Raw genomic sequence first — 60948 nt, forward strand, 5'->3', positions numbered from 1 at the left:
GCACTGCCCACGTCGCTCACGAAATAGCCAACACTCCGGGAGCACTAAGTGAAAACGCGGTATGCCTCCTCCGCCCACGCACGCCGGGAAGGCAGTAAACAAGCGGAACCGAAGCAACTTCCGTACGCATCGCCGACAGCCGATTCATCACCAGCCACCCGGCGAGCAGTTCCCCTTTGTGCTCGGTCCACTCAATCAGGCGTGCCGGGGCGCTGGGTTCCGGAACCGGACTCCTCTTCCGAACACCCGGCCACGCTTAACAGTAGCTCAGCGTAGGCCTTTGGGGAAGAGCGGGAAGGGGGGAGGCTGTACACGCTGTACGTGCCATTCTTTTGCGCGCTTGCGCGAAGACGAAACATCGCGTTGTCAGAGCTCGTACGTGCTTGGTCTGCGCCATCTTTCGGTGCGCGTTTTCATCGGCAAATGTCTTTTTTCCTGACTGAGAAGAGCACGGGCACTGAACGGCTGAGCGTTCATTGCCGTAAGGAAACGATGTTCACTTCCGGCGGAGAACTGCGATCATGTGATACTCCGAATTTTTCAGTGCAGTGCAAGAACTACACAAAACGGACGAAAAACGCATCGCATCAAATCCAGTTTAAATTCCACAGTTGCATGCTCAATTTGAAGGAAATAAATTCCGGTAAAACGTAGGCGAGCAAAACAACGGAATCGGGCCACCTTGATGTGCGGACATACGGTATGGACACATTTATTCAGATGAAGCCACTTTTAAGCAACGAAAGGAAGTTACGCAAAAAGAGCCATGCTCTAGCTATAGACATCGTGAATTTCTTGCTGATGAAAGGAACAGATAAATAATGCTTGTACAGTTTGCTAGAGAATGACAGCCTCTTAGCAAATTAAGACACCTCTGACCTTCTACGCGAAAGCTTTTTTATTGTTTATGCTTCTTGATGTAATTTAACTGGAGGAATATCCACAGCACACATTGTTTGATGTGGTGGTTTCTTGTGGAACATTGCCCAGAGCTAACTGATGTGTGGAAGATGACGGGTTAATGTAATACTACATCGTGGCATATGTTTTGACACCAGCACCGCTATGAGTTATAGGAGCAGCTAAATTCCTGTACAGAAAAAACTAACAGAAAGCCGTACTTCAAAGATACTCATGAAATGAGGCAATATTCACAACAACTGTCTCTTCTCCCCGCAACTTAAAACTAATAAAGGGCAAAGCCCCTATGCAAACAAATAGTACCCAAATAATCAACAAGAACATGAGTGTATAAACTGCAGGACTCAAACTCGTGTAAATTAAGTGCGAGCTCATCTTTTCAATGCCGCAATGGAGCACGCTGAAACATGACCGCCGAGTGTAGATGTTTAAGAGGAAACCACGCAGGTCAGCTCAGATATGGCCTGCGGGTTTTCTTGCGCTCTCACTCTCTTTCGCTCACTTAGCGCAGCTCTGAATGTTGAAATCACTCGCGACTGAAAAACATGTAGGATGCAGTACGGAGAGGTCTGCACTCATACAGTGGGAGTCGCAAATTCGAAATTCTAGTCATGCATAGCAGCTACACTGATTATAAATGCATCGATGGCACTGCACGCTTCGGGAATACCTGTGAACCATATAGCAAAGCTGCCTCTTTTAAACCAATGGCCGCAGTGGTGACTCAGTGGACACCTCAACCACACTGTAAGGAAAGGGATGAAGGAGAGCGGGAACGATGGACGAGAGAGAGTCGCTGCAGGTGTGGGATCTGCACAAAGTCCAACCACGTGGCATTCATTAACGTGCACTGACATCTCACAGCACAGGAAAGTGAGTGCTGTTTTTTTCGGTGGGGAGGAAAGGTGGAATGCATAGTGCGAAATACCTTCGCTGAGACGAAGCACGCCTATTAAGTCTACCCGGTCTCTTATTTGTAAGGCAGTCGCAGTGATAAGCGCCGGTATCAATTTCATTTTGCTCGATTTTTACTTATTCTGCGCAAGGCAGGATACAGGACCAAGAAATGATATGCGCGTGGCCTGAAAGCAGTACACGAAAAAGCGACAGAACTGGAAGTTACCGAAGATATCTTTTGCACGCCGTTCCTGCTCTACTGTCAAGAGCAGTTGTTAGCCGTCAGCCATGTTTTATCGCTTAATAGAAGGGATTGACATTAAGAGCAACCGTTGCGGCTTGCAACCCCTAGTAATAGAATAAAAAACAGCGCAAAATTAAACAGGAGCTCAAAAGGAGCTACAGCTACACGGTAAGGTTCGCCTGGTAACCGAGCATTGGTCAAGCGATAAATACGCCACAGCGTGTCAGATTTATTTTCTGTTCATTTGGTTTCGAGGCCCGAAACATTATTGTTTCTGCCCACTACACAAAATGTGTTGCACAGACAGACGCTAGAGGGCGAAAGTGCACGACGAGCTCTTTGACCGTGAGCATCTCGCTACGACGCGACTTTTTGCAAAAAAGGGGGTTTCTTAATAATAAGGATTCAGAAAAATAAGTGAGGCTCAACTTCTATCCAACACAAGTAATCTTCAAGGATGTGCATTCAATAATGCCCGTAATATTCAAGAAACCATGCAAACAGATGTGAAAGTGGCAATTGCTATAAGAAACTGTGATCCCTATAGAGAAAGAATGTCAAGCTTGTTTCGTTGTTTGGTGGATACGCCTGAGTGGTTAACTGCGCGTTAAAAAAAAAAGAAGGACGAAGAAACAAATGACACGAGCGAGCGCTCTTCGTGACCTCTCTGTCTTCGTTCATGTTTTTTCGTGCTGCCAACCACTCAAGCATGTGATCCCTCATAAGGTCACAGGAACGTCCGACAATCCGAACCGACGACTATCCATCTGTTTCTCGAAGGGGAAGTCGAAGAAGGTCCGTGAGATCCACGTCTCCTTGCGCAAACGGGATTCGACGCGAAGATAACATTTTCCGTCGATCGCTTTCCTTGTCGTCCCCGGTAACACAGCGCTTTCCCTTCGTACCTCGTATTTTATTCTGTGTGATGCTGCCCGCGCCAGTTGTGCGCAGTTCGATGCATCCCTGATCAGTCTAATAAATTTTGCACACTGCTTAGTATGTGTGCAGTGTGCTGTCTTAATGCGAAAAAAAATATACTTTTTTCCCTATGCAAGACATCGTTTGATCCCTCGGGTCATCTCTGGCAAAGAACACCATCGGCTAAGAGCAAATCTCTTCGTGAAACTCCGGCTAATACGCAGTCATGCTAGAAAGAAAAGAACATGTGAGACGCAAGATTTCGCAGAGCACCGGCTGTAGAAAGTGAGCGCTAAATAACTAAACGAATCACTCAGCAGGGTTCCTGAATGGATAGTATGGTAGCAAAAATAAGAAATTACGAGTAAGGCCTGTGCGTATTTATGAGGACAACAAATTTGGGCGATTCCTTCTCGAAGTACACGTGTACGCAAAGGTATAAAAAGTTCTGAAGTGGTGTTATAATTACCATGAAGCACTGTTTAGGCCAGCAGACAAGATAGCACCAACAGCTTTGTCATGTACCCTCCTAGTAAACATCGAGAACGTGGCCTTCCAGAGCGTCGGTACATTGCGCGCGGATATAGGGGGTGTTTCCGCTAAGGCTTTCCACGGTTTGTGGAAATAGGCTTTTTGAGTTACAACAGCGCTCTTTTCGGCATAGCATTGCCAGTGGTAAAGTACATCAGAATACAGCTAAGACGCGCTAACTAGTAGGCTGGTTACCTAATACAGAATAGTCATGTTTTTAACTGCTACCGTTAAGCCCCTTAATTATTGGGCGGCGTGTTGCCCACCGTAAGTAATATCCATATAAGTTTTTAGAATTTCGTTAACATGGTCGCCTCGGTGTTGTGCGCAACAAATTTCGGCTATTTCTGTGAGTTACGTGCACTGCAGAGGTTGCTTTGCCTGCCAGCGTCTTGAAAGTGCACTTATTTTTCCGCGTTCTATCCAAAATTTGTTGGGCCGCAGCGCCGAGGCTAAAGGCATTTTCTAAATTCTAAAAACTGATATGGATATTACTTATGGTGGGCTGCACGACTCTCAATAATTAAGACGCCTAACAGTAAAAGTTAAAAAAGTATTCGATATTAGTTAACTAGCCAGCTAGTTGGCACGTCTCTGCTGTATCCTGATGTACTACACCGCTCGCAATGCTATGCCGGAAAAAGCGCTCTTTGAACTCAAAAAGCGTATTTTTAAAAATTGTGCACAATCTTAGGTAAAATACCCTGTAGAACCAGAGATTACTGCAGTTTCAGGCAACTACTCTCAACAGTGAAGACAAGTCATCTGGCCTACAGGTTACGCTAGGCGCCCAGCATCCTCCTCCCATCAGGACTTCAAAAAGGTCTAGTGAGAATTACAAGCAATAACAAAAATGCAACCAAAAGTTCTGACTTACGGCGCTAAAAAAGCGGACGCTGTTTCCATAACACAAGCACTTACGCCGGTCAACGATGATGCAACTAGTACAGAGTTACATTGAATGAAAGTCGGTGCGACATGCATGAAGCGCTAATATATACCATCTGGGGCAGAAGTAACAGACCCCCTCCCCACCCTCCCTCCAAGTTCCGACCCGTGGCACTCTGCGTAAGGACGCCACCTGAAAAAGCGCTTGTGCAGTTCTTGCACTCCCTCCTTTATCCCTTCCGTTACGGCGCGGTTCAGGTGTCCAACGATATATGAGACAGATACTGCGCCATTTACTTTACCCAAAAACCAATTATTATTATTATTATTATTATTAGTCAAAACGGACCCACTGCGCCGGTTTCGACACCAAAAATGTTTTGTCAGGTGGCGCCCTCAAGCAGAGTGGCAAGGGCCAGAACATGGAAGGGGGTTCCTTACTTTTGTCCCCGATGGTGCGTTGCAGAAAACAGTTGAAGCGCAGAGCGTAAGTACACGGGTTACAATCGCTTGGCTCAATTACTATTACACATTGGAACCTCGAGCTCTTGTTTGCTTGCTCCTTGTGTACTAAGAGTAGTTCAGCCAACGAATTCCTCTCCGCGATACAATTTACTACCCTGAGGTTTCGGTGCCGAGAGCAGAATGTGTCGTCATGTTCCCCTTAGCATTAAGACTAGCCTATTGCCCTAAGAACTATGCCCCTCTCTCTTAGACATTGCCATAAGAACATTATGCCTGCTCCAGGCACTTTTACAGCACTGGTGCTTCGCGCCAATCAGGACGCCCAGCATTCATTCCTGCGAATTGTCGCAGCAGCGACGGACAGTACTGCGTGCTATAAGTACTGCGCAAAGCATGCGTATATGCCTGAAGTCGTACATGGAGGGGAATACCTTTGAATCTAAGCAAACAACAGCATAGGAAGTTAAGTTATCAGAGTTGTCGATACTTCTTATGGGCAGACATATAAACCGGACTAAAGGTAATGTGAAACAGGAAAAAAAAAAACAACTGAACGTAAAATGATACAGCAAAAAATTGTGAAACCGTAGACGAAGAGATAAATCTGTGTATAATACAGGCGAAAACCACGGTTACGATATGCGCTATGGCAGAGTGACGCGAATTAAAGGCGTGTACCCACGTTTGTCGTGTTGCTGACAAAGCCTTATGATTAAAAGTGGCAGTTTGGGCTTGTTGGTAGCATATGACATCCAAAATAGCGCAACAGCACACAGGGCTCTCGTGTTTGTTCCTTCTCGTCCTTGTGAGTTGTTGCGCTATTTTAACGTCATGTCGACAAAGGTAAGCAGCTTTCTGTACAGTTCGTCCCGTCCAGCAAATTGTCTGGCTAGCAATGGAAGGAAGCAGAACTGAAGAGAACTGTATGCTCTGCTATATAACCACGAAACCCGGAACTGCAGGTAGCCATTTCGTCTTACAGCTGTCCTACAAGCCAATTTATGCTTAACCAACAACACAACCTACTTTGCAAGCTTGTTGAAACTCTGGTTTGCACAATCTTTGCAAAGATGCCTTGGTGGCGTCTCTCGTACTGGACAACACACTATACCTTTAGGTGGTAGGTCCAATATTTTGTTCAATTTTCTTTGTGATCATATTCATCATTATCAGCCTGACTATGAGCACTACAAGGCAAAGGCCTCCCTCATGTGTCTCAGATTAACCCTGTCCTTTCCCAGCGACGCCCACAGTATCCCCGCAAACTTCTTAATCTCATCCGCCCACCTAACCTTCTGCCGCCCCTTGCTCCGCTTACTTTCTCTTGGAATACACTTCGTTACCCTTAAAGACCAGCGGTTATCTTGCCTCCGCATTGCATGCCCTGCCGAAGCCCATTTCTTCCTCTTGATTTAGACTAGTATGCCATTCACCCGCCTTTGTTCACTTACCCACTCTACCCGCTTCCGGTCTCTTAATGTTAGGCCTATTATTTTTCTTTCCATGTTTAGCAGCGTAGTCCTTAACTTAAGCTGAACCCTTTTCGTCAGCCTCCAAGTTTCTTCTCTGGGTTCTACTGCGTCCTGTTCTCTTTGTATGAGAAAATAAATAAACTTTACTTTCACTTGATGTCGTTTACGTAATATGCCGCCGCCCGTGAATAATTTCGAGGAGACAGAAAAATGGAGTGACGAGTGAGATGCCTCCCTGAATTGTGCCACTGCGCAGTTATACGGCCCTACACGGTCCGTAGTTAAACTTCGCAGACAGAACTCCAAAAAGGCGCACTTCCAAACTCGAAAACAGAAACTGATTTAAAGAGGAGAATTTCGGCGGGCACAAATCAGTCTTCCGAGCAAACAAAGCAAGAAAGCAGCGACGTCCCACATGTGAGTAGCACAGTGCAGACACGCTTGACCGAAGGCAGCCGCTGACATGGCGGACATTGGGAACGGAGCCGCATTCGGGGCGCTATCTTTCAGGCACACGAGTCACCGGAGCTCCCACCCCCTCTCCCATTCCCTTTACAAATTGTCCGGATAAAAGGGTTCCCCTCTCAGTCACTCTGATTACTAAAGCCCAGTGAGCTTGAGTGAAGGAAGTGGCCCGCGAAATTCGCAAAGCGTTGCGTCCGGTGTTCCCCACATGCTAGTTTTGCAATCCCTTTTTCTCCGTGACTCCGGCACGCCTGGCAACAATGCAGTTCTCACTAACTCAATCGGTGGAATGAGAAAAGCAAATCAATTTCAGATGATTAGACTTGCCGATAGTTTGGTTCCACTTTTGCTTCCCACTTCGACATGAAAAAAAAAAACTAGGTGACGGGCGCAAACACATTCTAAAGTTCGATGCATTTAGTTTTAAGCATCAAAACACTTCTCTTAAGAGTAAAATCTTTTTTCTTAGTGCCTAAAAACACTTTTCTGAACAGTTTGCGGGGTTTTTGTAAAGTTGCTTAAAGATAAACAAAAATGGCAGTTTGGCTTGTGCGATCAAAGCGTCATGATATAGTTAGTATTAATTTTTACTGCTTGCTCAATACAGTGAGCTACGAAGCGCGCCGCATGGAATAGAGGTCAAATTTCTTTACACCAGTTGCGGCTCTTTGACGAGAACCAAGATCTCACTAGTGCACACGTGTTTCATCTTTCTGCATCCATCAGAACGCAGCGCCCTGGGGTCTTTGTAATGGCTGGCCGTCGGTAATTGAAACTGCTCACAACGCGTGGGTTTCCTTCATAGAAATCTCGATTATTTAGAGCAGGCATTTTTCCTTACACTCCAAAGCTGCACGCATTTCTTCACCTCGTTTATTTAGGGAAAGTCGTCATGTCGCATATGACATCCAAAAGGACGGAAATACCGCGATCCGGAAACCCAACCCGAACATGATAACAACTCCAATAACGAAGTAACGATAGTCTAAATGTTTTGGAGAATTCTCGGAGCTTTGCGAATGGAGAAAAAAATATTTGTAGAGCTTTAACTTTGTTAAACTGAGGAGACGTGCGGAAGCAGGTGGTGAGTGTAATATTGTAGGAGAAACTTAAGATCCGCGTTGAGGGCTTGACACGATGTATTTTGTGGTTTATTGTCCATATATGCAGAATTTCTCATTCTCTACTTAACATTCATAAATGGCGGAGAGTCCTCATACCACTACCAGCGCAGTGGGGCAGCGGTTAAGTGACGTGCCACTGCCCTTCGATGGCATGTGGTGCCACGGGTGGGGCCTGTGCGACCCAGGTTGCTCGTCTCGAGCAACCTATCGCGCACAATCATTAATTTAGCTGCCACCTGCCATGGCAATCAGTCTGCTCACAACCTGGTGGGCAGGTTGTGATAAAGCCACAAGGTCACATCACCTAGGCGGCCCACCTAACTTGCTACTCCGGAGGTTTTCTTCTCACAACGCCGACGAAGACGCCGGGTTATTCGCAAAACCGGAACCTTAACGCTTTCGCGTTAATACACAACGCGAGAGTAGTAATGCTGCTCCAGAGTCATTACTTTAAAGCCATCATGCTCCCATTTCAAATTAATTATCCGTTAAAATAAGCGGCTCTTGCGCAGTGATTCGCATTTTCCAAAACGAATGTATGTAGTGTATTATATTCTTTATGAAAGTTTTATTACAATCCGCCCTCCTCTGCCGTGCCCCCCCTTCCTTGACCAACAAACTTGATATTGTCCGCCCCGAAGTTATGTAGTCGATGAACTTTTGTGGGAAACAAAACATACCGATACAACAACCCCCCCCCCCCCCCCCCCCCCCACCGGGGCCTTCCCTCCCCTTTGGCCTCCCCAGGCCTTGTGGAGAATTTAATTCAATGCAATCTCGGCGGCGGCCATCATATCTGCCCGAAAAAAAAACAGCCATTGCGAGCCAGTAGTAGCCGGCCTTGTCAACAGTTGCTCCTGAATGCATGGAAGAGCGAAGGACGGCGGGGGGACGACAGAAGGTATTGCCTGCCATTGGTGAGGTTCACTGGTCACTGACCAAGGTCAACAAAAAATGACGTTTCGGGAGCGCTACGGCTCCCTTTTTTACGTCATTTTTTGTTGACCTTGGTCAGTGACCAGTGCACCTCATCAAGCCATGATTCCTGTCCAGACGGTATGCCGTCGAACCCTCGACTACATTGCCTGCCATTGCCAGACCACGCCAAAGAGGAAGTTCCAGCGCTGAGGATTGCGCCTTTTGAGGGCTGAAGTTCGCGAGCACATAAGCTTTATAGGAGGTGTGTAGACCTTAAAACAATAGCAGTCCCAAGGTGACCTACGATTGGCAGCACTAACAAATACGGGACAAAGGACAAAAGCCGCCGAGCTCTGCAAGGAGGCGATTACAGCCGGGGACCACTGAAGCGCCCGATGCTTATTTGGGTAACTATACGGCTGCTCGGCCAATAGAGACAAGGCACGTTTAGTCAGTCTTAACTGTGCACTGCGCAGAGCTACGGACTTCAGGGTCAGAAGGAAAATGAACGAAAATGTCGTCGTAGTTTCTGCGCCTACAGGTCGTTTGACCTCTTTTACATTTTTCATAGAAGGTTTTTCCGATCTTTAGAGCAGTGAATTTTCACAGTTTAGTCGGAAGATCTTTAATTATAGTTTTATATCCCGTGACTTTCAATTGAAACTACGGGAGATGCTTTATATGGTTCTAGCTTAACAGGCACCCCGGTACTAATGCCCTAGACACTAACCCTAAACATTTGACCAACACTGTTCCCACTGCTAGTGATTGATAAATTCGTTCTCGCCCTACCGTAAGCTTGCCGTCCCGGTTAGCTTAGTTGGTAGAGGGACTGCTCCGGTGAAGCGGTGGTCCTGGGTTCGAACCCCGGACCAGGACAAATTTTTCTTTAACTTCGAAGCTTCTAAGAAAGCTGTGTAGCTTTGTAGTGGCGCTGGCATGAAGATGAAGTTGGCGCGACCTGCCTCGCGCAAACCAGAAGCTCTCGCTCGTGCAACAAAGAATGATTTCGGCAACTGGCCTAATCAGCAACGTCAACAGCTCTCTCCAGCTTCTCACTAGCCGCGGCTATCGGGACATTAAATAAATGTGGTTCACCCTACCACAGCTTTCCTTTGTAGCCGTATGCATCAGCCTGGGTGGATGCCAATGAGTCTTTACTACCTTGCTTCGAAAGGAGAGAGGGGGTAGTGGCTGCTGGATGTTGATAATGGGAAGGGAATTACGGCGGTATTGAAGCGCGCACCGATACGAGGGCATATTAGTAATGGAGTGCTGGGGGGTATCTGGAAGGGAGCGATAAAATCAGGGCCTACTTTGGACAGTGTGGTGTTGTTCATAAGGCCAGATATGCAACTGCGGTTGCATGTCAGTGGGAGAACAGGAGAGTCTCGCATTAAGCGATCACGACGCAACCACAAAGAAACAGTGAGTGGAGAAATGGGCTGGACATTGTTCGAAGTGCGGCAAACGAAGAGTAAAACCTTGTATGAAGAGCAATTGCGAATGATGGACGAAAACAAACTGATAACTATGGTCTTCAGGTATTCGTACAGAAAGAGTGCTGGGATGGAGAAAAAAAAATTGGAAAACAAGCTAACAAGATGTACAGCACCTAAGTTCATAGAGGCAGGGAGTGTGAAGGGAATTAAGTCAATAAGAATTATTCGGGGCAATTATCCAACCGAATGAAATCAAATGGAGATTTTTTTCGTGATAATTGAAGAAGCAGGGTCCTACTCCTTGCAGTAAGATAAGAGCACACTGAAACCCGCAGTTGTGAAAAGACATACAAGAATATGTTCGAGCTGATGATTCATGTGCAGTGTGTTCTGTGCGTGAAGAGACCAATAAGTATATCTGATTATAAAGTCCAATTATCCATCGCTTAATGGATAATGAAAGAAATGCGATTGTATCCGTGGCACACTCAAGCAGAAAACATTTGGAGGGTTGGTGGCATAAAAGCACGGAAGCGACATAAACGAGTAGTGGCAGTGCATGTTACTACCGCCTGAAAGTTGTTCGAATTTATACTTTAAATATAGATGAATTTCAAAACATCACTTGGAAATGATAAAGCACGCAGAAAAAATAACAAAAGAACTGACACAACAAATAAGAGACTTGGTAACTGAACTCTGCATCGCAGCTGCTGATACATTTGAATTTTGCGGTATTCTAAGGAAAATAATTTCAGGAAAATCTGTTCGCGCGTGCAGTTACAGGCCACTCTGTATTTTCCACACATACTCGTTCTCCAGCTACCACTCCTCTCTCAGTCTTCGTCATGACGGAAGCGTTGTGACCTGAGAAATGGCAGCATATTTCTTCATTCGGCGAACAGCCTGCAGCGCCGCAGCAATACAGCAGGAGAGTGGCTACAACATAATAGTAATCAAAGGGTTGGCACAAAGCATAGCAATGGAATAAAAATAGAACGCAAAAAGGAACACAAGGAAGAAACGCAACAAGATCGATGAAACAACAGTGCGTTCACTGCTCATTGATTAGCGCAATGAAGGGATCCTGATCTAGAGACACCACTTCAACCGACAGCTTACTGCACACAGAAATACTACGTGAAAAAGATCAATAGTTTCTGTAGTTTGTTCAGAACTTAATTTCGCATATTTAGAAAGTGTGATCTCTTCTGCTAGAAATATCGTAGGGTATTTTAAAGTATTTTTGTTTGTCAAGGCATAGAATTACTCTACGTTGCGTAGAAGACCTTCAATCTTTGCTTTCGGCGCCTTCTTTGTAAGTTCCAGGGCGAAGTGTTTCTTTGTTTAACTTATGCTGACATGTCCAGAGAACTACCATGATATAAATCTGGCTGCACGGTTTTCTATTCCCTCTATGTTACCAAATTGCTTCGTCCTCATCCTTCACTGTCTTTCCAATAACATCAAGAAGGTGGCAGGTAGATACGGCATACGCATTGCTTTTCAGCGCCTTTTAAGCTGAGAGAAGTGTGTCTCTGTGAAATGTTAAAAGAAAAAAAGACAGAAAGAAAGAAAGAAAGAAAGAGAGATGAAAGAAAGGAAGAAAGAAAGAAAGAAAGAGAGATGAAAGAAAGGAAGAAAGAGAGAAAGAAAGAAAGAAAGAAAGAGAGAAAGAAAGAAAGAAAGAAAGAAAGAAAGGAAGAAAGAAAGAAAGAAGGATAGGAAGAAAGAAAGAAAGAAAAAAAGAAAGAGAGAAAGAAAGAAAGAAAGGAAGAAAGAAAGAAAGAAAGAAAGAAAGAAAGAAAGAAAGAAAGAAAGAAAGAAAGAAAGAAAGAAAGAAAGAAAGAAAGGAAATAGGGGTGCAGCACTGCAAAATAAACGATCAGATAAAGTTTACCAGATGCGTATCCGAGGCTATCTATCAGACACCTCTATCTTGAGAGCGGGTGTACATCGGCCAAACCAGCCAGTGCTTAAGGGAGCGGGCCTTCGAACATAGAAGATCGATGCGCACCGGTACGGGTAGCAATCTACCATTGCACTGACATGACCTACCTGATGCAGTGCGGGACCGCGCAGTGGCTCAGGAACCCAGCAGGGTCTAAAACTCACTAGCGAAGTAAACTTTTTCTTTGTCTGTCTGCACTGCAAAAGTTGCGACAGACGCTGCTGCGTACACCTTATCTGCGCAAGAAACGTTCCTCTCTAAGGCAAGCAGAAAAACTGAAACGGAAGACGTCAAAGCTTTCTTTATTGTAAAAAGTGTGACGAATGCGCTAGCTCACCCTCGATATCGCTATCGAGAAAAGAAATCGAATTTTTAGAAGGGCGTGTTCGGGTTTCTCGCCGGCACTGATACACCGGTGTCCTTTGAAGTGCTGTTGTCTTTACGTTGAGCCTGTTCGGCGCTAGTGTGTTTCTCGTTATGTTCATACAACTTATAAGCCACCAAAAATCAATAAAATCAGTTGGATTTACTGTACGAACGTACGCCTTTAGTCCCGTTCTCTTTGCGCAGCTTTACTGCTTCGCTTCAAAGGAACCAACTAGCTTGGCAGGGCGTCCTCATTCAACCTCCTCTGCGGTTAAAACCGCGGCCACCGACTGACCGAGCCAGTCGTCCTGTCAACTTAATTTGTAGCTGGCTTCTTAGTTTGCTTATTCCTGTATTCAGAAATATTGTGCGGGACCGAAATAAATAAACAAAATGAATAAAAACTAAGCAAAGCTTTCATTTTTCATTCATTTCAATTCTTATTCCTACTCTAGCCACACATATTATCAAAACACTGACTGAACCCATAGCCAGAGGCTAATGTGGGGGTTCAGAAACGAAATACATGATGGTAATGACACAGCAATGGTGTGACATTAAAAGCACGAAATCACGGCGAAAGATAAAAATACAACATAAAATAAGGATAAAATAAAATTATTTACATTTTATAGCAGAATGAATTAAGATCTGTCAACAACACGTCCAGCAAACACAAACCGAAAACGACGGTCACATAGGTCAATTAAGGCTTATAAAGTATGTTCTTAATGTTTTATTTGTTTCATTGGACGTTTTTATTTCTGGCGGTAAAGCATTTCAAACCTTGGCTCCTGAAAACGGCACCAATCTTTCGGTGTAGCGGTGTAGGAGTTCTTATTCGGTGGCAGTTTAAGTTACTATGTGTGAGGTTTCTTGTGAGTCGAGGAGAGCGGAACTTGGAGGCACTGAAAGGTTGATTATATTTTTCTATGTTTTATACACACGCCGCTATCTTTAATGTCCGCAAAAGGTCAAAAGGAGGATATTTAATAACTGGAAAAGTGGTTTACTTGGCTCGGTATACTTGATTTGTATTATTATTCGGATAGCCCGTTTTCGTAATCGCCGGATAGGATCAAGGTAAGCGTCGTATGTCAAACTCATGATTCTACACAGTATGTTAAATGACCGTTAATGAGGACAAAATAAATGGTACGCAGTGTAAGTGTGTTAAAACAATCGCGGGCCTGAAATAAGGCATAACAACGAGAAGCCAACTTTGAACAGAACGACGGTGAGACAGACCTGATCATCTGGTCGAAGTGGCAACAGTGTTAGTCGATTGCGTATACTTAGTTATACTGACTTTTACGAAACAAAAGCAACACCAGAGAGCTATTACACCCTTATTTCCAACATACTATATCTTGGTGCATTCCCGAAAGTGTATAGCGGTATCCACGAAGATAGAGTAGATTTGAAGACGTTTGTCATTGCCCATTAGTAGGGAAGTATTTTTCTCAATCAATTATGCAATCCTGGTTTCTAGTTCTTTTGTTTGTTTGTTTTTTCTTTGTTTTGTATGTATACGAAATATGCGTACTTTTTTTGCGGTTCGTGCCTTCTATATCTTTTTCAAGCCCATTGAGGTTTCGGGTCCCAGGCTTTTAACTTCGTGCCTCTCTTACAAATTCCTCTTTCTGTTGTGTCACATTAACGCAATCACTTTCAAGTTGGCCACAGTTCCTTTGCCTCTGCCTTCTGTAATGCTGCATGCTATGCATTGATGGTATAGCAAATAAAAAAAATAATCTTATATACATGGTACCAATACATAAGCAAACTCATTATGTGTGCACAGCGCCGCAAATAAGCTTCACTGTCATTCGATGTCGCAGTTTCTGGTACTTTTGTTGTTGTCTTTCTCCCTCAAACACTGTACCCGAGCTCATACCCCTCTCAGTTTGCGGTCCTATATTTCTGGTATTTTAGTGCGCAAGCCCTACTCCACGAGGTCAAACAGGCTCACAGGTTCGTGTGAAGCTTGACCTTGAGGTGACTTTTGCAAAATATAAATGAATAAGTAAATTATATATGGCCCCCACTTCGATTCGAAACCGCTGCGGCGCGATCAGATCAGCTGCGGTGGCCACTGCGCGAGAGTACTAGGTTATCACCGCAGCCGATCACGCTTCGTGTTAAATTGCAACACACCCTCGCGCTGTGCATTGCAAATCGTCTTCTGCATCAACTAATACCGCTATCAAACTAATGTTCGATCTCCGATCTATACGGTGGTAGTGGCAGAGAGATGTGCGATGCATGCGCTGGCGTGGACAACGTTTTGACGAAAACACGGCACTAGAACAATACGCCTTGGCGATGACAACACTGTTGCAGAAAATCGGTACTGGAGCATACGACGCTGGCGTAAATTGGATAAATTGGCAATGACGATAAAAATTTGGAACGCGCATAACTGGCTCCGCGTAGTTCAGGTACGTGGCGGTGGTGTCCACCTGGAAAAAAACTGTGCTTTCGCACACAATTGCGTGCTTAGCAATGCTAAACCACCTGCGATTTTCCTTTATTTTCAAGCTTCCTTGGTGGAAATTACATTTCCACCAGCGCGTCTCGCCTTTACTCCTTCGCTAAAGTCGTTCGTGCTAATTGCGTATTCTTCAGTTACGTCAGCAACTTTCTGAGGCATAACTGCAGCGCAAAAACCACGAGCACATAAGAGAGAAACACCTACAGAGACAAACAAAGCAGCGACTGTCTGTGTCTATAAGTGTTTCTTTCTGTAAGTGGTTTTCGTGCTGCAGTTATGCTTTAAAAAAGAAGCCAACTTGCCCAAAAGCTCGCTTTACTCAAGGAATCCTTTTTTCGAGTTTATCTGACAGCAAAGTCTCTCATGTTAAAATTTAGTCTCCAAATAACCACATTGTCAGAATTTTCCGAGTTTAACCCTCTTCACCCAAACCATTCTTTTCCACGCGTCTGACGGTGCGTCGCTACTAAAAACGGCCCTTTACGCGTTCAAAAAAATGCGTACGCTATTAACTATACTTGTAAATTACCGGCTTGTGTAATGGCACAAAAGACTTTTGAGGCGTACGGACGATAACGAGACGCAAGAGAAAAAGCGCCCTGGCAGCTTCAGTTTTTGAAAGGGTTAAAGTTCTTGTCTTGATGCTTCGTGCTCGGCAGCGGGTCAGCCGAAATTAAAAATCGATGGCGCCCAGCTTGGCCCGCACGTGGGAAAGGTTGGGTAGCTCACACTGTCCTTGCAGCAACTGCGCGTTGTAACTTTTTGTAGCCTTTTTAACCACTCCGTCTCAGGGCAACCGAACGTGAGGCCTCTCGACACGTGTGTTCTTTGTCGTAGGGTAAAACTAATTACAAGCTTTTCAGACGGCACTCTTCACAGCGCTGCGCCATTACTCTGTCCACGGGCGCTTTTGTTTTCTTTTAAGTAGAAGGCCGGCGATGCCTAGAGCGAGAAAAAGGATATTGATCATTTTTCAGAAATCGAATCGCACTCCCGCCCCATTCGGCCCGTTCGCAAACGGAGATGGAGTTACCATTGACTCAATATCGAAATGATAAGGGGTATTTGCCGGCGATTGGGGAAAGGCATGAGTAGAGCACGAGTGTCCGCCACATTCGAAGTGAAGACCTTTTTTTTCGATTTTTTCACCGATGGTGGCGGCATCTAGCACGCCCCAAATCCCCGGATGGACCTCACTTCGAGCGTCTTCGTCGTCCTGCGGCATCACGTTACACGTACACGTGTGCTGTCACAGTCAAAGTTTGCCCATTACTGTGCAGGCTGTCTCCTTTGACAGCACATGTGCAGGCGTAACATGATACCAAAGGAGACAGCCCACTCTATATGTTCAAGGGCAAACTTTCAAGAGATGCGGTTACGAGAGAAAAAGAATAATGCTCCGCATGCTTTTGCTATACGGCGTGTTCAAGGTTAGATTTTACTTATTTTTTTATATAATTGTGAAGTGTAGTACGCTGATGCCGCTTTCACACATTGGTAATGCGGCCAGGCGGACGAAATTGCGGTAATAATTGTCCCCGTAAATTCAGTAATTAACTGAAATTCATTGATTAACGTTTTATTGCCTGATGTTAGCATGCATATTTATGTTGAGAACTTGGAGGGAGTTGCTTTCGAGGGCTATGCCGTTTTGTACACTTCTAGTCACGCGCCTGTGTCCTGTGATGCGCACCTCTCAAATTTCGTCCCAGTTCGTCTAATTATGCATGCGATATAGCGTCTCTCGGCGTGAAGCACCTCCCTCGTGGGACGCAGGTGTTGCGTATGGCACTCCGCCTCGCAATAGTGTGCAGCGAGCGGCGACGCGAATGGGTTTTCGTCCTGGGCCAGCGTTTTCCTTCTTGGTGAGAAGGGAGAGCTACTTCTTTAAGCGATCGCTTCTACAGCCGGTAGAAAGACGCGATGCCGCTCGCTGCACACTCTTGCAAGGCAGAATGCCATACGCAACACCTGCGTCACACGAGAGAGGTGCTTCACGCCGAGAGCCGCTGTATCGCATGCGTAATTAGACGAATTGGGACAAAATATTAGACGAGCCCATCTCAGGACACAGGCATGTTAGTAAAATTGTACAAAATGGAATAGCCCTCAGAAGCGACTGCCTCTAAGTTCTCAATATAAATATGCACGCTAATTTCAGCCAATAAAATGTTAATTAATAAATATTAGTTAATTACTTATGTTTAGGGGGAGAATTATTACCCCAATTTGTGTCTCTCCGGCCGCCTCATCAGCGTGCGAAAGCGGCATTAGCGAAGTGCGTTTCACAATAGAAAATATCAGTGAAGTCTAATTTTGAAAACGCTGCATATGGAGGCGGTATTGAAAAAATGCCTCACGTACGTACAATCTTGCTTCTGAGCTTTCCAGCCAGCCGGGCAGCCTGATTGCGCTGAAATTAGTTTCATTTCCCGCGAAGCCGCATCTCGCAATATTTCGCCCGTATATGGTCACCCTCTGTGAAAAAACTCCCGGCCACGAGGTACGCATTCGATCCGTGTAGTTGCGCAGTTAGCGTACGCCAGAGACTACAGTTCGTTGGATGACAAAGAAGCACGAAAGGAGAACTCAGCGGGAGCTGTGACGTGAAAGGTTTGAAGCCTAGCCATAAGAAATAAGACGTGGTAAGTCGACCCGACCTGAGAACCCATAACGGGTTTCATTGGACAGGGCCGAGTCTCGCCCCTAACGTAGGGCCCACCTTCACGTGCACCCAGAGGGTCAGAGGAAACGAATGGGCGGGCTACAAGTGGTCTTGGCTTGCGGAAACCGGCCTAGTGGTGAAACGCTTCCTTCTGAGCTTTCCTTACAACATGGAGGAAGGCGCTTGGCCACACTGCCCTGGAATATTGGCGCAGAAAGTATTCGTTAAGCACTCGAATGTTGGGCGAAAAAGCAAAGCCCGTGGCCTCAAGACATTTGACCAAGTCTGCGCACATTCTTAGCGAGACGACACTCGGCTGGTTGTCCCGTGACGATATTCTCGCCGTCTAGATGTCGTGTTTGCACATTCTCGAACACGCACAGGCCGAGCGTTTAAATATCGCGCTGTTGCAAATGTTTGCACATCCGCACCGCAGTAGGTGTTTCAAAAGCAGGCGCATTTTTTTATCAACTTCTTTATTCACAAAAACCTGCACGCGCTCGCGAAGGCATTATGGCAGGCGGGTATAATGTACTGCTTCCGTAAGGCCAGGCAAGCGCAAGAACAAACACAAAAAACATACATAAAATAAACAAAAAGGAGAAAAACAAAACAGCAAATAAAAATGATACCCATGGAAACAGTTACATAATAAATAATACCGCTCGAAACCTCGTCTTTGACTGGCACTCAGCAGCATTGTGTGGACAGTGATGGCTGATGGTGTGGGGAAAAAAAATTAACATTGAAAGCCGTTAGTTCTACAGTTTATTTCCGTAATATGCACTAGTAGCCCGTTCCTACAACGCCTGGACATTCTCTCGCTCGAGGTCCTCTCCATCATTCGCTGCCACTCAAAATTTTCCTTCGCTGCCACCTGTGTCTAACTATGCCATCTACACAGACTCCCACACATCCATTGGTGCCAAAGAATTCATGAAGCCCACAGTGCCACCCAATAAAAAGAAACTAATAGAAAACATTTGGTTCCCTTCGTCATGCACACCAGTCTCATATCAATCGTGGTAACCTTGCGCACTAGTTGGTGCGGTTAAAACCAAATGTGACCAGCAACGAAAATCCAACACAAGAAGTAGTAGTTGTTGTTGTTGCTACTCTCATACAAAGGCACATGCTCACATAGGGGGATTGGTCAAGAATTGGGGGGAACAGAGTTTTTCAGGTAAATATTTCCTGGACGAAAATAAAATGAACGCTAAGGAAGGAAGAAGTAAACAAAAAGGAACAGCGAAATGAAACGGGGAATGCATAACGCCCGCAGGATATCGACACTGATGTTTATAGCCGAGTGGTTAAATGATAATTATAATTGTAAAAATAAAAATAATATTGAAAAAAATTTTAAAAGTTACCAAGGTAGTCGATTTGATTCCATTCAAACATTTTGGACGGCGGTAAAAAGACTTGTGGCTGTACCCAAATATGGTGGCTCCAAGCGACAATATGACTGGGCTGCACAAACAAAGGCCAAGCTTTTGTAGTGGCCTAAAAACTGTCTTCTCTTCATGGTGTATCGGTGACAAAATAACAAAAAATGGTCTATGCTTTCGTGCTCGCCAAAGAATACACGCACGGGATTAAGCGCCAACCCAGACCCGTGCAAATAAAAATTTAAGGGTGGGATCCGGCAGCGCAGCCTTGATAGAGATACCTCAAGCTGCCGTGAATGGCAAGAAGTACACAGGACCAGCGCTGTCCTATGTACTTCTTTTTTTATTGCGAAAGCAATACTGCTTGAGGTTTCCGCTTTTGGCCGTTGTCCCGAAGAATCCACCATTGACCTTTAGCGTGACCTATGTGTGACGTCATACCAGATGTGGAAAACCGGGGCCCCAACTCGGCTCGTCGCGATCGTCCCAGCGAATCCTCCATGCTGCAGCTGCGCGCCGCTGCCGCTAGGGGCGCTCGCTGTACGTGACGTCATGCCAGCTGTGGAAAAGCGCTTAGGCTTAGGCTTAGGCTTCGGCCGAGCCGTAGAGGGGGTAGGGAGACCACCATCTGCCGGAAATAAAGTTTTTCTGAACTGAACTGAAAGCGCCCCCCCCCCCCCCAACTCAGCTCGTCGCGATCGTCCCAGCGAATCCTCCCCGAGCTGCTGCAGTGGGGGAGGCGCTCGCTCTACGTGACGTCATGCCAGCTGTGGAAAAGTGGCCCCCCAACTCGGCTCGTTGCAGTCGTCCCAGCGAATCCTCCACGGTATGTCGGATGATGTGTATAAGGTGAAGCTGCAATGATGTGCTGCAGCTAAGAAGGGGCGGCGTGCGGAAGAAACGGATGAAGAGCGGGAACAACGTTTAGCTAAACGGCGTGCGTATTGTAGTCGTTATGGAGAGCGCGAAAGAGACGCAACAACGACAGAACGAAGCGAGCAAGAGACAACGCGCTCAAGAGACGCCAGAAGAACGCGCCGCAAGACTCGAGAAGCGTCGTAATGCAGATGCGCCTAGAAGAAGTGACACGTCCCTTAGTGACTCTTCAACTGCGGAAGAGACCGCTTTGAATTCTCGAGAGCGTCGGAATGAGACGATGCGTAGACGACGTGCCGAGGAAACGAAGCTTTCGCAATTCGACTTGGGTTAACCAGAGCTAAACCACAGACATTTTTATTGTGCCTTCTTTTTGCAGGTGATATTACGTTTGATATCAGTCATGTTCACCATTTTCTTGTGCTTTTCTGTGACCGCAGCACTCACTCTCAAGGGTCAAGATTGCGCAAGCTGCGGCGAATCTTGTAGATCTCAGCACAGTTTTATAGCTGTCCGCGCCATGAACATTGAAACAGTGGATGTTTGTCTTGTCGCATCGAAAGACCGAACAAAACAGTCAGCTTTGTCGCTTGGCATCTAACGAGCCTAACTGAGCATTGACCAAAGAAAATCATGAACTACCTAAAGCAACTTCAATCGAAACGTTCAAAAAAGGAGCCTAGAAAGCGGGACAAGAGTGTGCTTGCCCGAGTGCGCGCGCTTTCTTAGATTTCAGCACGCGTAAACTAGAGCGAAAGCATCGGACGCTTTATTTGAAAAAACAACCAGGACATGTCAGGCACACGGAAGCAGGCAGTCCGAACACTGCAAAATCTATTTCAGCATACAGTTATCACGACACAGGCTCGCTATTCGTGAGAAAACTCACACAGTCTACGAAATTACAAACGTGCTGAATAGAATGCGTAACATATCCTTTCTTCCAAAATCGGCCCGCGTCAAGGAAGAGAGGTGTTTGTTGTATCAGCGATAAGTCTGTGAATCTATACAAATCGGAGATGGTATATCTTGAACGGTTCTGTTGATAGTGGTGTGTGTGAACTGGTATCTGCACGTGCTCTGGTTTTTTCCTTATATTTGCTGCGCTGCCAGAGTATAAAGTTAGATTAAATTTAGCGCTAGTCCTGTGTGTCCCTTTCTTGTGTTCGTCTTGGTTGTGCTATACAGTTCTTTGGTTACAACATGCACCATCTAGCCCAGCAAAAAGTTCTTCAAATCATTGTCGTACTCTTTTTCCCGATACCTTGCCTTGTCCTTTTCATTTTCTTTTGTTTTTTGTTCAGTAGTTCTTGATGTTCATTCCGCTCCGGAGTTCCAAGTAACGTTGACAGCCGTTGCTGTCGTACACAACAGCATGTCGGGTGAATTAAAAAAAAAAGGCCGCGCCAGCGCTCGATTCGTTCCAACGCAGTTTTCTGTCGCTGTCGTTAATCAATACTTCGAAAAAGCTAGCAGATTTTCTTTTCCGGTAACGGGTAGTTGCTGAACAATATCGTTGTTCGTATCGTTCTCTGGTGCTGTTGACACTTCATGAATTGCGTCGTCGCGGCATTGTCTTCACCCTACGTGTACTGCGTTCCGTTTTCGCACAAAAAAAAAATCGGCTCCAAGGAAACGAGCTCCCGCAACAAAGAATCCTTTTGAGTCGCTGTCTGATGAGCTCGTCTTATGTATCGCGTAGAAAAATACTATGTAGCGCTGTTTTGTGTACGGGAAGCAAATTCGAAGGTGTTTTCCTCGTCTGAGAATGCGTAACATGCAAGCATTTGCGTGCTCTTGAACCGTTGGTGTAAATTATAGGAACGCTATAGTGTACAAGTCTGAACTTAATGCTTGGTAAAATAAAAATGCTTGCTTGCAGTTGCATTATCGTTAGGACTGAATATTCACTCGTAAAAACTACGCCCAACGTTTCTAGTGGGAATGCGACAACAGTGCTCCCACAACCGTGCTCAACATACCTAATGACTGTGGACCAATGTCCTCACTTCCATAATCACGCACGCGCACCTTGATACCAACAGGAAGAATAGGCGCCAGAGGAAACATTACACTATATGGAAACAGGGAAACAATGAGCGGCACAATACGGTAGCGCAGAGCAGTTGAAAAAGTTTCCTCTGTCCTGTTAAACAACGTTTACTCCTCCGCAAGCAAAAGAGTCCGTAATCTGAAGAGGGCATTAAACAAGTATTACTAATTATCTAATAATGCACGCGTCGTCAACCTCTCAAGTTTTCTACGGAAGCCGAGAAGGCTGCCACCACTGGGCCCCCAAGGGAAGCATTAGCATTTAAGAACACGCCAATGTGTTCAGACACCACACGAACAGGGCACAGGTTACCGAGATGAAATGAATAGAAAGTTTGAAAGGTTTCTGCGACAAACAACACAGCTTGAGGCGAACACAGCCACACGGAAACAGTAACAGTGCACTGCAAGTATAGGGAAAGACAGGTGTTGAGTTCTCGCTGTGTAAAAACTACAGCTAGAAGTCGGGCCAGGTAAAGGGAAGTGAAACCCGGCAAGTGAAGACAAGCGGAATAATCCAGAAATGTGCCCATTACACTCAAACCTGAGCGCTGCGCGAGGCGGTCAAACGGAATTCAGCTGCACTTACCACTGGAGCGCCAACGGGTCACAAACTTGGAGATTTAAAGAATCATGGCACATGCCTGTGACTAGAGGACCACCACTTGTCGCCGGAAATGAAACGTCGCTTAACAGACCATTTTAAAAAGGAGGAAATTTGTTCTTCGGTCGCAACGTCAAACAGTACAAAGCTTAACTGTTCTCTGAGCAAAAAGACGGATGATATTTTCTGTTGCAGAAAAGGCTCCGCGGTCCGCAGTTCGCGCCACTCCTTTGAAAGTATAGCTGCTAAAATTCAGGCATGTTCCAGGCTTTCGGGCTATAGTTCTATGAGAACTGCGTATAGTTTCACAATGGTTCTGAGCCCGTGTACAGAACGGGCGTTATTGAAACTGCACAGACGAGAAGATAGAGAGTGATGACACAGCAAGCATGCCTCCAGTCTGCGGATTTTTTTTCTCATCCGCGCAAAACAAAACAAAGGAGAGGACATACTTGGATTGAATTTTGTCTTTTTCATTCTGAAAGCTGATTCCTTGAGGCGCACGCTTTAAAAGCGACCTTCCTGTAGTGGGCAAAAACACGTTTCATATTTCACGTTTCTTTCCTTCACGTACGAAGCATACTCAAGAGCCACCTATCCTGCGTATAACAAAAATGGTCCACAATTTTTTCCATGCACCGGGCCCACGCACCAATCTTTTTTTCAAGAACTGAAGGAAGTTGGGCTGAAGCGCGAAACCCTGTGAAATTATTGGGGTCGTATGAGCCGTGAAATTAGGCATATTCAAGATGGAATTCCTTTTCGAAATGCCCACCACCCATAATCACCCGCCGCATTTACCGATTCGCAAAAACAGGCATGGCTCGCCGGCGCTTCCCACGTCGCCCGTGGTAGTTCCAAGAAAAAAAACAATGAAGGGAAAAGCCGCCCCTGCGCTTTATATACGATAACTGTGATTATTACGACAAGGAGTAAACATGGGTATGGATCAGCTTTCGAAAGGCCACATGGTTCTTAAAAGCTGTGCTTTCTACCTGGAAACTGGCGAAAGCTATCACGGAGTTCTTCTTTCTTCTTTCGTAAGCTATGTGCGAGCTACAGTGAATAATTCCGAACAGATACAAAAGGACAGAAGGTTTGCGCATCTCCATGGCAAAGAACGAATGAGCGGTTCGCGAGCAACAAAAATTGCATACCGTAAAGAGGTAGCGAAGTCAGCAAAGTTACAATTACCGGTTGGTCTCCGAGTTTGTATCCTCGTCATGAGCCTCGACTAGAATGGCACATGGACATAACGACGAGGCTGAAAACCTGGCGACTAACCGGTAGTTGAAATGTGGCGAACTTTGCTGCCTTCATTATAGTATTTTCCTGTGTCTAGAAACTATTCAGCAACTTAGATCAGACTGCTGGCAGGATTTTTTTGTTGTTGTTCGATATTCTTCAACAGACATTGAGGAACACTTTGCTTTACAGTACTGCAGAATCTGGTTTGTGGCAAGCTCAAAGTTAACTAGGTTGTCTCCCGCTTCAGGCCTACGGCCTCTTGCGATCATTTCCACTTCGGCCAATAGTGTACCCGCCTCGCCCATCTAACATATTTGCTAATGCCATCGAACCAGTCGAATTTATACCATACTGACACGTTTTTCTGCCCATGAGATCCACACAGTGTTACCTGTATAAACCATCGCTCATCTGTTTTTCACATGACATGTCCCCACATGTCCACTTACTTTTCCACATTTTCGATTGAATATTTGAACTCGAGCTTGTTATTTAATCAACTATGCTTTCTTTCAGTCTCTTAATGTTACCTCTGTCATTTACTCTTCCACACCTGACCACGTTGTGCTCAAACTATCCCAGTGTCGAAGTTACGGCGCGGTAAGTGAGCGCAGCCAGGATACAAACGTACAGACTGCTTTGACTGATCATCGACAAATCCGCAGCTCATGTTACTCAGAACCCCCATTCACGAACTGCTCTGATGCCGACATATAGTAGATGTTAATTACGCACTAGCTGTTGCCCGAAGCGCTTCGTACAAATTACGCGGAACAGATGAACCTGAGTATCTTGAAGAGCACTGTGATTTCAAAAAACACCCCCTAAGAACTTTTCTGCTAGCAGTACATTACGTAGCTGCTATTTCGCCTTGCTACGATTCAAATTACGCAGCCAGAATTAACCTAATACGGAAGCAGACTGAAACGAGGGTATTTGGGTGTTAAGGTAGTCCCAAATGACTCTAAAAAGAAAAGTCTTGCTTGGAAGATTGATATCTGAACTAACACCACAAGGTTCCCATTCTAGGATCCACCATTAACACCAAATTTTAGCCTTGTATTTTCCTTCCTTGATGCAGATATATACGCTAGCACAAAACGTTAACTTCCTCATGTGCCATTAACGTCGGAGTGCCGCCGACATTTCACTCAATAGTTTTCATGATAAAAAAGAAACAGGGCCAACCAGTTGGTTTGTAATGACCCCGATGTTGCTAATCAATCAACTTCTGCAGGTAAGTACTGAGCTAATAGATAGGTGCGCAAAAGGCGCCCTCCCCGCTAAATACTGTCCTAGAGTTCATAAAATCTGTTTTGGAACCCTTCGGTGATTGAACTCAAAAGTCGCATAATTAAAGAATTTCACCGAAATATTGCGCACTCAAAAAAATTAGCAGGACGCTTCAACTTCGCCTTTAAGAGCAGGACGCGACAGCATTTTGCAGCATTGCCAAGGAATCCACGGAACGCCATCGTACTTCGGCGCGACCCCTTTCCCGGACAATTTAAGGAAAGGAAACATCTTGGTGGATACCCGAGTCGCGCCGTAAGGCAAGGAAAATGAAAACAAAACTTTTTAAGGAGAAGAAAGCACGCCTGTCTCTCATATCTCGGTGGACACCCGAACCGGGCAGTAAGGGAAGGAAATTGAAATGAAAATTGTTTTCAAGGAAAGGAAATGACACCTGTCTCACAATTCTCGCTGGACACCTGTACCGCGCCGTAAGGGAAGGAAGATCCTTTCCCTTACGGCGCGGTTCAGGTGTCCACAGAGATGCGCCATTTTTCGCTCACGGCCAAAGACGCCGACAACACCTGCTTTTCTGCGACACGAGCTCCCTAACGCTGTAGCCTTTAAATCTCCCCGATGTCCTCGTCCTTTCGTATTTTACGCTGAACATGCGGGTTTGTCAAGGCTTTATTTACCGGAAATGGCATATCTTCCGGATCATTGCTGATGAGCCAGCAAACACTGAGGGCAAAAAGGACTACAACTAAGATGGCGGCATCGCTGCTTCCGGTATGCACGCGAATGCGCAGTGGGCTTTATAAAGTAGGTCAATTGGGAGCGTTCGAATGATGGACGGAGTGCTTGAACTGTCTGTATAGTGTTGCAACTGCCAATTGTGCGAGGAATATGCAAATTGCGTTCAATTCCCATTCCGGGATGATGTTTTTTCTACATTGTGGACTGACTTCATAACTTGATAAAAGATGAGCTAATGTTCTTAATTAGTAAGCGGCAGTATTTTAAACCTTATGTCTAATTCGTGAACAAAAATAGCACTTTTGTCTCTCTGTTACCCGGCTCGCAGCACAGACTGCCTGCATTAGGCAGGGATCGTCTATGGTAACGCGAGCATAAATATTGCTGGAGAATGGTCGGCACACTAGCCAATCTGTCTTCTGAGCTCTCAAACAGCCTGTCCGCCCGAGATCCAGAGAGTGCCCTGCTAGGCATTCAAGTACTCTCATAGCCCACAACTGTTCGCCTAGGACGCATGCTCTTCCGCACAGGAAGTAGTGCATAATAGGCGGCATCTGCTCTGGACGCCCGACCTTCTGCGCAATGCTCCAATAAAAGCTGCAGTGTTGCTTCTTAGCGCCTTCCTCTGTACCATGCCCAGTGCGAAGGTCTCTATCAAGCTGAGTACCGCGCAAGAACAGATAAGATCTAAGAGCAGATGGCCGGAGGGTATGCGATGCCAGTAGCCGGAAGTAACTCGGATTCCGCAATACACTGTGAGCATGCGCCTTCCGAACGCGCACACTGCTAGTCTGAACAGAATGAGCTTCCGAAGCGCTCCCGGGGGGCGGCAAGTCTGCGGAAAGCACTCTCCAAAGACATGGAGATGCTTCCGCTTTTGATTGATCGTCCCTGGCAGAATTCACTTCTTGAAGTTTGCAGATAAAGAAACGAAAACGGAAAGAACCCGGAGAGGAAATACGAGGCTTCGAGGTCTACAAGAGAAAAAAACAAACGTGATTGTTGCTTGTAGGAACGGTGGAAGTACGGAAATGAGGCATACATGACATTGTTCGCCTAATTCACATACTCCTCCCGAAGGAACACTTTGGCAAGAACGCAGAAAGAAAACAAGAAATTCAAGGTGCATTCTCGTCATACCAATAACCTTAGTGGCATGCACAATCAAAATTGCCTCTCAAAAGAGTTGGCTGCCTGCAAGCATAGCTCCGAGGAAGTTCTGGGCGTACCCTCTCTTGCAATATGAGCGAGACGCTAGGCGGCGATAGTGTCGCCACGAGTCCGCCACAATACCAAGCAATGCGTCATTCTTACTTTCTTGTTTTCTTCTTGAGGAAAAAAAAAAGGGGGGGGGGGGTGTAGGGAGAGCTTCCGTCATGCAATGCAATTACTGTGATGGTTAAAATTTTTCGGTAGAAAGTTGAAGCATCGCGAAGGGTTTAAGCTGTAAAAACAATCTGGAGGACACCGGGAACAGGGCTGGTGGAGAACCAAACGGCCGCGTTGTCTTCAGTTGACTAAAATGCCTGCAGACGGAAGTGAACAAAGCGCGAACTACCTGAAGCGGTCTTTTTTGTTGTCTGTCGGTAAGTATTTTGCGGAGGACACACGTACAGAGAAACCGACTCTCTGGTCGTCTACCATATGAAAGCAGAACTTATTTTGTCATTCATAACGCAGCGAGAGGCCCCCAAGAAGACGTCGGCAAACATCTGTGGCAGTGCGCTGAATGTGACTGAGCATGCCGGTAACATCAGCCAAGTACTTCTGGAAATATGAATTTCTGAGTAGTTAGGAAGTAGTAACGTTTTTTAGGTTCTGCTGGCTTTATCTTCTTTCGCACCAAGGATTCCCACCGCCAGAGACGGTTTGTTGATTTGACTGACTGAAGGCTTCTTCGCACCAGAAGTGCTCTGTTAGAGATGGTCTTACGACGGATTAAGATGTAGGTAAAAAGAGAGTACGGCTTGAAGTTTTATGTACAAAAGTTTACATTACATACAAGTTGATGCACGGGAGACAATTTAACGCGGCAAAATGGTTTAAACAAAAATAAAAGTTGGAATTGGCTAACACTAGGGGAGGCCCCTACTCGACATAGCCGAAGATGCATTACGTCTGACCGTAGCCCAGAACAATTTTCCAGGCTCCGGGGCCTGGTTTTAAAGACCTCAGAGCCTAGCCCACATTTTGAACCCCCCAATCAAAACATACAACACATGATTGGTTAACAAGCTGCATGGCACGCCCTCCAGTTTATGCAACGTTGAAAGCCTTCTCCCTAAAATACACAACACGAAAAGAACATCTAAGTTGCTTTAGGAAAAAGGCATTGCAGGAATGGGCCCCAAAAATGATTGGTCCATTGGAATTACGTGCCACGCCCCATACTTCCCAACTATTACTCAAGCTCCCTCCCTTGGAAAGTAAAGGGAAACTCACGAAAATACATCAGAAACACCCTCACGTGTCGCAGTCTCCCTGGGAAGCCGTGACCCTGGCGGCTCCCAGCGTTTGGGAAATGATAATATCGACTTCACCCGAGCCGCCACCACCGCGTGTAACAATAATAATAATAATAATAATAATAATAATTGGTTTTGGGGGAAAGTAAATAACGCAGTATGTCTCATATATCGTTGGACACCTGAACCGCGCCGTAAGGGAAGAGATAAAGGAGAAGTGAAAGAAGAAAGGAAGAAAGAAGTGCCGTAGTGGATGGCTCCGGAATAATTTCGACCACCTGGGGATCTTTAACGTGCCCTGACATCGCACACCACACGGGCGCCTCGGCGTTTTTCCTCCATAAAAACGCAGCCGCACGGTAATGAAGTGGTATTTAATGATTTATTAAACAGAGCTACTAAGAATGCGCAATTTCTTATGAGCAGGATTTTAATAGCTGCGACAGAATGCCATCAGTACCTGAGGATCCATAGCGCACACAATTGACGGGACACAACGCGAGCGCTAAGCTTCCACTGAATGAGCTTTATTTGGCGCTGACAGTCTTATAAAGATCACGTAAGGTACAGGCATAGGCTACAACAAACGTTGGGTAAAGTTAAAAATATTGGTTGGCGTCACTTTTCTCTCAACTTTCCCTCTCGTGATCCGGATCAGCTGTCACCCCCTGCCCTAGGTAGACGTATTGTTTTGTCACTTCCAGCAGCTCACTGCCATTTGTGAACTGCTGTTCTCTTGCTAGATTGTTGAACATTACTTTGGTTTTCTGCATGTTAATTTTGAGACCCACCGTTCTGCTCTATCTGTCTAACTCATTGATCATGATTTGCAGTTCATCTCCTGAACGACTCAGTAAGGCAATGTCATCAGGAAAGCGCAGATTATTTAGGTATTTAGGATAAGAACGGGGTGGAGCGCATATGGCAGGTTCTCTCAGATCATGAATAGCAGTTTACCATGCAGCATCCCTCAAGAGAAAAGTGTACAACAGCTGTACCTTACCGGTACTCACCTACGGGGCAGAAGCATGGAGGCTAACGAAAAGGGTTCAGCTTAAGTTAAGGACAACACAGCGAGCCATGGAAAGAAAAATGATAGGTGTAACGTTAAGAGACCGGAAGTGGGCAGACTGGGTGAGGGAACAAACGCGGGTTAATGACATTCTAGTCGAAATCAAGGCGAAGAAATGGGCTTATACAGGCCATGTACAGCGAAGGAAAGATAACCGCTCGTACTTAAGGGTAACGGAGTGGATTCCAAGAAGAAGGCAAGCGCAGCAGGGGGCGGCAGAAGGTTAGGGGGGCGGATGAGATTAGGAAGTTTGCGGCATAGGGTGGGCGCAGCTGGCAAAAAACAAGGTCAGTTGGGGAGACATGGGAGAGGCCTTTTCCCTGCATTGGGTGTAGTCAAGCTGATGATGATAATGATGACCTGCAGCACCACAAGGGCATTATTACAGGGGAGGGGGGACAATTGGAGGAAATTGAGCATGTGACAAAAACTTTAAAACAGTGAAGCACAGTTGGGAAAAGCAAGAAAGTAACAAAATACGTAACATCGATAAGTCATCTCGACGGCAAACGTTCTTCAGGGCACCGCGGTACAAAAATCACAACACAGAAATGGGAAGGGTGCACTATCACATGAAGCGCAATGCCAGCCATAAGATATGAAGTAAATGGGATGATATTAATCTACGGCAGACTGCGTGGCAATAAAGACAGAAACTCTGAACATGTTTTACATTCACCAATGCTCTTGGGAAGCCTCTTCTAGTGCGCGGAAGCATGCGGAAAAATTAATTACGGTAGATATCACTACAACAGCGCATTTCAAGAACTTTCAGCTCGTGATCATATCGTTTCGAGACGAAATGAGGAGGGAAAATGTGGAAGTTCATTCCTGTGGGATCAGAGTAAAATCTGAAAAAAAAAGTTCTAATTTTGCAGTTAATTGGCGGTGTGCTGGTGTTCTCCAACCAAGGTTCTCTAACTAATGCAATGCTGCCACGGAAGTTATAATTACCAGAAAGAAATTTTGCCGCGCGGTTTTAAGCGCGTTCAAGCTTTTTTATAAGATTAGAGCTTTGAGGGTCTCATACCGTGAAAGTGTATTCTAGTACCGGACGAATGGAAAGCAGTTCTTTTACTTTCTGGCGGGCTTTATAAGAATAACGGCTAACGAGGTTTTACATACGAGATGTCTGTTCCATGTTAAATTTTCTGAAAAATACACCCTGAGTTACCTGGGATGTTGAACCTTTTCGAGAAATAGTAGGTCGAATTTATAGACTGATCTCACAGGAGAGCGTTTTATCACTGCTGAAAGACAAGACCCAGTTAGTACACCAAGCACGAATTTTTGTTCAGATCATTTTGCAAACTAACATCACAATCATTTTCTATATTTCTGTGTGTGGCACAATCATCCCCACATAACCTCAATTTGCATTCTAGATTTTGAGCAATGTCATTTATAAGGACTAAATATAACAAAGGCCCAAAACAGACCCTTGTGGCACGCCAAAGGTTACGATGACGTTTTTATTAAGTTCCGTTTATTAAAACTTGCTGTGTTCGCCAGACAAGAAATTTCTAATCAAATTCACTATTGTAGGGTGTATACTGAGACAGGGTAATTTATTTAACAGCAATGCATGAGAAACGGTATCAAAAGTTTTCCGAAAATCTAAAAATATGCAGTCTACCTAAAATCCAAGGTCAAAAGAGTAAAACAGATCGTCAAAGAACTCGACCAGTTGGGTCGTACATGACAGCCCAGGCCTAATTCCATTTTGAGCATTCGAAAACAAATTATTGCTCTCAAGATGCTTCTTCACAGCACTGTATATAATGTGTTCGATTGTTTCGCAACACACGCATGTTACAGAAATAGGCCTGTAGTTTTCTAGTACATTTTTGGGACTGTTTTTATGAATTGGAACGACGTGGGCTACCTTCCATTCTGCAGGTAATGAAATGATAACTGTTTTCTGGGGAATGGAAATGGTGCAGAATCTGTCTTATATATCGTTGGACACCTGAACCGCGCCGTAAGGGAAGGGATAGAGGAGGGAGTGAAAGAAGAAAGGAAGAAAGAGGTGCCGTAGTGGAGAACTCCGCAATAATTTCGACCAACTGGGGATCATTAACGTGCACTGACATCGCACAGCACACGGGCGCCTTAGCGTTTTCCCCCATAAAAACGCAGCCGCACGGTAATGAAGTGGTATTTAATGATTTATCAAACAGAGCTACTAAGAATGCGCAATTTCTTATGAGCAGGATTTTAATAGCTGCGACAGAATGCCATGAGTACCTGAGGATCCATAGCGCACACAATTGACGGGACACAACGCGAGCGCTCAACTTCCACTGAATGAGCTTTATTTGGCGCTGACAGTCTTATAAAGATCACGTAAGGTACAGGCATAGGCTACAACAATAATTATCTTGTAAAAGTCATGATGTGTCAAAGGAAGAGATAAAAATCAATAAAAACCACCAATCAGTGAGCAAGTTTCACACTATCGCCCACTCCTTGAATCTAAGAAAGCTATGTCTTTCCTTGATAATACCACCGAAGGATCACTGATACAATTTTCCGATCCCTCCTTTTCCATTGCTACAGCTTCAATTATTTTCCTTGTTTTCTGATCCCTATTTTTTCCTAATTCTGAACACTCCTCGAAGTTAGGCGTGCACTTGTGATTACGGCAGTGACGAGCCAAATTACCTGGCACCTGATTTCTAACATTTGTGTGGTGCTCGCTGAGTCGCTTATTTAGGCACCGGCCTGTCTGCCCTATATACAACTTGCCACATGATAGCGGCAACCTGTATACAGTATAGTGCGTTTTTATCGCTGACACTAAAAAATTTCCCCGCCTCAACCGCTGGCTCGTTTGCGGTGAAACTGCACACAGAGCTTGCGTATTATGGTAACTTTTGTATCGTAGGAAGTTTTACAACGGTACTTACTTAGTTGAGCCGTGTATGATGCGAAAACATAATCGTCTACGTAGAGATCGGCAACCAAAACCCGCAGATGACGCTTTTTCGCTAAGGGCGACAGTGGCGCCATCTGTTTGCGGTAGCGCAAAGCGTCACGACATGGCCGTCGAGGAGAGCGTTGCAAGGAGCGCGGGCCGTTTGAATATGCCGTTCTTGTCGTTTCGTCTGCTTCTACTGAAGCGCTTACAACATTTCCGACTAATTAAGCGGAAAACTATCAGAACAAATGATTTAACGAGGCTTTACCTTTTAAAGAATATTGTTTGCAATGCTCGCCTCGGCGGCCTTGTCGTGACGGTTTCCACTGCCCAAAACAGATGGCGCAACTGCCGGTTCTCGGCGAAAAAGCGTCGTCTGCGGGTTTTGGCTCGCCGATCTCTCGTAGACACTTACGTTTTCGCATCATGTGCGCCTGAACTAAGTATGTACCATTGTCAAACTTGCTACGATACAAAAGTTACCATAATACGCAAGTTCTGTGTGCAGTTTCACCGCAAACGAGCCAGCGGTTGAGGCGGGGAAATTTTTGAAAGTGTCAGGGATAAAAACGCACAATGCTGTATAACGTTATCGGTGCAAGGTACAAAGGGGTTCTGATGACGTACAGAGCAGGCCTTCTAACGTGCTTGCCTTGACATGTGTTCTTACACATGCGGGACAATTTTTCTGGAGCTGACATGCAAATTTTAACACCAATTTTCTGTGCAATCTTTTAGAGGCCGTGGGAAATCCTGTGACTGCAAGGCATTACTTAAATTTTGCAGGGACCTTGTTCTTTGTCTGTCAACCTTGTGTTTTTTCTTTGTCTGCGCAGGCTTTCTATTAGTGATACTATAAGGTACCTCGGGTAACTAGCTTCCTGAAGGCGATCAACCTGATTACTGAAACTTGTTGTCATTAGGCAGGTGCACGACTTATTTACTGCATTAGACAGGCATGTTTTTACTACTCCTCTCCTAACTTGGTATGTGCCGAGGTAAACGGTAAGAGAGCCTTATTGCCTCTATAGGCTCATACATCCAGCAAACACGACTCGAAGAAACTAATTTTAAACAAAGAAACCGGGTCATACCCTTAACAGGAAGCTCGCGAGTAATTGACAGTGGCTAAAGACACTTCGCAACGGTAGGTATTGTACTTTCTGCTACCTGAAGAAGGCTTCCATTGCTCCTACGAAGAACAACCAAGTAATCATCTACAAATCGGAACGTTTTTATCACCACTTGCTGCCTAGATTACTCTGGATCTTCCTATCCGCGCTCGCAAGAAACAAGTCACTAAAAGCAGGCGCTATGCACGACCCTATACACACTTCGTTTTTTTGCAGACAGACTTCCTCATTCCTCTTAACAAAGGTTGACGAGAGGTACAAGGACACAAAATTCAAGAAACCATTAACTGAAATACCAGCCTCATTTTGAAACAATACGGCGTCAAATTTATGAATACAGTCTTCAATGCATTCTAAAAGCTGCTGATGCGGCAAGGAGTAGTAAAGGTTTTTTATATCTATTCAAGGAAATCCTACATCTTCACCATGAATCCCTCTCAGGTAGTCAACAACTTGTTCAGAGCTTCTCATTAAAAATGGGTCCTCAGGTTTCAACAGCTTTAGCTGAGTTTGCAAAAACAGGTCAACTTTCTTCTGCCACGAGTCACATTCAGAGACGATGACTCTAAAAGGCGCCTCTGACTTGTGGGTCTTGACTGAGAAAAACATCTCAAATGCATTTTTCCTGAACTCGTGATTGCGAGCAAAAGCCTGGACAGACCCAGCTGCTTACACAACTTCTTCGCTTGCGCTTTTGCCGTTTGGATTAAGAAGTGTTGGTGCCAATTAAACACTGAATTAACTGCCTCATGTGCTTTCTTGCGGCACAAATCTATCGGAAGCACTGCAAAGCCTCCCACCTTATCTGAAGGTAGTATACAAAAGCCATTGTCCTTCAGGTACCTTACTGTCTTTCTCACCGGAACACATGTGCTTGACGGCTTCCAATTGTTTAGAAGATTCAGACTTTCTACGTTGCACCATTCCTTCTCTGCGGACGGGGCATGACTCGAGCCTTGTTGGACGAAAGACAAGAGTTCAGGCGCCGATTTCTTCGGTGGCACCGCGTACTTCGGTCCAAGCTGAACAGCTTGAACCGAAGTATGCGGTGCCACCGAAGCATGTGTAAGCCCGCATGTCTAAGAACACATGTCCAGACAAGCAGGATAGGAAGGCCTGCTCTGTACGTCATCAGAGCCCCTTTGTAACTTGCACCGACAACGTTATATACAGGTTGCCGCTTTCATGTGGCAAGTTGTATATAGGGCAGACAGGCCGGTGCCTAAATAAGCGACTCAGCGAGCACCACACAAATGTTAGAAATCAGGGGCTAGGTAATTTGGCTCGTCACTGCCGTAATCACAAGTGCACGCCTAATTTCGAGGAGTGTTCAGTATTAGAAAAAATAGGGATCAGAAAACAAGGGAAATAATTGAAGCTGTAGCAATCGAAAAAGAGGGATTGGAAAATTGTATCAGTATCAGTGATCCTTCGATACTGATCCGGAGTTCCCGGGTTCGAACCCGACCGCGGCGGCTTCGTTTTTATGGAGGAAAAACGCTAAGGCGCCCGTGTGCTGTGCGATGTCAGTGCACGTTAAAGATCCCCAGGTGGTCGAAATTATTCCGGAGCCCTCCACAACGGCACCTCTTCTTCCTTTCTTCTTTCACTCCCTCCTTTATCCCTTCCCTTACGGCGCGGTTCAGGTGTCCAACGATATATGAGACAGATACTGCGCCATTTCCTTTCCCCCCAAAACCAATTAATATTATTATTATTATCCTTCGATGGCATTATCAAGGAAAGACATAGCTTTCATAGATTCAAGGAGTGGGCGATAGTGTGAAACTTGCTGACTGATTGGTGGTTTTATTGGTTTTTTATCTCTTCCTTTGACACATCATGCCTTTGACAAGATAATCATTGTTGTAGGTTATACCTGTACCTTACGTGATCTTTATAAGGCTGCCAGCGTCAAATAAAGTTCATACAGTGGAAGTTTAGCGCTCGTGTTGTGTCCCCTCAATTGTGTGCGCTATGGATCCTCATGTTGACTACCCACTAGCCCGAACCCTCACCCTTCCATCAGGACCGCCAGCCGGTGTGTTGTTCAGTTTGGAAATAAGCTTGAGAAGACCGTTATATGTGACCGCAACCACAGGCATATTCTCGTAGACTATTTCTTGTGTTTCAGGCAGTTCACCAGTGTATGTCTCAGAAAAAAAAAACACTTTTAAAATAGGAATTCAGACAGCAAGCCTTCTCATAATCATCAAGCACTGTTTTCTCGCGCACTAATAAACTAGGGACAGTGGTGGCCTCTTCACTACTTAGTTTAACAAATTTTCAAAATTCTTTAAGATTAACCCTCAACTTTGCGCCAAGCGATGCAATATAAGTTTGTTTATTTACTTTTATTTCTTGCTTAATTTTGCAGTTCACGTGGCGCATTTCCTAGATAACAGACTGATTGCAAGTCTTTAAAAACGAAGCATACAGGCGGCGTTGCTTGTTAATTAGCGAGCGAATTTTCTTATCGACCCAAGGTTTTATCATTCGGCCGCTAGTTGTCAAAAGTTTGGAAGGCATGCATTTTTCAATTAAAGCCGTTACTTTTTGACTAGAACTAGCGCGAACATGAGGAACTTGACCGAAAGCTTAAAAAAAGCTGCACACCGCAGCTGGGTGCAACCAGTGACAAATTAATTGTCGCACGTGGCGCTCCTCGGTATTTTTAATTCCGCGCAGATAGTTAACCGGGAAAAAAATATGCAAAATTACCAACATTCGTTTTCGGCCCAGGAGCGTTTCGCTAAGTTGTAGGGAGGCGGGAAAGAGGGGGGGGGGGGGGGCAGGAAGCGCTTTAGAAATAGCCGATTAAGTTTTTGTAGCGACCTATTTCCTACATGACTCTTTTTTTTTTGCTATACGGAAAGTTGGGCTTGGTGGATGTTCTTCATGAAGAAAAAGCTGGTGCGAACAAAACGGAGGCAAATAAGGAAGACCGCAGGACAAGCGCCTTGTCCTGAGGTATTTTTTTGTGTACCGTTTCGTTTGCGCCCCCATTTTCATCTTTTTTTATAGCGAGAGCTCTATTCAATGCAAAACTCGAGATTTAGTCCGGTGTGCGTATATTACATTAAAGTGACCTATTAACAGTCACCTCATGGTAACTGCCTTAAGTCAGATGCCGAAACATACCTTGACTACGGCCAATGCGATGGTGCCTTCAAATTATACTCGGATCATTTCTGAAATGCTGATCCTAGCCCCACAAATTCCTCCCCCCCCCCCCCCCCTCCGAAATGCGACCTTCATCGATTTGGACCAAAGTCGGATGTCAAGGCTAATTTGAATGTGCTCGATAAGAAAGCAGTCGCCAAATTTGCCCTTGGCCGATTTCTACCAAAAGCGATGCCCAACCATAACTGAGCGTCCCGATACGATGGCGACCTCGAAATTTGGCCTGGGCCATTGCCAAAATGCTACCGCTCGAACTTTGGGTATAACCATCGTTGCACCCTGCCTAACTTTCTTTAGAGCATTTAAAGGCAGAGAATTACGAAAACAAAAACGCAATACTCAAGCGCAGCAAGACGCGTTTGAACATAAGAAGTGTGCACTCTCACCGTCTCGAAGTGATCGGACGACGCCGCTGCCAGCAGTGCGTAAGCGCAGTCTTCCGGAGCATGGAAAGTGCATGCCATAATTTGCTATAAGTGATAGGCAGGCCCCCGAAAGGCAATTCAGACCGAGCTATTATTGAGCCATCACGCAGAAAAAATAAGATTAAGGAAACCTGTGAAGTCGCGTAGTTCGAAGTAGCATCTGTTTTATTTATTTGTATCATTGTGCAGCCCGTCGACCTGAGCGACGGCCGCACAGTTTGGCACGATAAGCCCTCACGTTTCGTTCGCTGCACGTGGTACCAAGGAAAGCGTGCTGTCCTAAAACATGAAATATTGTATCTAAAAACTTCCCTAGGCTCACATTCGAATGCTTTACAGCAAGGGACATTTGGCAAAGCGGATGCGGAGTCCTCGCACCGCAGCTTCTTTGCATCATCAGTAGAAACTTTAAAAATTTTACTATACAAATAGCTAAAGTACCCTTCTAATGTGAAATATTGTGCTTGCTGATAATGCACTGTACATGGACATGGAATGAGTTCATTACCCCTTTCAGACGAGTAGTTTCAGTGCTTAGAAAACATAGCGCAAAAAGGACACGGACGACACAGAAGTGGACAGCGCCTGTCCTGTCCACTTCTGTGTCGTCCGTGTCCTTTTTGCGCTATGTTTTCTAAGAACTGTTACCAACTAGCCCAAACCAAGCTACTAGTTTCAGTGCTCACTGAGTTAATAGATATCGAACTCAATGGGTATACGCCGGTGCCACACGGCGATTTTCAATTGCGATTGAACTAGATGGGCATCGACTTAATGGCGGTTCGAGAATGGCCATTGAAATCTAAAGGACCACTAACAACGGCCTCGCACTCGGCAGATGTTCAAAGACCATAATATACAAACTCTAAATAAAGAAGTAAATCCTTTTGATGTAATTGCACAATTTTAGACTACATTAAGCAGTTCATAAACAATTTTTTTTACGCAGTCAAAATCACTGCTCAGCAGACTATACGGTGGTCAGTCGTAAACAAACACATTCCCTTGTTTTGCTGCATGCCACTGCGTTCACTCGGTTTACAGGCCGACAACCAGGCAGACCTCTCCTGTTCCATTAAGGTCCCTACCACTCTATTACGCTTTGTGGGAACCGAGATCAAGAAGTACCCTACAGGTGCTGAAACGAAAGTGGTTATGGAAGCGACAAAGATAGTCACTGATCTATGTCGGTTTCATGGCGAGTAATGAATGTTGCGAATGTTTAATGTTGCCACTCACCCAACCCTTCTCTTGATTGCGCCGAAGTGTGATAATAATAATAATTGTTTTTGGGGGGGGAATGGAAATGGCGCAGTATCGGTCTCATATATCGTTGGACACCTGAACCGCGCCGCAAGGGAAGGGATAAAGGAGGGAGTGAAAGAAGAAAGGAAGAAGAGGTGCCGTAGTGGAGGGCTCCGGAATAATTTCGACCACCTGGGGATCTTTATCGTGCACTGACATCGCACAGTACACGGGCGCCTTAGCGTTTTTCCTCCATAAAAACGCAGCCACCGCTGTCGGGTTCGAACCCGGGAACTCCGGATCAGTAGTCGAGCGCCCTAACCACTGAGCCACCGCGACGGGTGCGCCGAAGTAAAGTATTCGAATTGCTTTTTCCGAACAAACTCGATTAGAACCAGCACTGACTCCAATATTCGACTTGTTTCATTCTGCTTTGAAAATTGAAAATTCATTTTTGAGGAAAGGAAATGGCGCAGTAATTTCCTCAGTTTTCTCGATGGAGACCCGAACCACGCCGTAAGGGAAGGGAGGAAGGTAGGAGTGAAAGAAGAGAGAAAGAGGTGCCGTAGTGGAGGGCTCTGGAATAATTTCGACCACCTGGGGATCTTTAACGTGCACCGGCATTGCACAGCACACGGGCGCCATTGCGTTTCGCCTCCATCGAAACGCGGCCGCTGCGGTCGCTATCGAACCTGGATACTCCGGCTCAGTAGCCGCGCATCCTAACCACAGAGCCACCGCGGCGGGTATTCATTCTGCTTTATTTCTCTTTTCTACACAATATTTCTACCCCAAGTGCTAGATGTCCGACCGCATGCTGACTACTTAATGATCATTGAAATTGGCTGTGTGGTAGTGGTGCAACTGAACGGCTATCGAAAATTTCGGTGGACATTGATTACATGGACATTGCGACTGCCAGTGCAGCAGGGATATTAAGCATCTCCTTTTTTGTTCTTTCTTCCGCACTGCAGGAAACCGAGGCATCCGATACCAGTGACGTCAGCAACAGCCTCGACGACGGTGTCCCGTGCCGCATACCACGCTGAGTGCGCTGGCGTTGTCGCTGTGCCTGGGCGCACTCATTGGCGCCACGGCAGTGGGCAACGCGCTCGTCTGCCTATCCGTCTGTCTTGTGCGGCGACTGCGACACCCCTCCAACCACCTCCTTGTCTCCCTGGCCGCCTCTGACCTGTGCGTCGCCCTTCTTGTCATGCCACCAGCCTTGTACCTCGAGCTATCGGACCACCGCTGGGACCTGGGCCGAGCAGCCTGCGACGCGTGGGTGTCGATGGACGTGGCCTCCTGCACCGCCTCCATCCTCAACCTCTGTATGATCTCCGTTGATCGCTACCTGGCCATTACGCGACCTCTCACCTACGGTGTTCGGCGCACCGCACGACGAGCCTGGGCTTGCATCGCTGCTGTCTGGCTCCTGGCAGCCCTCATCAGCGTGCCACCTCTGCTCGTCTTGGGCAACGAGCACGGAACTCCCGACATGCCCACTTGCCTGATATGTCAGCACCTGGCTTACCAGCTGTACGCTACTCTCGGAGCCTTCTACATACCATTAGCCGTCATGCTGTTCATGTACTGGAGGATCCACAGAGCTGCAAAGAAGGTCATCGAAGCTGAGCACAGAGCGAGGCCGGGACCTCGTAGCAGAAGCCTAAGAGTCGTTGTCAGAGAACGGAAGGCATCCATAACGCTCGGAATTATTTTGACTGCCTTCACGGCATGCTGGCTTCCTTTCTTCGCGCTGGCGTTGGTGAGGCCACTGGGAGGCACGCCTCTTCCTGAAGTGGCGCATAGCTTCGCGCTCTGGCTGGGCTATGCGAACTCGGCGCTGAACCCAATAATATACGTGACGTTCCACCATGACTTCCGGCGAGCCTTCCGGGATCTCTTGTGCTTCCGCTGTCAGGCGCAGGGTACAGGGAGCAGCGGGACCGCCGGCGGAAGCAGCAGTGGAACCGGCAGACAGCTCCTGGGGAGCAGGGACAACCACCTCAACTCGTTGGCCTGACCATGGTGGACGTCACCCGAAGACCTCCGCGTCTCCAGGGTCGACGCGAATCACCACAATAATAAGCGAAATAACCAGGGTAACCAGCACGAGACTCAGAACCAGCACAATCAAGCTGCCTGCGAGTCGAGCACGACGCCGATCTCCCCGTTGCTCGCTTGACATGCAGCACCAAGCGTTTTGCGCTGCAGTAATTCAGTCTCGGCAATCAACCACTTCACGCCACTTGAGGACCAACGCAAAAATTAACAGAAAGGGTATAAACTGCGCGAACCAGACGGGACGAGAGGCACACAAATCGACAGAAAAAGCGCAAATTAACCGTGTTATTATATTTATTAAGTTTTTCAACATGTCACGAAAACAAATTTCCCCTAAATAGTTATCGTAAAAAAAGTTTTAAAATGATAAATGGCTTAGCTGGAATGTAGCAAGGAGGCCAGTAATTTATTAACCATTTTCATCACAGGCACAAAATGTTGCTAAGAAGTAAAGACCAAAAAGGTCTTGATAATAAGCGGTAGCTGACAACTTAGGACTTCATCTCACAGGAAAACTTATTCAAACTCTTACGTACAATGTGCAGAACCATAGTTATGCTACATTTGCTACCGTCTTGTTAGTAATCATGAAAAGAAAAGCTAGCAGCAATATGAAAATAGGAAACTTCAAAATTATTTTACTCAGGAATAGATTTTATGCTGCCTTATTTGTAGCTCAATTCAGGACTGCATTTTCGAGTCGCTTTCTTAACAATCTTTCCCTGGCTACTTTTCATTGCGTGTTGTGATTTATGGCACATAAGCAACTGAGGCCATTATGCGCCAAGCACAAGGTATTGAAAAACGCTACTTTCCTTTTGTTCTCAATGCATTATAAACTGTTTCAACCCATAATGTGTATTGCTGCAGATGCAGGGACTTATTTTCTCATCTGGCTTTCCAATACCATACGCTCTCGCAGCTAGCATTTTTGGATGCACTGAGATGACTGGTTGGACATGCGTATCGCGGGCAGCTAATCTGAGAAGCTTGCATAGTACGTGGGAAAGCATACGTAAAAAGTGCTAGTTCGTGTCAGGATAAGAGCTAATGTCGTCTAAAACGAGGTTTACGTACAATACTGCTTTGGGACTGAAATGTTTTTACCTATTTTGGACTTGGCAGCTTTACATGAACAGTCAGAAACAACGTTGACAATAAAGACAACATTGCTGGCCAGATTGCTGAACACGTTTCGCACGTTGTGTTTTGGAGGCCTTTTTAATGCACATCACAAACTGACCTCAGAGAGGAGCTTTTCTATTCACTCTTCTTCACATAACTCCTAGCGTCCCTTGATGGATTGCCATCACGCTCCCTTGGTATATCCTTCGTCTTCCTGTTTGTCAAGAACCCTTTCGTGCATGTCAACGTTAGGGAATGCGTCTTCCTGTTTGTCAAGAACCCTTTCGGGCATGTCAACGTTAGGGAATGCGCTTACGCGCCGGGCATTCCGCAAGTGTCACAATGGGGTCAAGATACATCCTTGCTACCACTTGTGACGTCATACTTTGCTTCTATGCCTAATGAGACAACAGGGGGTATTCTGTCGGAGCCCTGAAGGATTAAGCGCTCTCCTCAGTGTATGATGGACATTTCCAACAGCGCTGGAAAAGCAGAAGTGAAGAGCAGTCATGAAGTCATGACAGCCACGGCTGTGGACTCTAGACACGCAGAAGGAAAAGAACGCCGAGAGAAACTCGCCAGTACTGCATGGAACACTAAGGTGGCATTCACATCGTACAATACGACACAAGCTCCATTGTGAGTGCTGCGTGAAGATTCATCTATGGTGTAGACGTGCGTGTTCTCATGATGCACTTGGTTGTGTGTGGATATTCTATGTGCAGAACTTATGGCGTACCGTTCAGGCGAGCGTCACACTACCAACAATATTCAGGACTAAACGATGCAAAACGTCAAGAACTTATGACCACCATGTGAAGCTGTCAAAGGCAGCTTGCAAATGAGACACACGCGCTTCCCTTGAGTATGATGACAATCTTCTGCACTGGAAGATGAGTGACTGTGCCTTTTCAGGAGCTTATTGTAGTGCGCGTTGTTCGTACTCAGGTGGTCTTGTTTTCACTCGACCGAGTGAAGGTGTGCAAATTATGCGCTTTCAGTGTCCACTCTTTTATGAGATCGCAGAATCCAATCCATGAAGTAAGTATGAAGAGTTGATTGTTACCTGTATCCGCAATTTTGGATAATGACCTCATGGCTTTGAAATATTAACTGTGAGGATAACTTCATAAGTTTCACGGCATGTTGTCATGTTAAACTCTTATGTAGCCACCACCTTTGGAACTGTTTGAGTGAGCAAGGTAAAGCAAAAAGCATATACTTACGATCGAATAACCTTGGACGCGGACAAAGGCACTTCCTCTTGTAAATCCTTCAGAGACAGCGGATTGGAACGAATTCATGCTGATATTGTATCCCCGCAATGTACCGTCTTTGCCAAAAGTAACCGGGCAAAGGCGGTTTGTTTCTTATCAGAGTAGCGAAGCACTTATGGCAGCCCTTAAGCTGCGAATCTGTGTAAAGTAAGGTGAGCGCTTGTCCTCACATTCTGACACCTTTCGGTTCTTAGGGGTGCTGTAACGGCTCGGTTATAAGGTTCAGAAGAAAAAACATGTTGATCGGTTACATTTTCCAAAGGGGGTACACTAGACAAAATGAAGGCAGAGTTACTGTACTGGGTAGTTCTTGAAATTTCTCTTTAGTCCTTGGTTTCGACAGTGAAGCATGACACGGCAATTTTGTCATAATTTTGTGAAGTAATATTGGCTTCTTACAGAACAATTCTGAACGTGTTGCTGAGTCATGATCGAGTGCTCACGTGATCGATGTGGTCCTTTTGTAGGTGAGCACATGCCTATTGGCAGGTGTCTTGTATTCGCGCACTACACCTATTATTGCAACCATCACTGGTCGCCATCGCCCAGAATGGCGATGAGAAGTCGTAGACTTAATGTCCCTGCCGTTGATTCTTGCAGTATGCAACAATTTCAGATTTTTTTCAGTACGTTATTAATGTTCGCTGCCAGAATTTCGTGTTACGATTTTGCTGCAATAACACGAAAGAGGCGCGTTCGCTCCTATGCTACCAGTATCTCTAAATATTCAGTGCTTTTTCTCCTTAATAACAACGTTCGTGTCCTCAAATCAGCAGCCGGTCAATAAATGATCATGCGGGAAGAGAACATATTCATCTGTAAGCTATAAAATGTCGAAATTCAACAAGCCAAGAGCCCACAGCTCCTGTATTTAGTAATAGAGAAGTATTACATAAAAATGAAGACAAAATCCCAATCACCAAGGATTTAAGGTAGGGAGACACTATCTCTTCAGTGCATTCACCGCGTCTATGCAGCAGGTATTCAGAGAATTGGATTCGGAAGAACCACTGATAAACCTTAAAGGAGGACACCTTAGTAACCTGCAATTCGCTGATGACATTGCCTTCCTGAGAGGTCGAGGAAGATTGATGATCTTCATCGAGAGAACAAAACGGTGGGTCCAAACATTAACGTGAATAAAATTGCAGCACTGTTACCACGAAAGGGAAATATCTGGAGAGTAAGAATTGGGTGCAGTGAATATGGTCTACACTCTCAGGTCATGAATTAGATCTTAACAATGTACTCTCAAGAGGAAAGTTAACTGTTTTATCTTGCAAGAATTCACATATGGGGCAGCAATTTGGAGTATGACGAAAAGGATTTCGATTAGATAAAGGAGCTCGCAGAGCCCCACAGAAACGAAAAAGATTTGTGTAAAATTAAGAGACTCAAATAAAGCAGAGTGGGCCAGGGAACAAAAGCGAGTTATGACATCCTACTTGCAATCAAGAAGAAGTGGAGCATAGGAATGGCACGTATGCGATTGGAAGAAAACCGACAGCCGTTTGGAAACGGAATATTTTGCAAGGGAATGCAAGCGTAGCAGGGGGCAGCAGAACGTCAAGCGAGCGGATGTGATCAGAATTCTTTTTTATTTGGGGAGGGGGGAGAGGCATGTTTGAAAAATGGTCCTCCCACAGTTCCCACTTCCGGGATACTAGCTTTGAGTTACACAACTAGAAACGTCTATTTGTCAAAAAGCTATTCGAGTATGGAAAAACGATTAAACCTCTGCACTGCTCGGAAGCGTTGCGAAGATCTCTAGGAACAGCGCCGTCAATGGCGTGTTTCTTACTCTTAAATAATATGAAACCTACGCGCTGGTCCATGTACTACCTCGATGGAAATAAACACGAAAAGCCCGCGCCAACACTCTCCGCTGGTTCAATTTCTTTTCACCGTGAGTTTACTTCGGTGATAGCAAGGAGACCCTAGACTAGTCCATGATACATTCTAGGACAACTCTAACGTCTTTTTCGTACCACCTAGGTAAAAGCGCGATGAAAATAAATTCCAACAGCGGGGCGTGTTCGCGCCGGGTTGTTCGCGTTTCTTTCCATCGAGGTAGTATATTTAAGTTTAACGTGTCATTTTTGTAGCTAAGATGATGATGTTCAGATAAAAATGTGCCTTAGCATGATTCATGGTACGGAGAAAACTAACTGTAAATGCAGGATGGAACGCAAGATATTATTTGACGTATTTTTTTCCTGTTTAGCCGCCATCAAGGCCTCAGAGACCGCTATAGAAGATGGCTCCGAGTTACTTTGTAATATTATTTGTCTGAAGTGCACCAAAATCCTAGTACATGCTTTCTTTTTCCATTTCACTCTCACCTAAATGCGGGCAGCACGCCGGGCTCAAAGTGCTGTCAGACAAAAGTGACGCATCTGCCAGCGTGTGATGCTGGTAAAACTACAAATAGTAGTGAGCGCACATTCCCACGCGACACAACTGTCCTTCGCGGAAAAACGCGACATATCGGCGTCACTCATGCAACTCAACGATCGTAAAGGGCCGTAATAAGCTGCGTGTGCCCTAAAAGCCAGTGAGTGGCCAAGCATTTACGAAAACCGTAAACGTCAACATGGGCTGCAGCCGGCCCAGCGGACGCTGTTTTATGGCGCGTCCAGTTGGACATCCATTTGTTACGTTCCCCAACCTCCTCCCTTCTGCGATTACCTAACTTCGTTGCTTCGCTTTGGGCAACCAGACTTTGCATTCAGGTACGTATAAACGTTGGAAAACTTCGTCCCTAACTTTGAGCATCACACTGTACGATGCTCGGTGCGTTTCAGCGAGGCAGTACACAACGGAAAGAAGCTGCTGAGGCACTTACAAGTGGACGATTGCGCAATTCGAAGAATCATGTGCATGCTTACGCTTTTTACCCCGTCGACTGCAATGGCTCTGTGCGTTAGGCGACCGAATCTGGCATAGTATATAGCATAAACAAATGGCGAAGAGAGTTTGGCGAGCAGAAATAACTTATCACTGGTCGTCCGCCGCAGACGTGAATGACTTCGCCCTTTACGAAGTGTAGCTGGTTCGTAAAAGTTCCCATTTCAAAAGAATTCATCAGAATTTCAGCATCGCAGTACAACCGAAAAGGGCAGCTCCACTCGGTACCCTTGTCTTTATCGACGCTGAGGTTTCGTAACATATAAAACTAAGAAACACGCCACACACGGAGCTGTTACTAGAGTTTTTCGCAACGTTGCCGGACACTGCCAGGGGGTAATCATGTTGCATACTGTGTGCAGTTTTAATTGGGTGGGATTGGCTGTCTTCACTAAAAGATCCCACCGGTCGCCTAGGTCGCTGGGCTTTGCGCATCCAAGAATATTCATACTCTGTAGTGTACAAGTCCGGTCGTCACAACCAGGGCGCTGACTGTTTATCCCGGTACCCCTTGGAGCCACCTGACTTAGAAGACGCTGAGACCCTGCCCTGCCTCTTAGCTATCACTGCTTTCACCGATATTACTAACGAACAGCGTTACGACTCATCTTTACGCCCTATGTTTGATGGCCTCCGCTCTGCAAACCGATCTCCGTCTCTGCAACTTTATGTGCTCCAGAATGGCATTTTATATCGCCGCAATTTACGCTCCGATGGTCCTCCATTGCTGTTCGTCATATCCCAACATCTACGCTCTTCTGTGCTTGAAGAATTACACGATCTGCCGACAGCCGGACATACTTTCTAATACATTGGGCCCCGTTATTCCTTCTTTTTGTGTGTGAACCCTTCCACGACCCTTGTCAACCTCTTAGCTGTTACCACCTGCCGGGCAAGGCAACTCACGTTTGCACTCGATCATAGCCTTGTCCTACCTGGTGTTTGTGGCCTGTTTTCACCGTGCTTCCCATCTGCGCGGCATGCCAGAAGAATGAAGAAAATCCTGCGCTCCGAGCTGTGGCGACAGATACGACACCTGCAGAACCACCTACGCACCTATGCCGCTTCGGTATACCCAGGACAAAATGATGAACCTCTTTTTCGAACACTTACTCGTCTGGCTGCAAAGAATGCCGACTTTCTGTGGAACTTGTGTGTCCGAAATTTGAGTGCCTTGAAGATAGTGCATGCGCGACGTCAGCACACTGCGCCAAATCAAGTGACCTGTATTGGTGGGTGCAATTTGCCTGAAAACGTAAAAGCTGTGCTAAGCTGCGGTCCAAAGGTTTGCGTCCGGCGTTCGTGTTGTCTTTCTTCTCCCTTCGTCCTTGTTTCTTGCGCTGGTACCATGTTCCATAATAATGCAAACCAACTAGCCCAGCTGTCTACCCTTAGGTTTCTACAGTAGTCGCCAGGACAACAGCAGACGGAGGTGACTGCTGACTGGACTCGCCACAGCTGCCCCGTATGGATGCGGCGAACAGGATACAGGCCGCTCCGTCGCAGCAGGTGGCAGCGAGACGATGTGCACCGGACAGCAAGCCTGGGTGGCTCCACTGGATCTGCAAAAGTGCCGAAACGCTCGCGGAGTGCCTTTAACGTAGATCACGGGAGGGGAAACGGCATCCGCAAGGACCTCGTGGCACAATGCCTAACTCGCTAGTAAAACGTGTCGGGCGGCTGTGCAAACAGAAAGTCCTAGTGAACAAAGCCCTTTCTGGAGTTTAACGAGACTGCTCAGTTCATGCGAGGTTAAAAAAACCGAGTGGTCAGCAAAAAGCGCCTCTCCCAACACCATGGCCCGGTGGTCCTGCCTCTTCAGACGTGCTGCTGGTAGCTCCGAAAAGTATTAGGCCTGACTATCACTGTCAACGACCGTGAACAAAACTAACACCCGAGACGTGTTACGTGCGCGCAGCCGCGAGGAGACATCAGCTCTGTGGGGTGGTCCTACCCCACTCACTGAACGAAGTAGCTTCTGAGTGGTCGGCGCCCACCGTATCGGACGGTGTCTGAGCGCCCGGTGCCGAGCTGCAATACCAGCGAACTCGTACAGCGGCACCCGTGGCACCAGGCCACCCGAATCCCGGAGCCGCGACTCCCAGAGACGAAAAAAGACAGCAGAGGAGAATATATAATGAAAAATCAGACCCCCCCCCCCCGTGGCTTTTGTACTCACCCAATTCATCATCATCATCATCATCATCATCATCCGCCTTACTACACCCACTGCAGGGCAAAGGCCTCTCCCATGTCTCTCCAATTAACCCTATCCTTTGCCAGCTGCATCCACCCTTTGCCTGCAAACTTCTTAATCTCATCCGCCCACCTAACCTTCTGCCGCCCCCTGCTACGCTTACTTTCTCTTGGAACCCACTCAGTTACCCTTAAAGACCAGCGGTTATCTTGCCTTCGCATTACATGCCCTGCCCAAGCCCATTTCTTTCTCTTGATTTCGACCAGGATGTCATTAACCCGTGTTTGTTCCCTCACCCACTCTGCCCGCTTCCGATCTCTTAACGTTACACCTATCATTTTTCTTTCCATGGCTCGCTGCGTTGTCCTTAACTTAAGCTGAATTCTTTTCGTTAGCCTCCACGTTTCTGCCCCGTAGGTGAGTACCGGTTAGATTATGCTGTTGTACACTTTCCTCTTGAGGGAAATTGGTAAACTGCCACTCATGATCTGCGAGAATTTGCCATATGCCCTCCACCCCATTCTTATCCTTCTAGTTATCTCCCTCTCATGATCCGGATCAGCTGTCACTACCTGCCCTAAGTAGACGTATTCCGGCACAATTTCTAGGCTCTCGCCCAATTAGGGTTCGACAGCTCCGCGGGCGCTAGGCCTCGCGCTCCTTCGATGCGGACCAAGTGGTTCTCGTGAACCAACTCCAGGGAAAACTCGACGAAAAACATGCTGAGCATGTTTAAAAGTTGAAGAGAGAGAGAAAGACAAACGGAAAGGCAGGGAGGTTAACTAGGCAGCGCCCGGTATGCTACCCTACACGTGGGTAGGGCAATGGAGGGAGAGATAGAAAGGGGAGAGAACAAAGGGAAATGATCACTTTTCCACAAGTCCGTTGGCCATTACTTGCAGGGTACACAGGGCACACACCGATAGTTCACAACCCTGCACTCCGTCCTGAGTCCTTCAAGAACTTCAAAAGTGCCTTCAAAGCTGTCCTCTGCGATGAAGGCTTACTCCAAGGACCCAGAATCTTGGCTTCAGTGAGGGGCCGAGGATGTAAACGGCGGAGTGTTGCAGCCAGGAGTGCGCGCTCACGCAAGAACCGAGGGCAGTTACAAAGAAGGTGTTCTATAGTTTCGTCGCACCCACAGATCTCACACGCAGGAGAGTCTGCCATTGAGATTAAGTGGGAGTAGGCATTTCTGAACGCCACTCCCAGCCACAGGCGACAAAACAGCGTAGCATCGCAGCGGGAGAGGCAGGACGGAGGACTGAGTTGAAGTAAGGGGTCTAGGTGGTGCAGACGGCATGTGGAGTTGCCATTAGAAGACCATGACGCTGAAAGCTCTCTTCGGCAAAGCATTCGCAGATGTCGGGCTGCGTAGGCTCTTGTCAACGGTATCTGGACAATGTTGCCACTGCCGTGGACCACTCCAGCTGCAGCTTCAGCTGCATCGTTTCCGACAATTCCAGAGTGTCCCGGTATCCACATTAGAAGACGAAAAATTCAAACATACTGCAGCGCAATGCACCTCGTACTCAAGAAAGCATGCCGCAGGCCAGGCGATCAAAATTCACTCTAGGCTTAGCAGTTCTCAAGTGCGGACAAAGAGCCTTCTTCGAACCGAACCGACAACCGTCCAATGTTCCAAGAGGAGGCCCCACGTTGGGTTGCCAGGTATGGGGTTTTAATTGGGGAAATAAATATTTGTCCCCGCTCAACCGCGGCTGACTCAAGTTCAAAACCGCCGGAACCCACCCCGTGATCGCGTACGCTACCAAGCGCACGCCGACCACGGCGGGCCTTGCTCTGAGTGAAGAAAGGAACGACACATTGGCTGACACAAACAGCCATTTATTCCTACAAGAACAATAACGCCAGCTAGCAACAGAATACCCTAATGAACCGAGGTCATCCGACGCACCAGCAATGTTACGAGCGCATGTTCGCCCACGCTAGGGCAAGGAATATACTCCGAGGCCGGACTGGACGAGATAAGGGAGCAAGTCCCCCCCCCCCCCCCCACTTCCTCGCCCCACTGAAGAAGAGCGGAGCCGCGAGCGACACGTCCGCTCGCGCCGACGATCCCAGCCGAAAATGAGCCTGTAAGCTACGTCCCGCGCACGCGCGCAAGCAGTCTCTGTGGCGCCCTTCCTTGTTAGATACGATAACTCACCAGGGAATGCTACCCTCCCTTGAGGCGATGCTGTTGCGGCAGAGTGCATCGCGGGAAAGCCTGAAAGGGGATGCAGGGCAGGTCCCCACAACTGTAACCTTTTTTTTTCTTGCGAAATAGACAAATTTTGTAATTCAAAACTAGTCTCCGGGATGTGGGAACTGAGAGAGGAGCAGTCTTTGAACATGCCTCTCTCCGAGAGCGGTCGATGTACACAAGCGGCGAAATGCTTGATTAAGGTTGCATTAATTTGAAATTTCGGGTACCACACTGCCCTGGTCTGAAAACATGGCTTAGGCTTGAAATTCTTTGCTTAAACGGCGTGATTTCACCTTAACTGGTGTCGCGTTCTTTAGATTTGAGAGTATATCAATTACAAGGCTCCGGTACTTACGCGAATGCAGAGGGAATTGTTCTGCGCCTTGGAGAATTAATTAGCGCGGGGACACTAATAAGCGCTAAACTGGGGCACAATTGACCGCTTGGGTTGTGAACTGAAAGTATTGCGTCTGCCAGTATGGTTGATCATATCATCTTTTCTCATAACGAACGTTTGTGCAAGCGAGACAACACTAACACTCTATCATGAGATAAGACAGCTGTGCGCAAGCGCAATCTATAAAGTTTACCTTCCGTATCAGCAATGAGCAGTTTGCTGTTTATATTTAACCTGAAGTTTTCCGCGCACTGCAGTAATCCATCGAAGTAAATATATGAGCAATAGACGATTCATATAGCTTCCTCAAAGTAATATAGGCAACAAATTTTTCTTGCTTGTTTTATTTTTTGAAACAACACGTCAGAGTTTAGTATGCTTGGACCACGCAGTCGTAATCGCCTCCGACTGCAAACTCATTTATAATTTCTTGATACTGTGTCTGTTCCGATCTCAATAACCGAACGATGCCTGTGGCGTGTAAGGCGTGTATAGGTTGCGCGACTTTGTAATTTGGAAAGAATCCACCTTGGCGCAATTAAAACCACACACACAAAGGAGAGACAAGGAGACAACGGACAGGCGCCTTGTCTTTCCTTCGTGTGTGTGGTTTTACTTGCGCCAATGTGCATTCTTTCCAAATTTCAAACAGGCTTAACCAACTTGCCCAGCAACATGCCTTACTGAGGTTGCGCGAGGCATGAAAAGAAAATCTGTAGTATTACCGCTGATTCGTAGTTTTAACTCTGTGCGACGCGTACAAGAGCCTCCTTCAAGTGCTGAAATGAAAACAAAGACGCATCAGCGTAGAGACACTGAGCCACCACAGCAAGCGGCCCGCCGAAAAGAAACACCAGTGACGAAGAACGCATTTATTTTACAAGTAATTTTGGAAGCGCTTGGCAGGTTAGTCAGGGTTAATGTACATGTTCGCAAGCTTAAATGAAAAATCCTTGGTGCAATCAGTTACCAAATTAAACATGTATTATTTCTTTGAAAGCGCACTATGACATAATGGTTCATTTCAACTCGACAGTGTCCAAGATATTAACAACTTAATAATTAATAATATTAATAATATTAAACTGCACCATGAAATGATGCTCACTTCCCTCTCGACAGTATCCAAGATATATGCTTTCGCAAGGGACGTCGCGAATCGCTTTCGGCAAGGATCACAAATGTTGACGTGAACATGATGTTGGCTCATCTTCTAGTCGATGCTTATATCTCTTTTTCTAGGGAAGCCGCAGATTCTGGATAAGCTGTTGGACTAGAGACGAGACGATGCAAAAAGGGGCAGGATGCATACCCTGCACCTCGAAGACGCAAACCATATTTGTGCATGTGGACCAAAAGGGGATGCTGGCTATGAGGCCGCAGTGACAGGACACATGACATTATTTGTAATGTCCCACGGGCTTTTCACATAACCTCATTCTAACGCCCTTGGCACGAACATGCGACGCGTTAAACTGGACTTCACGAGCTTTGTGGTTCAAAGACTTCCGAGGTTACAATGTGCGCATTTAATGTCTCATGTCACGTCGTTATGCTTTTCCAGTTTCAGTGCAAAACGTGTATAAGTGGCGCTTTCCTTTTGCGCTCACAGCACGTGCGCTGAACCAAGTGTTGATTGTATTCACTGTACTCACGTTTCTATGTTGACCATTACACGCGGTTTTATAGCCATGTACTCCGGGCACACAGTGCGTACCAAGGGACGTGACAGAGTGACCACAGATCATAACTATAAGACCCTTGTCCGCTGTCTTCATTTTTCGCTGGCTATATATTTTATTTTTTGTATGGTAGAACGCGAAGAGGACAAATTGGAGAGCAGAAAACAAACAGAAGCTAGAACTTTTTTTTACAGCCGCGATTTGGTTTTGAAGGACCAGGTTTCTATTCCATTGGCTTTAGTAAAGGTAAGCATAAAATTGTGCAAACCATTTCACGGGCAGACAAGCCGACAATAAAAAGGAACGCTGCCTTCTTTTTAGCGAAAGCACTGTCGCATTTTCTTCCCAGCAGAATAGAGAGCTTAGTTGCGCCACGCTTCACGCAGTTTTATTTGTGCCTCTATGGAGATGCATAGCATCGAGATGTTCACATGCACTGTTCCATGGAGAAAAAATGGTTGCAAGAGAGCACCAGTCCCGTTTTCTTCCTGTCCTCGACCTGTTGAGGAAAACAGGAGCAGCCTCGAGCAGTGGGAGGCTGTACTGGACAGCTCGGACCCCTCAACCCAGCTTCAGCTAGTGAAGACGCGAAGGCGGGCAGCAACCGCCCTTGGACTCCCGGAGATGGGAGAACCACTTTCCTAAGCTGAAGAGATCAATAAAAAGTTTTCCCTCTCTCTGTCCTCCACGCGTTCACGTTGCGAGATATGTAAGAATGAATGCACGTCCCCATGCCCAGATCATCGTGTTTGTTGAACTTTACAATGTGTCGCCACCATACGCAGCCAAAAACATTCGTGTTGTTTCGCATCTTGTTCTTGTCGGAATTTTCATGTTGTGAGTAAGAAAGTATGCGTGCTGGTGTGCAAAAGGGAAAGAAAACTATTTTTATCGTCTACTCTATGTTGCTTATGTGAAACTGAATAAACGCGTTCTCCACTCTAAATGCCACCACCCATGTTTCATTTATAGCACTTTCTTATTCATTTCTCAGTTGCGCACCTTAATTTATTTCTGGGAAAAAAAGTTTAGCAAATGTTCACCACCCTGTTACAGGCGCTAAGAAGAGGTGATCATGAATAGTTTCCTTCAATTTGCAGCTTGCCATCCAAGGCGCAAACACGACTTCAAACGTTTGGTTCATACTAGTCATTTGTTTTTAGCAGTGGCCATTTTTTATGTCAAGGGTTCGAAGAAATTTTGGCTCCTGAGCAGTGACTTCTTATTGAGCAATGGATTACAGTTTGTCTTTTACTCCCTTTCGTTGAAATTGAAAGATAAGACAAGAAGCATAATGCCTGACTGGGCACGGGCTCCAAGCTGCAGTCGAAAAGACGCAATCACTTTAAACTAATATCTAAATGGAATCCTTTTGTTAAGAGCAATGTACGCTGCACAGAAACAAAATGCATATACAAAGACATTAGCACTATACATATAAAGACAGGACTTATGGTGAAAAAGCAATTATGTAATGCTCGACAGCTTAATTAGAAAAAAGAACAATATGCGTTTACCTCCATGTGGCAAGGAGTTATGAAAGACTGGCATCCTGATAGTGACAGAACTTAAGATGTGCAGCGTTCAACTGAAAGGTTCGCACGTCGTTTTCGCCAGAAGCACATAAATTCGATATAGTACCTACCAACGGTGATCGAATTCTCTCAGTAGCGCACTCTACTTAATGCCGCCAAATGTATGACAGGGACTGCAATGCTTCACCCAGCTTACAAGACAGACGTAGCGTGCATCTCTACCATGGTGAAAGACCAATTTGTAGTGCGCGCCTCGCATCCGACAAGGACCTCGATGCATAATGCTGTTGCTGTCGTCAGTATAGACGGCGACCCGGGTATGCTCCAGTGTATGGAAGTGCATCGCGGCTTGTCGAGATAACAACGAAAATTTCTTCTCACCAATCAAAGACGGCCATGCGAGCTTTGATTTAAATAAAATACCTTTTATTATGGTCACAAAATAGAAAGTTACATTCCAGAGAGCAAAACGCATTAAATACCCAACCAACCTTCATCGGTCACTGGCAGCGCGTACTCCGACTAATCTTTTCTAGGTCCCTTGCCGATCAACGCTTACAACAATCATTTTCTAAAGATCCGTAGGACTGGTAGCGGCCTGGCTGCTGGTTTCAGTGCGCCCTTCGTCCTATTCTTTGGGCTGATCTACAGGGGCGGCCGCGTTGGTGAGCGTCCGCCCTTCTGAATGAAGCCTCCTCTTTCTATCCTCCTCATAAAAACACTCCCTGCAGAGCTGCCATTGCGTGCTCTTTGCTTTCTTCTGACACCCACTGCACTTGCGCAGTGATTCAAGAAGGAAAGGCTCTCGCAAAACTGCGATAAGGGTTCCTCTAGCGGCATTTTCCAATTTTCCAGATGCACTGCGCATGGGAAGCACTGTGCAGAAGCTGACAGCGCCTGTGTTATTGTGGTTGACAACAACGAATTACTATGAATAAAGGAAGTGAAGTTGAGCAGATGTGGCGATGAATAGCAATAGAGGAAAAACGAAAGGATCTAGAGGGTAGCAAGTAGCTGGTGCATTGTGAGGAGGCGATAACAGATGCTCTCGTGGCCCGTGCTTCATGTGATCGCTGTGAAGTGCAGGTAAGAGAGCGGTGCATAAAAGGAGGATGCGTTCTCCTAACAGTAGCGCCACTGATTTGATGTAGCGTGTTCAGGCAGCGGCCGCTGTCGCTAATAGTCCCAAATTCATTCCGCGGTGTATACAACATAAGGATAACGACAGCTTAAACGAAAATATTAGGCCTTAAAAGCATTAAAGTGTTTCTGCAAGGCTCCTCCGATGCCGTTGCAGCTTGAGGCTTACCTGCTTTGTGAAAAGCTAGCGGGCGTGTTTTCTTTTTTTCGCTGCCATATTTTAAAGAATCTGCACGTACCACGAATAACTTCAGTTGTAAATTTGCCCATGTGGTGTTTTATTCCTTTTTCGAGATGGTTTCTCAAGAGCTACAGTGTTCATTACGTTAAGACAACAAGAGCCTGAAGGCAGGCAGATTTGGCGAGGGAACAAACGCCGATTAATGACATTCCAGTATAAACCAAAATGGAGAAATGTCCTCGGGCAGTGCATGTAACGGGAAGGCAAGATAACCGCTGCTCTTTAAGGGTAACGGAGTGGATTCCAGGAGAAGGCAAACGCAGCAGGGAGCGGAAGAAAGTTAGGTGGGCGGATGAGATTTTAGAAGTTTGCGGGAGTATGGTGGCAGCAGCTGGCAAAGGACAGGATTAATTGGTGAGACATTGGAAAGGCCTGTGCCCTGCAGGTGGCGAAGTCAGACGAGGTGATGATGATTATGATAACAGTATTTATTATGAGCATGAAGCTCGTCCAAACGTCTACGCTGATCGAGATTGTCGAAAGCGAGTCCAATAGTTTTGCAGAGTTGCTTAAGACCGGCAGCTTCCAATGTGCACAGAATCAAGGGCGAGTTGCTCCTCCATTAAAACTCTTTTCTGGGCTAGTTGGTGCACTTTCAATCTCAGAAAAACAGCAGCGCTAAAGCATGCAAGCATGCATGCATGCTTTAGCGCTGCAAATTTTTTAGATTCAAGTTGCTCCTCCAGTCCATCAGAGAATTGTTTATGTATTTCTGGCAAAGGTGGTACATGCAAGGAAGTGAACTCAGCCTGTAAAAATTGTTTGACATCCCGCTTGGCTTTGGAAAGAGAGGATATGACGAAGAACAGTGAAACGAAGCGCCATGTAAGACGGAAAACAGGTTGCTGCGGAAAGAAAGCAAGCAAGGCTACTGGATACTACATTTTATTGAACCAACGCAACGCACTGGCGCATGAGAGGGTTAAGCGGAGAGCTCCCAATTAATTTTCATTACTTAGGGCCCTAAAACGCACACTGCGGTCTAGGATTGCGTTTGTTATTGCATTTGCCCTTATTCAAAATCTGACTGCTGCACACGTAATTGAACCTGCGAACTTGAACTAAGCACATGAACACCAAAGTCACTTGGCCATCATAGGAGCAGTGCATGACGGCAGAAATCAGGTCTTGAAGGCTAGCCAGTCCGCCAACCACCAAGGCTGAATGATAAGACCAAATTAAATTAATGTTACTTCACTCGAGCACAAAAGAAAAATGGACACTAAGCATGTAGGCCTAGGCTCCTCGGATAGCCTTCATCAGTACTGTGATTGGGCTCGGTGACTGCACCTCAGCGCAGCCATCTAATCCGCTGATCTTTGCGATGCAGACGATCAACCAGCTGTTCGTCAGCCTACTGTTGCCGACCTTGGCAAGCCTTCTTTCGGGTGCGTCGTTTAACTGCGCACCACCATGCTCCAGTGACGAGCCGGGACGCTACCGCTTGCCGCTCGTCAGCTGCCCGCCCCGGATGACTGCTGCCACAACAGAGGAACAGTGGCTGCCGGCGCCGAAGGAATCTTGGACGGCCGCATCATCACGGACATCAACAGCTTCCCCCCATATAAAAGCGCCACCGGCACCGTTCTGTGGGCTCGGTGACTGCACCTCAGCGCAGCCATCTAATCCGCTGATCTTTGCGATGCAGACGATCAACCAGCTGTTCGTCAGCCTACTGTTGCCGACCTTGGCAAGCCTTCTTTCGGGTGCGTCGTTTAACTGCGCACCACCATGCTCCAGTGACGAGCCGGGACGCTACCGCTTGCCGCTCGTCAGCTGCCCGCCCCGGATGACTGCTGCCACAACAGAGGAACAGTGGCTGCCGGCGCCGAAGGAATCTTGGACGGCCGCATCATCACGGACATCAACAGCTTCCCCCCATATAAAAGCGCCACCGGCACCGTTCTGTGGGCTCGGTGACTGCACCTCAGCGCAGCCATCTAATCCGCTGATCTTTGCGATGCAGACGATCAACCAGCTATTCGTCAGCCTACTGTTGCCGACCTTGGCAAGCCTTCTTTCGGGTGCGTCGTTTGACTGCGCACCACCATACTCCAGTGACGAGCCGGGATGCTACCGCTTTCCGCTCGTCAGTTGCCCGCCCCGGATGACTGCTGCCACAACAGAGGAACAATGGCTGCCGGCGCCGAAGGAATCTTGGACGGCCGCATCATCACGGACATCAACAGCTTCCCCCCATATAAAAGCACCCCCGCCACCGGCACCGTTCTGTGGGCTCGGTGACTGCACCTCAGCGCAGCCATCTAATCCGCTGATCTTTGCGATGCAGACGATCAACCAGCTGTTCGTCAGCCTACTGTTGCCGACCTTGGCAAGCCTTCTTTCGGGTGCGTCGTTTGACTGCGCACCACCATGCTCCAGTGACGAGCCGGGACGCTACCGCTTGCCGCTCGTCAACTGCCCGCCCCGGATGACTGCTGCCACAACAGAGGAACAGTGGCTGCCGGCGCCGAAGGAATCTTGGACGGCCGCATCATCACGGACATCAACAGCTTCCCCCCATATAAAAGCGCCACCGGCACCGTTCTGTGGGCTCGGTGACTGCACCTCAGCGCAGCCATCTAATCCGCTGATCTTTGCGATGCAGGTTAGTAAATCATATACCTTATTTGCCAAAAGATCAAGCAATTATATTCTGATGCAGTTCCCGAGCCCACAGTGCTGTGTTGCCATTGCCGCCGAGTGTGTCACTGTTGTTCATTCTTTGCTATTGTTATGAGGAGATATCGAAACTAACCCTGGTCCTAACGACAGCAGTGCAGTACTCGCGGAACTCCAGAAACTAACCGCAGGCCAAACCCAACTAATAGCCGAAGTACAAGGTCTGAAATCCCAGCTCACTACTACGGATAAAACCATAACTGATTTAAGCAATCGTATGGCCGACCTGGAAACACACTACCAAGCACTACTTCCCCTTCGAAACGACATTGAAAAGATGCAGGCTGACACAAGCAACGTGGCGCGTATAATCCAGGAACAAGAAACCCGCATAGAGGACGCTGAAAACAGGTCACGCCGTAACAATCTCATCTTCTGTGGTATCCCTGACACTACTGATAGCGAAACGTGGGCAGAATCTGAAAAACTAATCATTGATGTTTGCCGTAATAACCTTCAAATAACTGTGGAACCTCACGAAATAGAAAGAGCTCATCGCCTCGGTCGTCACTCACAAGATAAAAATCGTCCCATAATCGTGAAATTCACAAGTAGCAAAACTAAAGAATCCCTCCTATCAAATGGGCGAAATCTGAAAGACACGATTTATAGTGTTGGAGAGGACTTCTCGCATGCCGTTCGTCACGCGCGAAAACAACTTGTTGCATTTGCTAAAGCCAGGTCTGCCAAATTTTCCTTGCGATTTAAAACACTTCACATCGGCTTGAATCATTATATTTTTGACACTTCATCTAACATCGTCAAGCAACTCGCGTAGCAATCGTCCCTTCATCCTACACCAATAAAACGCTAGCGTGCGACACCCTCAAATGTTCTCTCGTTTTCCGTGATATTCACTAACATCCGCAGCTTCCTCCCAAAGCGTGAACTCATATCCACTGTAATTTCGTCATCCAGGAGCAACATACTTATACTAACTGAAACTTGGTTAAACAGTAACGTGTCCGACGCTGAAGTTTTAACTGACTTACCCGAATTCAACGTCTACCGAAACGATCGAAAAAACTCACGGGGGGGGGGGGGGGGGCGGTGTTCTTGTTGCAATTCACCGAGGTATATCATGCTCTATTGCACACGTCACATCTGATATGGAATCATTATGGCTAATTATTCGCACTCCCCCTGTAACAGTACTTCTCGGCGTTTGTTATAGGCCCCCGCAGTCAAATCCAAACTTCTGTCGACATCTGAATGATACTATAAATCATCTTGTTGTTAAATACCCAAATGCGCGCATTCTCCTTTTCGGGGACTTCAAATATCCGGACATTGATTGGCAGAGTTTAGGCACTTCCTCATTAACAAGCAATACAGAGGCCAAGAACTTCATTGATGTCTGTTTAAATTTTAACCTTGCACAGTTAGTCTCGGAACCTACTCGCACCACGCATGCAACCGCAAACACCCTTGACCTAATACTAACTAATAGCCCTGAGTACCTATCATCCATTAGTTACCTTCCAGAAATCAGCGATTATAAAATCTTACATGCTCTATTTTCATTTACCCCAGCTCAGAAGCACCCATCCAGAAAGACAATAAATCTTTACGATGAAGGGAATTACGATGCAATAACTGAAGACCTTAACATGTTTTTTTCAGAGTACCAATCCACATTCGACACTCACTCTGGTCACGAAAACTGGTTGATATTCAAAAATAAGTTAAATATGCTCTCTAATATGTTTATCCCCAGGGTATCTTTCAAAAATAACCGCCATAAACCATGGTTTACTAAGCATCTAAAACGTCTAGAAAACAAGAAGAAACGCCTGTTTCGTACAGCCAAACACACTGATAATCAAGCCATTTGGGAAAAATACCTTGCATCTGAGAAATCATACTTACTTGCAGTTCGTAGCGCCAGGCGCTCATTTAACACACTGACTTACCGAAGCTACTAATCAGCAATCCTAGACAATTCTGGCAGGTTTTAAATCCTAAGCACACTCATGATATTACACTGACTAACGACTTGCACGAAGCGGTTACTGACCATGAATGCGCAGAAATATTTAATAACGCCTTTGTATCTGTCTTCACGAGTGAATTTGGCATGCCTTCACAGTTACCATCGCTCAACACAGAAGCCATCATGCCAGCTATCACATTCTTCACAGATGGTATCGCTTCCATAATTGATAACATGAAACTCTCATCATCAGCTGGTATGGACATGATTAATACAAAACTGCTTAAAAATGTGAAATCAACATGTGCAGCATACTTATCTTTGATCTTTTCACAATCGCTCTCTTCAGGGATCATTCCAGATGACTGGAAAACGGGGAAGGTCGTTCCAGTCCACAAATCAGGTAACAGAGACTCCCCCATGAATTATCGCCCCATTTCACTAACTAGCGTACCCTGCAAAATCATGGAACATGTCATCTACTCTCAAATTATAAATTTCTTAGACTCAAATGATTTCTTCCATTCTTCACAACATGGGTTTCGTAAGGGCCTCTCTTGCGAAACCCAATTAGCGTTGTTCCTTCACGACTTGCACAATAATCTTGACCGTAACAAACAGACTGATGCCATATTTCTAGATTTTGCGAAAGCTTTTGATAAAATTCCCCACCGTCGTTTACTAGTAAAACTTGTACAGCTGAACTTACATCCTAGCATACTACAGTGGATTGAGCAGTTTCTCACTAATCGTTCTCAATCAGTGTTTGCTAACGGCCACCTGTCTAAAAGCCTCCCGGTTACTTCGGGCGTTCCGCAAGGATCTGTACTCGGTCCATTACTTTTTTTAATATATATTAATGATTTACCTGACCACGTTTCCTGCAGTATTCGAATGTTTGCTGACGACTGTGTTATTTACCGCACTATTAATAACTCTCGTGATCAACTCAGTCTTCAAACCGATCTTAACAGCGTACTTAATTGGTGTAACAACTGGCTCATGTCCCTAAATCCTAATAAATGCAAACTCTTATCCTTCTCTCGTCGCCATAGCCCGCATCGCTTCCAATATTCCATTTCTAACACCTCGATTGATTCAGTATCATCTTATAAGTATCTAGGAGTCACCTTGTCTTATGATTTATTTTGGCGCACCCATATTGGCAACATCATTTCAGCATCGAATAAAA

The 60948-nt window shown here is 46.2% G+C and overlaps 1 protein-coding gene and 1 pseudogene across 1 annotated transcript; both read left to right on the forward strand.

Annotated features, from left to right (window-relative positions):
• The first annotated feature begins 39384 nt into the window (after positions 1–39384).
• Positions 39385–41073, forward strand: LOC144132572 (5-hydroxytryptamine receptor 1-like). The gene has a single exon (XM_077665064.1). The coding sequence runs from the start codon at positions 39578–39580 to the stop codon at positions 40388–40390; it is 813 nt and encodes a 270-aa protein (XP_077521190.1). The 5' UTR covers positions 39385–39577; the 3' UTR covers positions 40391–41073.
• A 16628-nt stretch (positions 41074–57701) lies between these two features.
• Positions 57702–58601, forward strand: LOC144134014 (uncharacterized; annotated as a pseudogene).
• The last annotated feature ends 2347 nt before the right edge of the window (positions 58602–60948 follow it).

This window comes from Amblyomma americanum, chromosome 5 (assembly GCF_052857255.1).
Source record: "Amblyomma americanum isolate KBUSLIRL-KWMA chromosome 5, ASM5285725v1, whole genome shotgun sequence".
In the NCBI taxonomy this organism is placed as follows: Eukaryota; Metazoa; Arthropoda; class Arachnida; order Ixodida; family Ixodidae; genus Amblyomma; species Amblyomma americanum.

What these genes read in the sequence shown, in the direction of transcription:
- LOC144132572 (XM_077665064.1), top strand. Translation starts at nt 39,578, where the DNA reads ATGCCACCAGCCTTGTACCTCGAGCTATCGGACCACCGCTGGGACCTG.